Source organism: Sus scrofa, chromosome 16 (assembly GCF_054392235.1).
Source record: "Sus scrofa isolate SSC_HxYL_T2T_F1_AM1 chromosome 16, Sscrofa_HxYL_maternal_Yorkshire_Landrace_v2.0, whole genome shotgun sequence".
NCBI classification, from domain to species: domain Eukaryota; kingdom Metazoa; phylum Chordata; class Mammalia; order Artiodactyla; family Suidae; genus Sus; species Sus scrofa.
This window is the reverse complement of record NC_139398.1, coordinates 91,317,905-91,385,822: the sequence shown is the minus strand read 5'-3', so window position 1 is coordinate 91,385,822 and position 67,918 is coordinate 91,317,905. Positions and strand designations below refer to the sequence as shown.

Sequence of the window (67,918 nt, the reverse complement as noted above, 5' to 3'; positions counted from 1 at the left end):
CACGGGAAGACTGAGCACAGAGAGCAGCAGAGACCAACAGCAAGGTGGGGGCACAAGCAGTGACATTCTCACCCCGGGGACCTGTCCTCTGCCCAAGCCCACGGGCGGGAGGGTGGGTAGGATGGGCAGAGAGCCTCGCGACCGACCAGGAGGCCGAACGAAGACAGATAAGATCAGATAGAGCATCTGAAACGAGTATTACTGAATAATGAGCAATTCCACAAACAAACTGAGCCCAAAGGGGAGAAGCAGCCTGTGAAAGCCAGCCCTGACTCCAGCTATGGGATAAGGAGGCCGGGGCCGGGCCGGGTGGAGAGACAGCATGGTCGGGGCAGAGAAGGGGACACGGGCGGGCAGGTGGCCGCCGCCTTCCTGCCGTCGAGGGAGCCCAAGGCGCTGTTGGAGCCAGTGCCTCCCACCCCAGGGAGGCAGAAGGCGCCCCCACGTGGGGAGGAGCATCTCGGACGCAGCGGGAGAAGCTGGCCCTCCCCGGACGCCCACGGCCACAGCGGCTCCCGAAGAGCCCACAGGCGGGGGGACAAACGGCCACCCACGGAGAAGAGACGTGGAAGGACTTAGCAGCGGCAGGTCCCGAGGGACGCAGCACGAGACGCAGGCCTCGTGTAAGAGACGCGCCGGTGTGAGGGTGAGCGCGGGGAGGGCGGCCCCCCCGCCCCCCCCGGAGGGGCTCAGGGGGAACGCGGCCGTGACGCGGCGCTCAAGGGGCCGGTGGGGCCCAGGTGTCCCGAGGGCCTCCCGGCGACATCTGGGGACGGCGGGGGAAGCGCTCCATCCTCCTGGGTTTTCTGAAGCCCGAGGATGGGCCCCACTTCGTCCCTGAGTGTCGGGGGGCCCACCAGGCCAGCGGCTGTCTGGCCCTGGGGTCCCCTCGCCGGGAGGGCTTAACTTCTGCTGGCATTTTCGGGAGAGACGGGACTCTTGCGGCTTCTCCTGGTGTTGCTCGGGGGTCTGTGTCTCTCCAGGGCCGTGTCCCGCGGCCACGCCGCGTGGAGGCCGGTGGTGTGGGACGGCGAATTCTCTCCTCCCGTCCGTCTGGCCGGAGGCTCATTCTTTTTGAGCCTGGTCTCAGAGAACAAGCTCTCTGGTTCACGAGTGTTCTGCAGCATCTGTCTCTTCCCCGTCGCCGGTTTTTGCTCTGACTCGTAGTATGTTCCCGTAGGGACGTCGGGTTTCAGCTGCGTCTTAGTTTCTCCAGGCGGAAGCGGAGGACGTGGAAGCCTCGTTCTGCTGCCGATTTCGTGCCATGAACTCCCGTTAAGGCGCGGCTCACGCTCTGCCTCCGTCTTGCCATCAAAGTGCCACACACTTGGATGGTTTGTTTACTTTTCATTCAGTTCAAAACACCTTCTAATTTCCCTTTTGGTTTCCGCTTTGATCCACGGCTTATTTCAAAGCGTGATATTTAATTTCCAAATAGTTGGAGATTTTCCCAGATCTCCGTTAATGATTTCTAACTTAAGTCCACTGGGGCTAAAGGACACAAGTCATGTGACTTGAGCACGTTAACGTCGGTTAGGCTGGTTTTATGGCCCAGAGTGTTTTCTTTTTGTTCCTTTTTTTCTTTTTTCTTTTTAGGGGCCAACCTGCGGCATATGGAGCTATGCCTGCCGGCCTGCACCAGAGCCACAGCAACGCAGGATCCGAGCCGCGTCTGCGACCTACACCACAGCTCATGGCAACGCCGGATCCTTAGCCCACTGAGTGAAGCCAGGGATCGAACCCGTGTCCTCACGGTTCCTCGTCGGATCCGTTAACCACCGCGCCACGACAGGAACTCCCGGAACATTTTCTTGGTAAATGTGCCACATGCTGCTGGAAAGAACGGGTACACCTCTGCGGTCACGCAGAGCGGGTGCTCCGGTCTCCTGCGTTCCTCCGGGTATCTCCCGGTACCTTGGCCGTCGTTACCCAGAGCGTCAGGATCCCCTGCCACGGTGCGTTTCACTCTGTGTCCTGGCATTCCCAAACGCTTCCGCGCAGCGTATTTTAAAGCGCTGGTGTTGGGTACATAAACATTTAGGATTGTTGTATTCTTTTGATGAACTGATGCTTTTATTTATTTTGCTTTTTAGGGCTGCACCTGCAACATATGGAAGTTCCCAGGCTAGGGGTCTAATCGGAGCTGCAGCTGCCGGCCTACACCACAGCCACAGCCACGCCGGATCCTTAACCCACTGAGGAAGGCCAGGGATCGAACCCGCATCCTCATGGGTGCTCGTCAGATTCGTCTCCATTGAGCCATGACGGGAACTGCCACCGATGCTTTTATTTTTATGAAAAGACTATTTCTTGGCAATACTACTGAAGCATACTTTTCCTGACGTTCACATGGAGGAGCTCCCATCGGGGTGCAGAGGAAACAAATCCGACGAGCATCCATGAGGATGCAGGTTCGATCCCTGGCCTCGCTCAGTGGGTTAAGGATCTGGCGTTGCCGTCAGCTGTGGTGTAGGTCGCAGATGCAGCTCCGACTAGACCCCTAGCCTGGGAACCTCTGTATGCCGCAGGCGCGGCCCTGAAGAGACGAAACGAACCCTCTGCCTTTTCGTTGGAGGGTTTAAACCGTTTACATCTGAGGCGATGACCGACGTGGTTGAGTCTGACCTGCCGCAGGTGCCGACGTGCCCCCCACCCCCCACGCCCCGCTTCTCCCTCCGTATTGCTCTGCCTGCTCCCGCACCAAGGCCTCTTGTCTCTCTTACCGATTGTGGCTTTGCCGGTTGCCGTCAGGTTTACGGTCTGTCTGTAGCCCATCCCAGCCCCCTGGAAGCACACCCCGTGTGAGGAGCTCCGTGGCTCCCCGCCTGCCCTGTGCCGTCACACACGTTACTGCTACGTGAGAGCAACCCCACAAACGCTCTGAATATTTTAGCTTTAAGTGGTTTGTTGTTTAGACAGTTTAACACGCCTATCCCGACCTACCTGGTGCCGTCTCCACTGCCTGCCTTCCTCTGTGCAGAGCGGATTCCGTCCGCTACCGAGGGCTCCCTTTAGTATTTCTCGGAGCGGGTTTGCTGGGATGAGCTCAGTGTTTGTAACGCCCCTAATTTCTCAACGTACTCCGATGTGAACTCCGCCGGCTAAAGAATTCTCGGCAGCATCTCTTCTAGAACGTGGGTGGTGCGTGTTGAGGGTGAAGGTGGAAGCCCACGTTTGTCCTGCTGCTTGCAGCTGGAGGAGCACGCCTGCCGGGCGCGGAGCCCTGGCCACGGCCAGCTGAACGCCTGCTCCGAGGCTCCTGGCCAACGGCAGGGTCTGCACCTCTGCCTGAGGGTCTGTCTCTCAGAGCCTCTGAGGCCCAACCTAAGAATGACCAGCCCCACCTTGAAATCGGCAGCAATGCAGCCGTGAAGTTACGAGAATCAAGGAAGCTCCCGAGAAAACCCATCGGCCAGCATCTCGTCCAGCCGGGAGACTCTTGACAGGTCCGGGTGGCTGCCCCTCAGGGCGTGACCCTTGCAGCAACACGGGCAGCCAGCGGGCAGGATGGTGCCAGAGGGCGGGCCCTCAGGCCAGTGACCTCCTCCGTAAAACACTGCCCCTCTGGGAGCGTGAGCCCAGAGGGCGGACCAAGAATCAGAACTGAACATCCAGTCCTGGAGTTCCTGTCGTGGCGCAGTGGAAACGAACACGACTGGTACCCATGAAGATGCGGGTTTGATCCCTGGCCTCGCTCAGTGGTTGGGATCCAGCGTTGCCGTGAGCTGTGGTGTAGGTCGCAGATGCGGCTCGGATCCTGCGTTGCTGTGGCTGTGGTGTAGGCCGGTGGCTGCAGCTCCAATTACAGCCCCAGCCTGGGAACCTCCATGTGCCGCAGGTGCAGCCCTAAAAAGGAAAAAAAAAAAAAAAAGAACATGCAGTCCTGAAGCCAGAGGGGACTTTTAAATTCTCACCATCTATTTACGCTTCCATTTATCTTCAAAAAGGAAACAGGTACACACAGTCACAGCTTAAGAGAACAACCTGGACTCACTCCCGAGTCGTACCAAGTAACAGCTCTCTTGAAAGGACGTGGCCTCAGGCCTCAGGATGAGAGGCCCGGGTAACGTCATCTGCAGCCTGCAGGCCCCTCGCCGCTCACGCACGACCAGGGGCTGCAGAGCGTGGGTCGCTGGCCTGCCCGCCGCAGCCCTCTGCCTCTTCGGCGGCCCCTCGGCTGAAATGAAGAGCAGGCGTCTCGGCGAGCAGTCCTCCCAAGCGCCCTTCGTTCTGAAACCGAAGGGGCGTCGGCGCACACCTGCACCTGCAGAGACCGTCCTTACACTTCTGAGTGAAGCAGCGGGTTTGACAGGCAGACATTCTCAGGGAGCTGGGCTGCAGGCCCGAGAGCCCCCGGCCCGGCCGGGCCCCGGGAGACTGCACGGCCCGACCTCGGGGCAGGCTGAGCCCCTGGGGTGCCGCCAGGCTCGGTCCCGGGTGAGGGGCAGAATCGTCCTGCCCCACGTGTCTCGGGCCAGGGCCTCGCCCGTCCTGCTTGCTGGGGTCCCCGAGGCCCCGGGCCCGCCACCCTCGCCCGAGCCTTCCCTGCAGCCGGAGCAGAGGCTCTGGGCGGCGGGTGGGGCTCTGACCGCAGGGGGACCTGAGATGTTCCCTCAGGCGGGGCGAGGCTCCCCGCCTGCGGCCCCCAGTGCCGTTCTCAGTCTGGCCTGCGGGCAGGGGCGGGTTGGACGTGTGCGAAGGACCCGCCCCCCGGGCTCCCGCCTGCCCAGGGAGGGGGCCCTGAGGACCATCTGGAGGCCACGGCCCAGGGCGGCCGCGCTGAGGAAGAACCTCGTCTGTTTTAAAGACTCAACTTGGGGCCCTGAGGCTGCCCCCCCGCCAAGGCCAGAGCGGGTTCCGGGAGCTAATCCCCTGAACCCGGTCCCTCCGCCCCTTGGCGCTGGGCTGCGGCGTTTCTCTAGTGGATCCCCAGCCACCTGCTCCCGGGAGACTGTGGGTCGGGGGCTTCCGAGCCTGAGCCGAGGGCCTGGAGAGGGGCCCCCGCGTGCTCCTCCCAGCAGACACGGAGACAAAGCCCGCCAAGGCCGCCAACGGGGAAAGCGCAAGTGTCTGAAACCGGCACGTCGTCCCAGGCCGGGAAACCCGTTACAGCCGGAGAAATTTATTTTAAAATAGAAACGTACATACATTAAGCTTTAAAATTGTCAAATTTTAAACAAAAAGGAAAAAAGCCGCGTGACCCCAGAGTCTACACGGAATGGACTCAGAGGCGTCAGACTTTCCTTCGAGGGGCACTTTTAGACGCCGTGACACGGGTCCTGCGGGCGAGGCCCCTGCGCCCGCAGCGCCTCCCGATCCCGATCACGGCGCGAGGGGACCGGGGGCGCAAGGGGCCTCCCGAGGTTTTGGCAACGCAGAGGATGGGACGCCCGGAAGTTCCACCAAAGTGTCCAAAATACTCGGCTGACACGCGAGGCTCCGCCAGGCGGCCACGAGCAGCCAGCGGGGCGCTCAGTCTGTGTGGGGCTTCCGCGGGGGGCTCTCCTCGTACGACTCCCCGAACTCGTTCACCCTGCTCTTATCCACGGGATAAAGCCTGCGAGGAGACCGCGCGGGGTCAGCCCGGCCGGTCTGCAGGGAGGACACGCGTGTCCCGGGAACTCCGTGTCGAGACCGCGAGACCGGGCGGAGGCGCGCGGGGGATTTTAACAGTCAGGCCGGAGCCCCGACCCCGGGCCACGCGCCTCAGGAGACGGTGCCGGCGGGGCACCCCGACCCCGAGGGCGGGCAGGTCCCGGGCGGCCCCGCCATGCCCGAGCCGCGCTCACCATCGCTGGTACAGGTACACGAGAAACACCACGTCGTCCCTGAAGCAGGCCAGCCGGTGGGAGGTGGGCATGGTGATGATGAAGGCGAACACGTCGTCAATGAAGGTGTTGAAAGCCTGCGGGCGGCGGCGGCGGCGGGCGTGAGGCCGGGGCCCCTCGGAGCCCCGCCCGGAGCGGGGAGCCACCCAGGCTGCTGGTGCCCTGGCCCCACGGCCCGGCACCCTGCCGCTGGCCACGGCCACTCAGCTGGGGAGACCGAGGGACATTTTGACTGTGTCCCAACCCCCAGCACCGGCGCTGACACACGGCCAGGTCCGTGTGCGGACGCCCTGGGGGGCCACGTGGTCCCAGCCCCTGTGCAGGGATGGCCCTGGCGGCCTGGGCCCAGACTCGGCCCCCCAGACGCCCGGCCTCTGCGTTGAGAGCATCCCTGCTCTGGCACATGCTGCCGAGAAGCCTGGCTGGGACCAAGGCCGTCTCCTGCCGCCGCGACAGAGGCCGGACGGCACGGACGCGCCGACGCAGCGGGAGGCTGACCTTGTAGGTGAAGGCTTTCCAGGGCAGGTGCGCCACCGACTTCATCTGCGGGGAGATGGGCACGTGAGCGGCCGGGCAGCTCGGGGACGCGGGGGCGGCGGGACGGGGTGCGTCTTACCTTGTAGTTCACGAAGAGCTGGGGCAGCATGAACAGGAAGCCGAACGCGTAGACCCCTAAGAAGCGGTCAGGCGTGGGGATGCAGTCCCGATGCCCGTCCCTCGGGGCACCGGGACCGCCTGGCCCCCCACGCCCAGGAGCGCCACCCTTCAGCTGACCACCCGCCTCCGCTGTGGGCAGAGCGAGCACCACGGGCTGTGAGATGCAGCCCCTGCCCCACGCCAGGCGGACACAGCAGCCAAGGGCCTGTCCCCGTGCTGCCCATCTGCAGAGCAGGGCATGGTGGTCGGGACCCGCCCTGCCAGTGGACAGGCCCCTGAGGACGCTCAGGCTGGGGCTGGGGCCCTGGTGCGCCCTCGGGCAGCGTGCACGGTCCACTGCCCGTGCCCAGCTCTTGCCCGGAGAGAGCACATGGAACGCAGGCGGGGCAGCTGGCCTCCCCCAGGCCCCCCCAGCTGTGTGGCCTGCCGCCAAGGCTGTTGCTGAGACTCACCGTTGACGAAGCTGTTGATGAGCCAGGAGTACCAGCTGTAAGACAGCAGAGCAGGGGCTGGGGGCAGCTGGCCCCCCACCGCCCAGTCTGTGTTAGTCCTAGCCCCCACCTCGCATGCCCACACGCCCTCTGGAGTCCCCAGGCCTGCCTCGAGGCCATGGGCCGGCCAGGGCTGACCTGTAGGCACGGTGGCCATGGCCCCACTGCCTGCCCCATCCCAGTGCCGTGAGGGACACCCAGGCCTCAGGAGACCAGGACGAGGGAACAGCGCGTGTCCGTCCCGGGCCCACTGCAGGAGTGCTGGGGCCCCGCGGGGACGAGGCTGGGCGCCCGGGACCCACGCCGGCAGGCAGCGGGGGGAAGTCCCACCTTTTGTACTTGACGTTAAGCAGGGAGTAGACGGCGCCTCCGACGCACAGCGGGTAGAGGAGGTAGGACAAGAGCGTCATGGCCTGCGGAGCAGAGGCCGGTTGGATGCCGCCCGCCAGGGCCCGGCCCCTGCCCTCACGGCGCTCGCGGCCAGGGCAGCGCGCCAGTGTGCGGGGCACCGTGACTGCGCACGTCTAGCCCTCGGGGTGCCCGCGGCGAGGACCGGACACTGCAGGGACGTGTCAGGCCCCCCTGAAAAGCAGCCGACCCTCGGAGAGCGCCGAGGAGCCCTCCGACCAAGGCGGTGTCTGCTCTCAGCTGAACTGTGCTAAATCCGCATGAGGGCTGGGATGCAGGTGGATGCCGTTAAAGCGGGAAACGAAAGCCTCCCCGCAGGACACAGGTGCTCCCTCAAAGCGCAGCCCATGGCTGCCCCGCATCTCGGGACCGAGACTCCGCCCGCGCCCCCACGGCCACCCACGGGAGCGGACTCGGCATGGCCGCCCACAGGCCCAGAGACAGGCGCCCCCGGCCCCCTTCCTGGGGCGGGCCCAGGGCAGACACGGGCCCAGCTCCCAGGAGGCGGCTTCCCCGCGGGATGCGCCGCCAGGCCTGGGCCCGCTCGCCGCTCACCTGCGTGTCGTACTCCTCCGTCTTCCTCTCGGATTCACTGGACGAGCCGAACTGAAACGAGATCCAACACCAGCACATCCTGAGCAGACCAGGAGGGACGGGGCGCGGCGGACGTGGCGGCTCGCCTGCCCTTCAGAGCCGGAGGCAGAGGCCCCGACGCACAGGCTGGCGCCGCGAGCCCCAGGCAGAAGCAGGCCCTGCTGCCCGGCTCCAGTCCTCGCGCAGCTCCCCGCTCCCCTGGTTTCTGCAGTGAAGACACTGCTGCGGGTCCGCGCGGGTGGACGCGGGGCCGACTCGGGACAAGCTGCATCCCGGGCCTGAGGGACCCCGAGACTCCTTGGCTGAGGCCACCAAACGGCAGAGGAGCTTCCAACTGCCCACCCCGCAGCGGCTCTCTGGGAACCTGGGTGAGCTGCCCTCTCACCCCCGAGGACTGCGGGAGCGCAGGGAGGCTCGGACGCCCAACGGCGTCCTGTCTCGTCACGGAGGTGGGGGCATTGCCCAGGGGGGCCGTGCTGGGTCTGCGATGGGGCCCTGGGTGAACCAGAGCCCAGGAAGCCTGTGGGCAGAGCACTGACCCCCACCTGCCCCCAGGTGCTGCTGCGTCTCCCCCCTGGTCTGTGGGCACGAAGCTGCTCTTTGGGCCGGGCGGTTGGCAGCATGACCAGGGGACAGTCACCAGCCTTCACAACCGCCTGTGTCCGACTGGGAAACGCCATCGCCAGTCACCGCGGCTGAGGCGGGAGGCGGGAGGCAGGCGGGGTGACGGGTCCCTGAGAGGACGCCGGGGGCCCTACCTGAAAGGCGGGCCTCAGGCCTCTCCAAACCACGCTCATCTTCAAGGCCTTCTTCACCTTCCACAGCTGAGGGAGACGAGAAAGCCACTCTCGAGGCCCCCGGGTCAGAGGAGCCTGACCCACTCCTCAGACGTGACGGCCCCCAGCACCTCCTGCTCGGGCCCTGGGGCACCCCGGGTCCTGCCCGATATTCTCATGCTCACAGCGGGACCGGCCTCCAGCCCCAACCCACCAGCTCTCCCCCAGCCGCGCAGACTGACCGCCTCTGGGCACCAGCGAGACACTAGCCACTGGGCCAAGCCCAGCTCGCCTGCTCCAGCCGGCTCGCCCCACCTGCCCAGCTCCAAATTCACTCCCCGCCCTCTCCCCACCACTGGGAGGCCCGAGCCCCATGTCCTGCCGTCAGGGCCTCTCCAGGACTGACCCTTACATGTCTACACGGTGGCTTGCACGCAGGGCCCTCGCCAGCACTGCCCCACTGGCAGCCACGGGAGCTGGTGCCTGCGGTGGCCTCAGAACGTGGCCACAGCTGAAGGAGGCGCTGGGACCCTGGAGGGGACGCCCTGGCCCACCACCCTCTGCTGTCCTTGGGGCAGACGCTTCTGCTTCATGCAGCATCCGGGGCAGGGGAGCCGCGAGGGAGCCCGTGTGGCACCCACGGACGGGTGCGACAAGCTCCAGTGCTCGTGTCTCATGAGGAGAAACATGGGACGGTGGGAGCTCTGCTCAGGAAACCGCGGCAACCGCGCCCCCGCCCTCCTGCCGGTCACTCCTCGGCCAAGGCCCTGGGTTCCGGCAGCACTGGGCACTTGGGCCCCAGGACAGCGGCACAGGACTCAGACCAGCGCCCGGGGGTGCCTCACCTCGATGGCGGCCCCGATGCCCGCGGGGACCAGCACCAGCAGGCTCGTCTGCTCGTCCAGCAGGAACAGGAAGATGACCACGGTGCTGAAGCAGCGCCAGAGCACTGCGGACGGGCGGAGGGGACTGTGCTGAGCCGGGGGTCACCCCGCTGCACCCGTGCGTGCACACGCCCACACACGCTCCCTCGACCGCTTCTCCCCCAGCACCCACCGCAGAGGAAGAGTGGACCACCCGTGACCCCAGGAGACGCGGGCTGACTATGAAAGGCCAGGGACCGGCAGCACCGGCTGGGAGCACACGCCAGCTACACCTGCAAACCCGCAGTGTGCAGAAAGCGCCGAGGAACCCGGGTCCTGGCAGGTCTCGCCAGGCCTGCTTCCTGCCTCCACACTGAGCCCGTGGTGCCCGTGCTGGGCTGTCCCTCCAGGTCGTGCTTTAGGAGACGGCACAGCGCGAGAGCAGAGCAGCGGGCCAAGGGCTCGGGCCCCAGGACCCACAAAGCTTGCTCGCACCACGGCCTGGGAGGGCCGGAGGCGGGAGCAGGAAGCCGGCGGTCAGGACTGGAGACCCTGAGCCACAGCCAACGTGGGGCTGCCCAGGATCCCAGACCAGCCGCTCGGGGTCACGTCCCAGGGAGGGAACGAGCTGCCTCTCGCTGGAGACCCGGCTTGGCGGCCAAGAGGACCATGAATGGACGCCTGTTGTTGTCACTCAAGCAGGGCCCTCTGCCTCCCTTGGTCACCGGCTCACTCGGCCCGCACGACCGCAGACCGGCGCCCTCCCGGCTGCTGTGCCGCCGACCTAAATGGCCCTCCCGAGAGCCGCGCGTGCCGGGCCGAGGGCGGCGTGGCCTGGGCGCTACCTGCTTTGGTGGACATGCCAATCATGGTCTTCTTTTTCTTCCAAAAACTGATGTCGTTTTTAAACGCCAGGAAATCAAAAAGCAGCTGAAGAGAAGACAGGACAGCCGTGAGCCCCTCGAGCTGTCCCCGCCCCACACGGGCGCGCCTGGGCTCCTTCCTGAGACACTGACCTTCCAGGAAGACCCACGCCCCCCAGCCCTGGGGCGTCCTGCGGCTCGGTACTCCCACCTCCTGCCCCGCGGGGTCTGACGGGTCCCCCTGGCAGGACTGGCCCGTGACCCTCGGGACGGCCGCAGACCCACACGAGCCAGTGCCTCTCCTGCCAGGTCACCCACTGACTCCACACGGGCTGTGGATTCTCGTTCCTGAGCGGCCTCCGAAGCCGCAGACAAGGCCCCGGGCCCCGCGGCCGGTCGGGGCGTGAGGCGCAGACCCGCGTCCTGAGCCGGGAAGGCCGGGACCACTCACGTGGAACGCGGCCACGAAGAAGGTCAGCGCCAGGAAGTACAGGTTGGTGTCCACGAAAATGCCCTTCACCTCGTCAGCGTCCTTCTCCGAAAAGCCTGGGAAGGAAGAGCCCGAGTGAGGCGGGCGGCCCGAGGCCACACCTGGGGGCCGGGCGGGGCGGCGACCCACTGGCAGGAAGAGCGCCGACCCCGCCGAGGCCCGTGGGCAGGGCGTCGAGCTCAGACGGCGCAGAAGCCCGGCTCGGGGCTCCCGGGCTGCAACCACGTGAAGGAACCGCCGCATCCCGCGGCCTCACCGAGCTGCTGCAGCGAGTACACGGCGTCCTGCATGTGGATCCAGAAGCGCAGCCGCCCCAGCGAGATCTTGTCGTAGGACACCGTGAGCGGCAGCTCGGCGGTGGAGCGGTTGATGACCTGGCGGGAGGGCAGCCGTGAGGGCCGAGCCCCCGCCGCTGCCCACCCTGTGCCACGCCACACACGCAGGTGGCGTAGCCTCCTCCCAGCTCTGCAGCGCCACAGCCCTCGCGGCCACAGCTGCTCCGCTCGGACCCGCGGCCGAGTCTCCCTGCCCTGGGCCCCCAGTTTTCCTCTCAGAACCAGGGGCCTCCTCTTCCAGGAAGCCCTCACAGCCGTCCTCCGCCCCGTCACCCAAACCCTACGCGCCTCTGGTGACCGCCGCCCCGTGAGCTGCTGCTTCCTGGTCACGCGTGGCACCGCTGGCAGGTGCGGGGGACCCACCGAGCAGGGACACTGAGAGGAGGCCACCCTGGGGAGAGTGGGATGGGGCGCCAGCACACTGGCCTTGGCTGGTGGTCGGCCAGCCAGGCTTGTCCACGGGGCCCCCTGTCACCCCAGCGGCCTCAGCGAGCCTCTTCACGGCCGTCCTCCCAAAAAGCGGCTCCAGGTAGGACGGGGCAGCAGAGCAAGCGAGCCAGGAAGCAGCTGCCTGCTCAATTCGACAACGGCACTCTTCACGTCTGGCCTTGGAAGAACCCCGTCCCACGGGCTCAGCAAACCCGCGTGGCCGGCCGGGGGTCTGCGGCTCAGCCAGGCCTGTCTCTCCTCTCAGGGCCCGCGGGGTCCTGAGCGGGTCAGCAGAACCCGGTGCGGCTGAGCTCCGCCCACAGCGCGGGACCGCAGCCCTGACCCTAAACAAGCCGGCTCCCCGCCAGCGCGCGCTCTCGAGGTGCTCAGCACGGCGCCCGCCAGCTACGCGACGAGAGCCGTCAACCACGGCTGCCACCGGCCGCGGTCAGCCCGAGACGCGCGGCCGTGCCTCGGCCGGAAACGTGGGGTCCGAGGGAACGACGCCCACCAGCCGCGGCCCGACGGGCGGCCTTCCGGGAGCTCGGCCCGCCGCCGTCCCGGAGCAGGGTCTCCCCAGAGCGCGGGGGCAGCGCGGCGGCGGGCGGCGGGCGGCGGGCCCGGAGCCCGGGCGGCCGAGTCCGAGGCTCGTCCCGAAGCTCACTCACCATGAGGTCCTTCACGCGGTTGCTGAGCTGGTCGATGAACAGGATGGGCAGGTAGTGCACCGTCTTCCCCAGCTGGACCCTGGGGGGCGGGTTCAAGGCCGCCGTGAGGCCCTGCGTCTCCCGGACCCGAGGCGGCCCGGTTTGCCGGGTTTATGCACCCCTGTCCCCCCCGCCCCGGGCACCTCCAGCAGCTTCTGGTCACGACAGGCCCAGGGGGCAGAGGGGTCGCGGCCCCGCACGGCTGCAGCCGGAACGAGGTGGCTGAGGAAGCGGGACCCGGGCACAGCGCAGACACCACCCGGGACGCAAAGGACAGCGAGGGGCCGTCTGAGCGCCGACGTGAGGCGTGCGTGATGGGCGAGAAGAGAACTAGGGAGCCGGCCGCCTGCCACGCCTGGGGGGCTCGCCCCGCTTCTCAGGCTTTCAACGTGCCGACACATCCCATCCTCAAAACCAGGACTTCGACTTCACAAAAGGCGAACCCACTCGACAGCCCTCAACAGTGACGGGGGACAGCCCTACAGTGACCGTTTCTAGGTGCTGAGTGACGACCCGGGAGAAGTGGTACCTCGGACGTGGGTGACCCACAGCAGTGCCCCCGATGGCAAGGGACAGTGACAGAGTGACCCGACGATCCCTTTCCAAGCACACGTGACAGAGGCGGAGCCCACAGGAGGGACAGGGGACGAACCCTCGAGGGTGCACAGCGTCTCGTCAAGGCTCTGTCTCCCCCCTTTCCCGAGAGCCTGCCATTCCCTCCTTGCCCCCTGCCCCACCCCGCGTCTGGGGCAGCCGCCATCAGCAAGACCCCAGGCAGGAGGGAGAGGCGGGGGCGCTCCAGGCCGCTCATGGCAGAGGGGGTGCAGGAGCGGCCGGTCTGCTTTGGGATCCCCCACCCCATCGGCGCCCCCGGGCCGTCGGCTCAGGGAGGGCGCGTGCCCCTCGGTGCCCTCCCGCCACCCGGTCCTCAGCGGGGCGGCCAGAGGGCGGCACGTACATCTTCATGTAGCGGTGCACGTCGGCGGGCAGGGCGGCCCCGTCGAAGACGAAGTCATCCACCATCACGTTCAGGGTCAGCCTCGGCCTCCAGTGAGAGACGGGCTCGTCCAGCGCATTCGACGGCCTCTTCTCGGCCTCGACCTGCTGCTGACGGGAGGGATGACTGAGACGGAGACGCCCAGGCTGGCCGGGGTGCCGCCACGCAGGTCCCAGGCAGGGCGGTGGCATCTTCACCCGGGCACTGCCCAGAAGCCCAGGGCATGAGGGGCCCCCGCGGCTGCCGGTTCCCCGACTCGCCGGCCCTCACTGCCTTCTCTGGGCAGAAGCCGAAGGGGAGCTGCTCCAGCTGTTAAATTCTGCAAAGGGTGTCGATGAGTCCACTTCCTCCCTGGAGCCACAGTCTGGCCACAAGAGTTTACACTAAAACCGGCTCCCAGCCAAGGGGCCGCTAACGATGACTCAGCACCAGTGCGTCCCAGACAGCGCTTCCACCCTTTGCACCAGCCGCTGACTCCCCAGGAAGGCCCGGGAGGCAGGGTCGTGTGGTCCCAAGGGAAAGGGAGCCGAGGGCTCTGAGGACACACGCGCGCGGCAGCTTCTCAGACCTGGGAACAGCCTCGGCCTCCATGCGAGCCAGACGCAGACCCAGACGCAGACCCAGACCCACACCCCCGCTGCTCCGGTGGCGGCTTCACTTCCGCTGACGCCACCGCCAGCCTTTCTCGGGGTGCATTTCTCCGGGTGTGGGAGACACAGTTTGCACACCACCTTTTTCATGATCTTGAGTTACGTTCTTAGAATAAACATCCGAGCATCGCCCTGCCCACACCTCGCGTGGCACCCCAGCCCCAAGTTCTAACTGCAGCTACGTCTGCGGAAGGGGCAGCCCTGCACCCACGGGGGGTGGGGGGAGACACGGGCTCCCTCGGGGCTGAGGGGCCCCCGTGGCTGGAGAGCAATCTGGGAGAGAAAGCCACTGGACTACTTAAAGTGCGCGTCACTGCTCTGCCATGAAACTCATCTGCAGCCCTGAGCAGGCGCTGAGCTGAAAGTTGTTAGAGTAACACGACACGGCCTCACTTTCCAGAGTCTGTCCCGCGGCAAATGCAGACCCGCGTTCGAAGCCCCGTGCTCGGCCGCCCACACTCACCTGCGTGGCAGACTCGCCCGTGAGCAGATTGACCTCCTCCGGTTTGGGGACCATGTACGTGGTGAGCGGGCTCACCAGGTGCACCTGCTTGCCATCGCGCCAGGGCAGGACGCCCGCGTGGTGGAGGAAGACGTAGGCGTACAGCGTCCCATTGTTCCTGGTTTTCTTGGGGACAGAGACGTTGACGGTCCTGAAACGAAACCAAGAACAATGTCAATCGGGTGTGTGTGTGTGCGTCTGTGTTGTGCTGTATGTGTGCACAAGGCGGAGACCCCTGAGTACGTGTGTACACGCGGTTTCAAACCACAACCAATTTTAGCTCAGAAGTGCTATAAATGAAACCCACCTGCCCAGGCGTTGGGGAAGCCTAGGCAAACACGCTTACAGAGCACACTCTGGAGGCACGAGCAGCTCTGCCCCAAAGCTGAAGAGCCTGCATTTCCTTCCTGTTTCTGGCACTGAGGTGACAAGGCAGCGTGTGTGCCCCGCCTGCCCTGCACCCCCGCCCCCGCGGCACCCGGCCAAGGTGGGCACACATTCGGATCACAGGCCTAGTGTTCGCTCCGATGCGGCCCCAACAGTGAAGAGGGAAGAGGAGGGCTCCTGACGCGCACCTTGTTTTTAAAATTATACTTGTTGAAATTCAAACCGGAACCCTTTCTTGACTACAACCTTAGAAAGTTACTTTATGCACTTGAACATCTACATTGCGCAATCTGCTGTGCTGTGAGGTTTCATTTCCTTACGACTTCCTGCTAAATTCTCCTTCCTTCCCCCCTTCCCTTACAGGTGACCCAGCTAAACCACCTGGACCAGGAAGGGGCAGCTGTCTGCTGCGGGACACTGCAGGAGCTCTGTTCTCCCCGTGCTCCCAACAACCTCCTACTCCTTTGGAAACTCCCTGGCAGCACCGTGGCCCACAGCTGTCAGATGCTGGGCAGGCTGCTTCCTAAATGACAAAGTTGTCACTGGCTCCTTTCAAGTAACCAAAGTCTGCTTCTCCAGGGACCAATTGCCCGCCTGCAATTACGATGCTCTGGTTGGCGGGACATGCAAGTAGTGCCACTTCTCCAAGCAACCCAGGCACCTGCAGGACGCTGACTTCCAACAACCTTGACACTGGGGCCGCTCGCCCGTCGCCCTGTCCACACTCGTACCTTTCGAATTTGGACTCCACGTCAAAGTCCTCCACGTTCAAGACCAGATCCACGTGGTTCTCGGCGCCCAGGCTGGACCGCGTGGTGGTGTACACACTGAGCTGGAAGAGATGTCAAGACAAGCCAGCTGGGCGAGGCCCCTGGCAGAAAGTACACACGGGGAGCCTGACTCAGGGAGGGAAAGTGACCACCTATGAAGGGAAAGGTGCAGCCTTGCTCCTCAAGGGACAGAACCCTGACCTGAGACAGGATGGCACTGCTGCAAAGACAGGCCTGCTGCAAAGGGACTTCGCTAAAGCCTGCGGCTGGCCGGCCCAGGGGGCAGGGTGCTCCGACTCCAGGCATCTGGTGATGGAGTGGGGCGGGCACAGGGGCCAGCGTGCGGGCAGGGTCTTTAGGATAGGGGCGTGGGGAGGAGAGGCCCCAGCCCAGCCCGGGTCAGGTTCAGGTGCTAAGGGCCCCGCCCCGCCCTGAGGTCAGAGCTCAGGTGCGGAGGCCCCGCGCTCACCTGCAGCTTGGGCCTCCGTGCCAGGTAGGGCTGGATGCAGTTTCCGTCGCCGGAGCACGGGCGGGTGTAGACGATGCCGTACATGACCCAGCAGGTGTGCACCACGTACACCACGAACACGCCCACGACCAGGCTGGTGAAGGAGCTGCGGCCGATCCACATCGCGCCGCCGCCCGGCCCGGCCCAGCGCGGCCCGCCTCGCAGCCCTGCCAGACGCTCTGGCCGCCGCCGCTCACGCGAGAGCCGCAGCGCGCCGCCGCCACCGCCGGGGAACGAACGCGCCGCGCGCCGCGGGCCGCCGGCCGCCCCGCATGCTCCCGCCGCAGCCGCCGACCTGTCGCCGCGGGATTCGCCGCCCGCGCCGCTTCCGGGCCCCGAGCCGCCCGCCGGAAGTGGGCGCGCCGCGCGGCCCCCTGGGAAGCGTAGTCCGGCCGCCGCGCACGCGCGCACGGCTGCGTCAAGGGCGCGGCGTGACGTCACTCGCCCGCGCCGTCCTCCGCGCGGCGGTCGGGCCCTGGGGCTTCGAAGGATGCTGGGGGGCGTTTAGGGGCGCTGAGCGGGCGCGGGGTGCCGAGCCGGGCCACTTCCGGAGCTCCAGGCTCCCCAGCGTAGCGCCGTCTCCACGCGGGAAGCCGGCGGGACCCTCGGCCCCGGCGCCGATCAGCGAGGCGGCGTGTGAACGCCGAGGAGCCGGGCTGGAGGCCGTGGTGTGGTGCGCTGTTCTCAGCCTAAGTCTGGAATTATGTCAGAATGAAGAGCTAAGGAGAAAAGAAGTAGTCATCAGACCCCAAAAGCAGCGGCCTTTTCTCGTTGATGCTCGTTGTCCTTCAGTATAAACCCCATAGGGGGCGCCGTTGAGAAGAGCACGTTTCTCAGGGCGAGGCCAAGGCCCTGCGGCGCCTCCCTGGGCCTGACCCTCCCCCGGGAGCGCCCGTCAGAGCCCGCCATCCCCGGAGGGGAGCTCCTTCCCTCCTTGCAGGCTCGATGGCGCGCGAGGTTTTCCAGTTGGAAGCTGCCCGGTTGGCCCGTGGAAGGGCACGTGCTGTCCCTGTTTCCATCTAAGAGGCCTCGGAATCAGGACCCTTGATTCCCTGGAGCCGCTGGTGCCCAGTGGCCGGCTCTGATGGAGAGCGCTCCAGCCTCATTCACATACACATCCAGTCTCTCACACAATCAAAAATCAAAAACATCGCTAGGCATTTATAGAAACGGTAGATATTGATGCTGTTAAAAGCCCAACAAATTGCTCAGGGTTTCAGGGAAGGGGAGGGGCGTGCTGAGTGAACGGGAGAGTGGTTTGCTGGTGCAGAAGCAGCGGAGAGATGGGGCCTTCCAGGAGCCAGGCACCAGAGGCCAGTGCAGCGGTGGCTCTGGGCTGCGCCCCTGGAGTATGGGGCAGAAACTTGGGCGTCGTCGCAGAGTCTTCCCTGTCTCTTAAACCCTCCTGTTCTCACCCTCCCCCCTAACGCCTGCTCCTGGCCGTCATGGCTTCAGCCACTGGGGTGGTGTGTAGCGGGACCCCCCCACCCTCCAGCCTGCTCTCTGTTCTGCACACCTGCCTCCTGCTGGGAATCCTTTGCTGATTTCTGCTACCTCCAGTGTAAAATCCTTAGCAGGCTTACCAGCTCTTTGCCCACATGCTGTCGTGCCCTGTGCGCCTGCCATGCTTTGGGACCCCTGCAGGGCCGGGCTGCTTTAAATGCTCAACTATCTTTTACATAAATTTATTTCTTGTTTCTTTTTTTCTTTTTAGGGCTGCACCTGCGGCACATGGAGGTTCCTAGACTAGGGCTTGAATCAGAGCTGCAGCTGCCGGCCTACACCACAGCCGCAACAATGCCAAATCCTTACTTAACCCACTGAGCAAAGCCAGGGATTGAACCCATATCCTCATGGATACTAGTTGGGTTCTTAACCCGCTGAGCCACAACAGAAACTCACTCCATCTTCCGGCTTGCGTTGTTTCTGATGAGAAATCAGCAGTTAGGCCAATCTTATCTTTGTTTTACCCTAGGTAGTGTCTATTTTCTCTGACTGGTTTTAGAATTTTTGTAAGAAAGTCATTGGTTTCCAGCAACTTTTTGCAGTAGTTTCCCCTGTTTGTCCTGCTTGAGGCTTATTGAACTTCGTTTGTAAGCTTCATCCCATTTTTACACACTGCCGCCAAGCTTTCTTCAAACATTTTTGCCTGCCTCCTCTTTGAAGGACGTGTACTAGGCACATGTATTGGACAAGCTTATTGCCCCAACCTCAGTGAGGCTCTGTCTCGTTTTTGTTTTCATCTTCTTTTTATCCTCTCTTGCTTAGATTTGAATACTTTCTAAAGTATATATTCAAGCTCCTGGTAGTTTTCAAACTGCTGTTAAAGTCATCCTGTGAATTTTTCATTTTAGATACTATATTTTTCATCTCTAAAAGTTCTATTGAGTCTCTTATTCTTTTTATCCTGGAGAAAGTGCCCCATAGTAAATAGGCTTCTATTTATGCGCCTTCTCTCTCTTTGCAGCCACACATTCCCTGTTTTGTGGATGTAACGTGGTTTCTTCACAACCTCTGTATCGGCAGACAGTTGGGTTGTTTCCAGCCTTTGGCTGTTACCACCGCACAGCTTGGGCTGTGACGCGTGCCCGTGTTTGTGGCTGTGTGTTTGAGAGGGATCCGGAGGGTTGGTCTCGTTGAGGAGGATGATGAAGGGGCAGGATTTCTTCCCTCCCACGACCAGGGCTCCTGGTCTGACCACGAGTTGAGAGTGCACCTGCTCTTCTGGGCTCTGCTTCAGGGTCCGGTGTCACACAGTCTGGTAGCTGAGGTGCCTCTTCAGTGAGGAGGCAGTGGCCTCACTGGGTCAGAGCGGTGCTTGTTCCGGCCCGTTCTGTGCTGCCTGTGGGTGTTGCCTGAGCTGGGGGAGTGCCCATCCCCCACACGCTCGTCTCGGCAAATCGGAGACGCTCTCTGCAGTCAGCAAAACAAAACCCTGTGAAGATAAGCTGGAGCAGGTGCCAAGAGCACACACGAGGGACGGCAGAGACGTGTCAGAGGGACGGGGTGGGCGCTGGCCTCTGTGCCTCTTCTTCCCGGGGAGCAGGTCTGCTGTTCCCAGGCATCGTCACGAAGGAATGAAGTTGTTTTGGAAACAACTGGACGCTGGCTTTCAAGTGACACGTGCGCCCTCTCCTAGCACTGCCCTTGTGAATGCAGGATAACTCGCCCACCAGTGGAGCGGTCGGGAAGAGTGGGTGGTTGGAAACTCGCAGCCAGCGCCCACCACGAGGGAGCAGCCGGGTGGTCCTGGCCTGCCGACCGTCATTTGCTGGACGGCTGTCTTGTGAGGTGGTGGCTGGCTGGAGGGAGGAGTGAGGGGGTGGGTCCCCGTGGGTTCCCGTGGCAGCTTCGACGTCAGCCGTTCCTTTGGAGGCTGGGAGCCCAAGATGAAGGCCTCCAGGCCATCTTGTCACTGCGTCCTCACATGTCAGCCTTTGCCCCTGTGTCCCCATCTCCTTACAGTGACGCCACTCAGATTGGACGAAGCCACCTTCCTGGTGACTTCCTCTTGAATGACCTTATGTCCAAATCAGCCACAGTCTGCGGCCCTGAGGGTTAGGGTTAGGCGGCAACACGCACGTTTGGAGGGAACAGTTCATCCCGTGACGGCCCCTCCTCCTCCGCGAATCCCTCCCCCTCCCCAGGGTGTCGCTGAAATCTGCGGTTGGGAGGCTTAGAGCAGGTGGGGGGAGGAGCACGGGGTCGGGAAAGGAGGGGGCCAAAAGCTCTCACCCGCGTGGAAATTTGTCGCCTCCGCTTCTCTGACCCTGACCCGCACCGGTCCGGGCCGTTTCCCGCCCTGGGCAGCATTACGGTCCCTGCCCGATCTGGGGTTTGGGCAGTGGGCCCTCGATCCCTCTGCCTGCAGCGAGGTGCTGGCTGTCTCCCCGGCCTGACTTCCCAGAAGGAAAATCAATGAGATTACAGGTTTCAGCCTTGGAGCACACAGCCCTGTTATTATCCTCTGAAAAGCTGGACTAGCCTTCCTACAGAGCTTCTAATAGGGCTTCGTGTCAATATTGGAAACCTATTTTTGAGCAAATAATAGATTCTCTTCTCTGGAACACATGGGGAGGCCGAAAAGCTTCAGGAAGTCGCTCTTCGTGGCAGGAAGAGGCCAGCCGGAGGTGGCCGTGTCTGGCGTCCTGTCCGGCTCCACTTGTCTGAGCTGCAGGCCTGGGCCCTGATCGTTGCTATAACTGCCCCCTTGACTGAGACCAGTGCCGACAGCTGGGTCTTCCACATGGAAACTCAACTGCAAGGGTGCAGATCCCCCCAGGAGGGGGCACGGTGGGCTCCGAGTCCAGCAGCTGCTCCAGCACAGGGCCAGCCCCGAGGCACTGAGCAGGACCGAGTCCTGTGATTTAAATAGCACGAATGTGTTGCTGGCGCTGTCCTGGGCCCCGGACATATGCAGTCCAGCTCGGCGCCCACGACTACCCAGACAAAGCGATTTGCAGATGAAGAAGTGGAGCAGGAAGCATCTGGGGCTGGAGTCCGGGCCCCTGACCACCTGCAGCAGCCCACCTGCTCCCCGTGGCCCTGGGCCGTCATGCTCCCCCTTCTGCCTGAGGAAGGTGGCAGAAGGAGGCGTCCACGGAGCGGTTGAGGCCCTGGGTCCTCTCATGGGCCCTCCCAGTCTGCCCACGGCCCTCGAGGGCACGGGAAGGGCCTTTCCCACGGCTGAAGTCGCGGGTCCCAGAGGTCCCCATGGGCAGCGGGTGGGGGTCGGGGAGTGGCTGGGGCTGTGTGCGCCGGAGAAAGAGTGGCTGGGGCTGTGTGCGCCGGAGAAAGCGAGTTCCGTTCATTCCCCTTCAGTGTGTCACCCCAACTTTCGCGGGGAGCATCCGCACGTCTGCTGTTTCTGTCCCTGTCCCAGCATCAAAGCCGGTGTTGGGACTGCAAGGCCAGCGAGCGCTCCGTGGGTGGACGAGAGGTGAGGAGGGGCCAGCTGGCTGCTGCCCAGGCAGCTGCTGGACAGGGCTCTGCTCGGCCGTGGGCCCTGGCTCCTGTTCAGTCGGATCCACCACGCCTTCTCATCATCCTCCCCCTGCCTTCACCTCCGGCCCTGCGGCCCTCCCGGGAGGGAGCAGACCCGAGTGCTGCCCTGGCCATCTGTGGGCCTCGGGCTGGCGGCCCCACGCCTGGCCAGTCAGGATGCCCTTGGCCTGCGGGAGAGGTGTGGAAGGACTTGCCAGGCCACGATGAAACGCTTGAGCCTAGATTCTAATTATTTACATATAAATTCACATCATTTTTGCATGATTGTAACAGCTGATATTTCAAAGACTTGCTAATAAGGCGATTGAGGCCGGATGGCACCTGGCTTTGTTGAGAAAGGCCAGGTCCCAGTCGTGGTGAAACGGCTCAGGTGAGGCTCAGGTGTCATCTGCACTTGCTGTGGCCACAGCCTCGGTCGGTGGTGGGGACTCTCGTTCCGACCCCTCGCCTTCCAGTGGAGGCGTCTGTGCATTCAGGTGTCAAAGTGCATTTGCACGGGCAGACCTAAGCACCCTCTGCTCCCTTGCGACCACTGATTTTTCTGACGTGGTGTGTGCGAGTAGGCGACACTGACCCTGAGTTTCATTTCGTTTTGCTGTAAAAGGCAGGGCACCAAGGTCGGCGAGGTTGGGACCCACAGACACCCAGGAAACAACCTCTTTTTTTTGTAAGGGCCGCACCTGCGGAACATGGATGTTTCTGGGCTGGGGCTGAATCGGAGCTGTGCCTCCTGGCCTACCCCGCAGCCACAGCAACACCGGATCCAAGCCTCGTCTGCAACCTACACTGAAGCTCAGGGCATGCTGGATCCTTAACCTCTGAGCAAGGCCAGGGAGCGAACCTGTGTCCTCATGGATGCTAGCTTGTGCTGCAGCCTGTGCCTCTGAGCTGGCGTCGTGCAGACCCCAGTGCACTGTTGAGGGCCGAAAGTTGACAGCATGGCACCACTGACCCCGGGGTGGTACAGCCACACCCAAACGGCTTTTTCTGGGCAGGACACATGCTGCGTTCGGCAGTCCCAACGAACTCCCCCTCCGGGGGGCAGCTCCTTCTTGGCACCTTTGGAGACACTGGCCCCGCTAAGCCTCTCAGCTGCAGCTTCTCTGCTGTTGCCTCTGGGCCCCCCGGAGGACGTGCCCACGGGCGGGACCTGCAGAGGTGGCTCCAGGCCCTTTGGGGCCCCTGGTCCTGTGTCCAGTGTGGGTGGGTCTCCAGATTGCGTGGAGGCGGCCTGTCTGCGAAGTTACTGCTGTTCCCTTTAACTGTCTCCTAGACAGACTAGGTGACTGTCTCGTCGTAATTTACCCGCCAGTTTTGCCATCCTCTGATGCTTCTCGCGGAACGGTGGTCGCCGTGGCATTTGCCAAAGGGCCATTCTGTCCGCCAGCCCTTCCACAGTTATGAGCCGGATTCCACCGACAGGACGCGCCTTCAGCTTCTCGGCCTGTTTCCTTATCTCTGGGCACTGGTTTACTGGCTGGTTGTGTGCTGCATGTCCGCGTGCCCCCAAACCTGGCTGCTGATGCCCTGGCCCAATGGGTGTGTCAGGAGGCGGGGCCTGGCCGTGGTTGGGTTTAGCCTAGCTGGTGTAGTGGGGGCCCGGGTGGGGTCGTTTGGTCTCAGCTTGTCCCGGGTGGGCCTTCCAGAGCCCTTCGGGTGCCTCTGTCCTTGCCGTGTGTCCTGGCCTCCGTCTGTGGCCCAGGCACCTCCCTGGCGTCGGCATCACCTGGGTTTCTCCGGGGCCCTGAAACCCCGAGGGCGGGGGCTGGGCACGGGGTGGGCTCAAGGCAGAGCTCAGACCTCGCTCCCGCGCCCTGTGCCCAGTCCTCCATCCGAGGCTGTCGGTGTAGGTGTCTATAAAGACCCCGAAGGTGGCCCCGCAACGCAGGGCAGCAGCAGCGCCCCTCCCCCTTCCCTGAGGCTCCTGGTCCAGGGCCTGGGGCCCGGAGGGGCTCGGTCAAGGACCGGCTGTCTCGTCCTGAAATTCTAAATGAGTTTTGAACAAGGGCCCCATGTCCTCATTTTGTACAGAACCTACCAATTACACAGTCACTCCGGCCCCACATGTTTGCCTGTTTGCTCAATTCTCGAATAAAATCAGAGCAATTTCAGGGTTGCTAACTCATCTTGGTGCAAAACAAACATCCTAACTGGGGCGCAGCTCTGCGTCTCACGGCTCTTGGCCAACGGTCCGACTTCCAGAGACCCAGGCCGGGCTGGGGCCTGGGGGTGGTTGGCCGGCCTGGCAGGGAGGGGCTGGGGAAGGAGGGCACGGTGGGGCTCGGACACGAGAGAGGCCAACTGCCCCATCTGGCTGGACGGGGCGGGAGCTGGGCTGCAGGCCGCCCGGCGTGTGTGCTGTACCGCGCCTGCCCCTGGTCACCCAGGCCATTCTCTTTTAACTAAACTAACCTCACGCGTGAGGCAGTGGCTTCGTATCCCTTGCATGAGAGCCAGAGGCCAGAGGTCAGGGCAGCACCCAAGGGCAGAGCTGCTCCTCCTACGTGGGTAAGTGGACAGCAGCCTTGCCAGGGGTCAAAAGTGACCATCTGACCGGCCAGCGCTCACGGGTGGCTCTGCAGAGATGCTTGTGCCCTGTCGTGGCCGAGGCGCCGTGTGCCTGAGGCTTCCTCGCGCGTGCATCCGTGTGGACTCACATCTCGGAGCGCATTGCCATCCTGACACGCCTTCTTCGCAGAGCCCACGAGCACGTGACTGCTCCTGCAGATGTCCTGGTCCCGGCAGGGTGTAGGACTCACTGGGGCACCAGAGGGGCGCCGGCAGAAAGGGAGGCTCAGGGCACTGTCCACACGCGGCCTCGGGCGGGCGCCGGCGGATGAAGCCCCTGCATCCAGACTGTGCGGGGCTCAGGCGGGAGCAGAGGCCCACGCCTCTGGTGCACCCTGCGCTCGGCTCCTTGGCCGTCCTGACTGCCCGGAGGGCTGGCTGGCGCCCTCGCCTTCCACCGTCTCCTGCTTCCTCCAGATTTCACCGTCCGGGCTGTGGGTCCTGTGGCTCCTCCCTGGCTTCTGCTCCGCGTCCAGTTGGGGGAGGAGAGCTGACACTTTCCACCCTAGCCCGGCACAGCGGCACAAGTGGGTGAGCCTCGCACACACCTCACACGCGTGCACACACCCTTGCACTGGCATGAGCACTCCTGCACCACTCACCTGGGGTCTGCTTCCCAGACCACGACACCGGTGACACTGCTGGAAACCCCAGGCTCTCCAGGGTGGGCGGCAGCTGGCCCTTGGTGCCTGGGCACGGTGAGAGGTGGGCTGCCAGCTAGGACGCACGTAGGCACTCCGACAGCGCCTGAGGCGTCCGTCCCCAGGGTCTGGGCTGCGGTGGCCGCTCAGGAGGAGGATGGCAGTGTCGCTCCCGAGCCCTGCCGAGCCCGCGGTGAAAGGCGCTGGGGCCGACTCGGCGTCATCAGCTTCGCCGCATCAGGACGGGATGGGCCTCGTTCCTCCCCAGGCCCCGCGCTGCTCTTGGGAGTCGCTGCGAGCAAGTCCTCCCTGCTGCGGGCGGGAGAGGCCGGCGCGGGCACGGCCACGGCCCTGGTCCTGCTCACACCCCAGCGAGGAGGCTCCCGGGGGAAGAGCACAAACATACGTGTTTATTACACGCAGCAGGTATTTATTTCTACACACCTCGCCTCCTTTCCCACCTGATGTCCGTGGCCCGTTTCATTCTTTCAGCCCGCGTTCTGGCAACAGGACGTGCGTGTGTTCTGGGCCAGGAACCCGCCAGAAGCCCGCAGCCCACAGCGTCCAAGTGGAAAGGACGCAGGGCCGAGGCCAGGCCACCTCGGCTTCTGGGCCAGGAGAGTGGGGGCTGCGCTGGGCCCCCCGTCGGCGTCTGGGGCCGAGGGCCTGGGCCCGGGGGAAGGAGAACCTCAGCTCCCAGGTCGTCCTCGCCGCCCGGGCTCAGCACTGTGACCTGTGGCCTGCGGCCTCCCCCCCTCGGAGGGGCACCAGCAAAGGGGCGGCAGCCCGGTCCTTCCTTTTACCCTGTCCTGCTGGTCAGAGGGGAGCTGCGGGGGGCCCCTCTGCGGGAGGTGGGGGTGGGCCTCTCCCGGGGAGCCGGTCACGACTGCCGCCGCCGAGCAAGTCAGGTCTCCCTGAACCTGAGCTGGGGTGGTGCCCGGTCACGGCCAGTGGGGGGTTGGCTCTGAGTCTGGCCGGCCGGCCGGGTGTGCAGCTCTTTTCTCAGCGCGCGTGTGTCCAGAGTGCCTTCTGCCTTCCGACCCGTTACCGTCCTGCACCCCCGTATCTCTGAGCTGCACAAGCGGTCCAGCACCATGGGCCCTGCCAAGGCGGCTGGGGCATGCGTCTGGGCGCCCCCGTGTGTCGCTGCACTTGGAGCGGCGCTGTGGCCGGGTTTGGGGGCAGGAAGTCCAGAACCACAGGCCTGAGCTGCTGGTTGGTCCTGCGAGGCTCTGAGAGCTGTGCTGAGCATCTTGGGGCGGCCGGAGCCCTCAGAGCCAGCAGCGTGGGGGAGGGGAGGGGACGGGGGGTTGGCCTCTTCCCTCTGCCATGTGAGGTGTCCTTGAGCCACACCCTCACCGGGGACGGCGGAGGACCCTCCAGCGGGGCCAGCGCACACCCATCGCCTTCTGGGTGACACGAGGACGTGGGGAGGACGGGACCCAGGACGCTGGCCAGTGGTCGGACGCGCAGAGCCAAGCAGGGTCTTGGAGGGGCTTCCGGGTCCCTTCCTCCTGGCTGTGTTCCCGGGGCCCCTGGAGCCTCCTAGTCCTGCCTTTCTCGGAGAATCACATCTCTTTTTTTCATTTTAATTTTTTTTCTGTAATTTTTAAAGTATAGTTGCTTTATGGTGTTCTCCCAGTTTCTGTTGTACAGCAAAGTGACCCAGTCTCACACACACACACACACACACACACACACACACACACACGCACACGCACACACACACACACACACACACACACACACGCACACATGCACACACATGCACGTGCACACAAACGCACACACTCGCGCGCACACACACGCTCTTTGAGAGGCACATCTTGTGCAGTATTCATTTGAAACCCCTTTTTTGGGGTGGGTAAAAATTCTGTTGTTTTGCTAAAACAAAGGAGTGTCCCAATTTGAGCCCACACTCAGGGGTGCATCCTTGCCCCAGAGAGTGAGAGCTGAGAGTGTGCCCAGCCCAAGAGCTTCAGCACAACAGGGAGCAGGGCAGGACGCAAACATCTACTCTTGACCCAACAACCCTCAGGGCATCTCGGACCTGGAGACCCTCCCGTCTCGCCTGGCGTCACGTCAGGTGGGCTTCACCGACCCTCACTCCTGGTGCACGGGGCAGGGTCTGGAGGAGGGGCTGAGCCCAACCTGCCCGCGGTTCTCAGCGCTGCTCTCGGGAGCAGGGGCCTGTGTGCTGGGATGCTGAGCACCCAGCCTCACTGGTGCTATGCCCCCCAAGAGGCACCTCCTCCCTGGCCCTGGCCAAGGCTGCGCCCACATCCCCAAAGCCTGGCCGCTGGAGAGCCACGATGCCAGCGGGGGGCGTGTCGGTGTGACCGCGGTCCTGCCGCAGACCACCAGACAGCCGTGTTGAGGTCGGAGACGGAAACACAGGCAGTTTGTGGGCTCAGATAAATGTACATTTCTAAAGTCAGACAGAGCCTTGGAAACAGAGTATGAATTGGATTAAAACCCACTTTTCTACATGCCAACAATAACCAGGAAGTGTGTTTGAAAGTGTCATCTCACTCACAGAAATACTGCCAAGAACCGATGGGCAGTTATAGCCACAGGCTATACCCACTCCCAGGACTTCCCAGCCCTTTGCCACATGGTCCCACTTTGACCCTCTCCACAGCCGCCCAGCTGGGCCCCGGGACACCTCCCGCAGGCGGGCAGCCGGTGGCCTGGACGGCGGCAGGGCCAGCTCCTCCCCGCGACCCCCCTGCGTCCTCCAGAGCCCAGTCTCCCCGGGGTTGGAGTGGACGGGGAGCCTGCCGCGCCATCCCAGGAGAGGCGCCCTGAGCCCCCCTTCTGAGCTTTCAAAATGATCATTTTTAGTGAAATACAGCGTTGAGAAATTCAGATTTAGTTTCTCTGTGTGAAAAAGGCTTAAAGGAGATCAGAGCATCTAACAGCGGAAGGTCCTAACACCGTCTTTGCATACGTTTGTTAAAAGCTGCTCCGAATATTAGCCTTGGATCCCGACGGGGGAGGGCAGGCGGTGAGGACCCACGGGAGGGCGGCGGGCGGACGCGGCTGGGCAAACACGCTTATCGGGCGGGTTCAACTCGGAGGAGGTCCTGTCTGACACAACCCTGAGGCCACGCAGCAAATAACTAAGGAAAGAGAAACTTAGTTCCTGGAATAAGTAAAATTATTTAAATTCTAGATAAATATGTTCAGTGCCAAGTCAATACTGACTCGGTTTTAAAGTTCCGCTATTAAACCTCTCGCATTCGGTCTGGGAAGAGTGAGTTTTCCAAGCAAACTACATTTCTGGCATTTTCCTCCATGCCGCACATTTGCTGGGAGGCTCCCGTGGACCCTTGAGGCTGCCAGGCTCAGAGGGCAGGCAGCCCCCAGCGGGGGTTCCCTGCACGGACCCCAAGCCCCCGAGACTGTAAGGAGGGGGGCGGTGCGGAGAGCGCGTCCCGGCATCTCAGGATTGGGAGGCTGTCTGCCGAGGGGGCATCGGACCGAGGGCCATCAGGGGACAATCCTGCCCCATGGCCCGCCAGCCTCCCCTGAGCAGGGGCGCCAGGGCCGGGGGGCCGCCTGTCTCCTCTGCTGTGTGCTGTCTCAACAGGGTGCAGAGCTGCCCCCAAGGGTGGCCTCCTAGGCCTCCTGATTGTACGGGATTGCTTAAATAAAACATAAAAAAAAAAGTCGGATGTCTGGCCAGCGCTGGGCCTGGAGCTGTGTGAATTATTAGCAGGCCTCCAAAATCAGCGGCTCCACCCGCTCTCATTTTCCTTGCCTGTCCACACCTGGCTGGCCTGTGCAGGTGCCCGCGGCCTGCGCTGGAGCCCGTGGCCTGTGACCTGGCCCTCGCGGGGCCCTGGGTTCCCGCTGCAGAGAGCAGGGTGTGGCTGCACACTGGAGCTTGGGAGGCCTCCGCAAGGGAAGCGGGACAGCACAGCGCCGCCATCTCTGGGTACCGTGGAGGAATCTGTAAACCTTTATTAAAATGCCTCTCTCAAAGGAAAAATTTCCTGGCTTTTCTGGGCCTTGACGCCCAGATCTTGCGCCTAAAGGTCACTGTGAAGAGCCTCAGTTTGATGCAAAGTGCAGGCTGGATGAGCCTCCAGGCCACAGGATAAAGGGCACAGGAGCCTCCTCCCTCCCCGGTTAGTGTGGGGAGAACACTTCTTCAGGTGTTTGGAAATGAACCCGTTTCACTTGTGTTAAGGGGCCTGACCTCTCCCTGGAGAACAGGGGTCAAGCACTGAATTCACATGGCTTGTCCGCTGGGGCGTGAGAGTGGACCAGAAGGACAGACTTTGAGATGAAATGTGGGAGCTTCTGCCATCCACCTACCTGTCCAACCGCCCAAACACATCTCCATCTATCCACCCACCAGCCACCCATCCATCCTCTGCCGTCCATCATCCATCCACCCGTCCACCTGCTCATCCATCCATCATCCACCCCTCCATGCACCCACCCAAGTCCATCTCCATCGACCCATCCATCTGTCCACCCATCTACCCATCCGCCATCCATCCATCCCTCGTCCATCTATCACCCTAACCACTTGCCCCTCAGCCCTCCATTCATCTCTCCATCAGCTGTCCGTTTATCATCCACCCACACACCCCTCGCCCCTCTGCCCTCCCACCTTTCTCCTTTCCCTCCTTCCACCCACCCGTCAATCCAACCATCCATCCACCCACTTACCCATCCAGCTAAACCCACCATTAACTCACTCATCTGTCGCTGTAAATTGGGCTGCTGTCTACAGTGTACCAGGACTATTTAAGACACTGGACGAGTGGAGTCCCCGTCGTGGCGCAGTGGTTAACGAACCCAACTAGGAACCATGAGGTTGCAGGTTCGGTCCCTGCCCTTGCTCAGTGGGTTAACGATCCGGCGTTGCCGTGAGCTGTGGTGTAGGTTGCAGACGCGGCTCGGATCCCGCGTTGCTGTGGCTCTGGCGTAGGCCGGTGGCTACAGCTTCGGTTAGACCCCTAGCCTGGGAATCTCCACATGCTGCAGGAGCGGCCCAAGAAATAGCAAAAAAAGACAAAAAAAAAAAAAAAAAAAAAAAAAAAAAGACACTGGACGAGTGAATGAGACCAGCTCGGCCCTTGCTCCCAGGGGAGACAGCGAGCACCTGCCTGTCCTGGAACCCCTGCTGGGCAGACCTGGGGAGACGGGGGCTTCAGGGAGCCCTGCCCGGGCAGAACTCCGGAGCAGGGGTCTGAGCAGACTTCGAGAAGCTGCAATGGCGTCGCATCGGGAGTCCGAGGTTGGAAAGTGGGGGAGGGGTGGAGCGGAGGTTGTTCCAGGTGAGGACCAAGTAGGAGGCCCAGGACAGGAGAGCAGTCGGGAGGCGGCTGGCGGGTGGCAGCCGGGAGCGTGGTCTCTCAGAGCGTGAACACAGCGTGTGGGCAGGGCTGCTTCCTCCTGTGGGGGCCGGAGAGGGCGAGGCCTCCAGCCCCTCTCCCAGCTTCCAGTGACCAGTGACCACGGGCGTCACTCCAGCCTCTGCGGTGGTCATCACAGGCCTTCGCCCCAGTGGCCTTGCCTTCGCCAATGTCCCCTCGCAGGCATTTCCCGTGCGGATGGCACTTCATCTGGCCGCACAGCTACCACGAGACGACAGCTCTTGTTGGTGAGTCTGGGGAGACGGGGATGCTAACGCCCCTCATGCTGCTCCACACAAGGACCCAATGACACGTTTGCTATTGGGTCACCTTCTGCGGACCTAACTTACACGCTGCCCAGGGGCTGAGGGCCACACCCAGTCCTTCCTCGCTGACCGAATGTGCTGTCCCCGCGTTGTCCCCGTGCCTCCGCTCTTGCTGGCTGTGTGTCCCTGGACGCTCTTGCACCTGTGTCCTGGCAGCCAGGCGCGGGCTCTGCAGGGCACGGGACAGGGCGGGAATTGCCTTTGGCGACGTGCCTCCTTGCAGGCTGGAACTCCTGAGAAGAGCCTGAGATGCGGTTCCCCTGATTCAAGGTGGGGCGCTCAGGAGGAACGAGGGGTGGAGGGGGCGGGCCAGGTGAAGCCGGGCCGGGCTGACCACGGGGAGCCCAGAGCACTCCCCCAGCACAGAGCAGATCTGGAGGGGGCTCTGGGGGTCGGATCAGTCAGTGACAGTCTGTCACCCAAGGCGGTCCCTGGGTGGTTCCAGGGGTGAGTGTCAGAGCTGCACCTGAAGCAGGTGCCGGTGGAAGAAATGCCATATGGTCTGTGGAGAGGGGCGGGGGTGCCTGGTGAGTCTGCCACTGTCTGCTCGACTCGGTGGACAATGCCAGCACTTCCGCAGGTCACCACGGAACTTCTCTCCTGCCTGACATGTTAGATCCCGTGGCCCTGCTCACCAGGAGGACGGCAGCCTTCAAGCCCCCCTGGAGGGGCAGGTGGGTGGTGGCATCTTGTCAGGCTGCCTCTGTTGACGGCTGACGAGCTTGGGTCCGTGGACCACCTGGACGTGCCCCCTCTGCCTCGTACCCGTTTGAGATTCCCGCCCACTTTCTGGTTGGCGTGTTGCGATATTGTGCGTAAGTGTAAAATTAGGAATCAGCAGTGCCATCTTCCATCCACGGTTCAAGGTTCCTGGCTCACGGCTCCCCAAACCTGGGAATTTCCTGAGCGATAACAGCCGTGGGAGCACCAAGGGCCCTGCCGGTGAACGGGGTTTTATCCTTTGTAAGGAGCCCCTCTCCACCACAGCTGGGTTTATGTTAATGAGATTTGGGCAGCAGTTAAAGGCGGGGCCGGTTGCCAGGGCAACAAGCCATCCCTCCCCCTCCGGGGAGGGAGGGGCCTGGAGGTGGACCCGGTTCCAGGGGCCAAGACCTCACCCACACGCCTGTGTAACAAGAAGCCTAAATGGAGGCTGTTCCGAGAGCTTCCGGGTCCAGCGAAGCCGAGGCTTCCACTCCCCCGGGCAGGGCCCCGGCCGCCCCTTGCTTCTCTTCAGCCGTGAGGCCTGCCCTGGGATGCCCCTTGCCCTGGATGCGTCCTGCGGTGAGGACTATGGTTCCCAGCCCGGGGCAGACCAACCGAGTCTGAGGAGGGTGCTGAGCCTCTGCCTCTGGCCACCTGTGGAGGCGCAGGTGACGGCGTCCAAAGTGGGGGCCGCCTTGAACCGAGCCCTTAACCTGCAGGGTCTGACGCTGCCTCCACCCAGGCGGCGTGGGGATTGAGCTGTAGGATGGTCTGCCAGGGTCCGAGAGTGGCTGTGAGCCTGGGAAAGGCTCCCCTACACTGGCCTTGGATTCAGAGTCGTAGCTGTCCCCCTTTCTCATTGATTCAGAGGAGTTCTGTCAAGGCCTTCGTCACATCCTGAGGTGGCCCAGCTCTGGGCACCGTGTAGTCCCAGGTGGGACCCCGGCCCAGATGCTCGGGGCCTGGACACCAGGGACACTCCTGTTTTGATGCAGGGGCTGTGGCTGCAGTTCTGGGGTGGCCCTGGGACTGTCCAGAGAGGCCCGGTCACCCCGGCTGTGTGTGCGAGTGGATCCTTGCGTGGGTGCGGCCTGCCTGCGGTGCTTGTGCGTGCGTGTGCGAGTAGGCGCTCGGTGCAGGAAGGCGTGGGTGTGTCCTCTGTGTATGTGACACGTGCAGCAGGTGTGGGGCGTGCATGCACGTGGCCCGTTGCGGGCGAACGTGGAGGAAGGACTGCCTGGCCCCTGGCCTCTGGTTTCACAGCTCTCCCCGCCCTGGCGCGGCTATGATCAGGCTTCGATCCACCAATTTCTGCCAAGGACCCACGGGTGCCCAGGCTGCCCTGGGGCCAGGGCACAGCAGGGACAGGCCAGGCCAGGGTCCTGCCATGCACGGGGAGGCCCTGGACCGTGAGTCTCTTGGACCTTGGTGGCTGGGAGCAGAGGGGGCTCGGTGGCACTGAGGTCAGTGCCTTCGCTCCCTGGGGCAGCTCCAGCCCGGGATCTGCTGTGACCTCCAACACCTGCAGGGTGGCGTGGGAGGAGAGGCCTGTGGACCCGGGACGGGAGGGCCCTGGGCAGCAGCACAGGAAGAGCCGAGGCCAGAGTTAGGCGGGGCTCAGCCACGTGTGGCTGGTGGGGAGGAGCTGCCAGGGGCATGTCCCGTGAGCTGTGCCCAGGGCCAGGGAGCAATGAGAGAGTGTGAGAATGAGCTTTGGGGGATGGGGGGCAAGAACGGTCACTCAGAATGGGGGTACAAAGGCCCTGAGTTGGCTGTGCCCACAGGGTCCCCTGGCTGGGGGCAGGGCTGGGGGCCTGGCAGGAGGGTCACAGCCGCCTGGGAGTGAACAGCTGCCCGACCCCTTGGATCACAGGGGGGACACTGGCACTTAGTCCAAGTAAATGACTAAGTGCTGGGGTCTGCTCTGGGCTGTGGTCAGGCTGACTGCGGTCTAGAAGGACCCCTTTGGCCACAGAGTGGACATGAGGTCCTCAGGACCAGGGGCCGGGAGTCACTTAGCTCGCTGGTGTCGTGTCCCCAGAAGAGCAGCTTGGGCTGGGCAGCGGCGCTGGGCAGACTGCAGGGCTGGGGGCTGGACACCTGGGGAGCCCGCAGGGGAGCTGACCAGGCAGGTGAGGTCTCAAAGGAGAGAGAGGCTGTGCGGGGGAGGGCAGGATAGAGAGGTGGGGGAGGGTAGAGGGTCAGGGGTCAGGGTAGAGAGGTCGGGGGGGCGGAGGGGTTTTTGTGGGAGCCAGCAGGGTCCCTGGCGTGGGTCCAGGTTAAGCCCAGCTGACCTGGGGGGCCCTGGGCTGTGCCCCCTGTGGGTTGGGGAGGAGGGGTCAAGGTGGGCTCTTGATGGAGGGGGAGCTGGGGGCCCAGCTGGGCCGTGGGGACAAAATTCCATCAGTCAGGAAGGAGGCCACGCAGCCACGGCTCTTTTCCCGTCAGGTTCTTTATTGTTGGTGACAACCACACAGAGGCCGCTGTGGAGACACGCGGACACGACAACGTGGGCTTTCTGCGCGGGCGCTCAGCGCCCCTGGGAAGGACACTGGTCCTGCACTGTCACCTTTGTCTGCTCCTCCACGTCACCTCTGCACAATTAGGCAAAACATGACACTTGGCTCTTTTCACACGAGCAAACAAAGGGCCCGGGAAGCTCTGTGAGCGCTGGGTTCTCGGCTGAGAGCCCGCGATGTGCAGTTACCGGCCTTCTCGCGCGCACCCCTTGACGGCAGCGAGGGGACGGCTGCGGGGGCCGCTGGGGGGACGCGGGGAGGGGGCAGCCGGCTCTATATGCACGGAACGCGACTGGGATGTTTCTGCCTGCGGGACAGGCACAGACCACGAAAGTTACACAACGACACGGACGACGGCGGGTCAGGTCGCCCCCGGGCAGGAGGCCGTGAGCATCCGAGGGAAAGCGAAGCAGGAGGTACAGAGCGGGCGCGGCCGGTCCTTCCGGAAGCGCATTTTCCTTCTCCGTTTGCGTCTGTCCTGCCGCGGACGGTGTCCAGCGAGTTTTCCTCCCTGCTCCCGTCTACACCACCAGCCAGTGGCGGAGCTGCAAAGAAAAGAGGGTTTATTTAGACACCAAGTGAGGAGCCACCTGCTCGAAGGCAGCTCGGCAGAGTGGCCAGCCTGGGGACCAGCGCTACTGTGGGGGCACCTGGGCCTGAGGCCCTTTAACCTCATGACAGAAGTCGTGGCTGCACCGGGAGACGCCTCGGGCGGCCTCTGCGCCTGGGCAGCGTGCCATCAGCTGCTGGCAGACACAGCAGTCAGCAAACCCGGGCTAGTCTGAGCGCATCCCCGGTGGTGGCACGTGCCTCAGGACAACCCCGGCCCTGCGGCCACTGTCCTGGGGCCTCTGCTCCCATCCCAGTGAGGCCCTGCTCCCCGTGGTGCTGGCTTTCTGTGCGACCCCTGCGGGCGTGGCGTGAGGCCTTGTTCACAGCTCGGGGACAGATGAGATTGACAGGAGCCCCTATTAGCCGTCGCAAATGTCATCGCCTGTGATTATGCAGCTGTTCGCTCAGCCTGGTTCTGTGCACAAGCCGTTCGATTGCACTAAATGGCAAGAGCTGAGTTTTTAAAACGTTTCCAAACACGACAGCCACCTGAGGACAGGGAGATGCTGAGCCCACCCCAGGGCTCTGTCGCCCTCCGGGAGGCCTGCCTGCAGTACCCACACTGCCCACAAAGGCAGCCGGAGGCCGGAGCCTTCTCTGGGGACACGGCAGCAGGCACGGTGGCCTGAGCAGTGGCTCTGTGCTGACTCCAGACCCGTGTGGAGGTGGTGGTGGTGGGGCACCCCTGGGACCCAAGCTGAGACCTGACGCCCAGGGCGAAGCGGTCCTCCATCCTGGCTGTGGATGAGCCAGTGGCGACCTTCTCGCGAGGTCAGAAGCCCCACGGGTGAAGGTCCAGCCGTGAGATCATGACCAGGAGGCCAGAGCACAGGGAGCAGCCGCCTGGCCTGAGCAGGTCAGCGGGAGCCAGAAAGCCCAGCCCAGGCCCCACGGACCCGAGAAGCCGGGACCTTCAACTGCGGGGCTGCTGGGGGAGGGACGTTCCATAGACAGGGATGCGGGTTGTCGAGGCCCCATGCAGCTTCTGAGGCGAGTGAGCATGGCAACCGGGTGAGGGCGCGCGGTAACGGGTGTGCAGGGGGGCGCAGTGAGGGTGTGTGTGGGGGAGAGAACAGTAAGGGGTGTGCGGTGGGGGGGCGCAGTAGGGGCCACCGGGCGGGGCCGGAGCCGATGGCTGGAGCAGCAGATAAGGCTCTTTCTGGTCCAGGTGGAGTAACAGGGACTGATACGCTCCACCATCCGCAACAGCTAACAACGGACAAAATACACCTAAAACGGCTTTTCAGGGAAGACGGAGGTGGGCGGGTGGCGAGCCGTCCAGTTGTCTGTTCATGGCCCCCAGGGACTCTCTGGGTGGCCGTGTGGGGCGGGAAGGGCAGGTGGCTGACTTGGGGGGGTGAGCGTTGGGAGCCCCAGAGGCTGGTGTCCTCAGGACGGAGTCTGAGGGGTGAGCCGGCACCAGAGCCTGGGCGGCTGCACAGGGACCCAGTGGCAGGGATGTGGCCGAGCACTCAGGGCACCTGAGGCCGAGAGCCCCACCCGGCAGGATCTGGGAACGCCGGGAGCTGTGCCTGCCTCGCAGCCAGGAGGGAGCAGCTGGTGGGTGTCGGGGGCTGGGCAGAATGTCCAGGAAGGTCTGGCTCCAGCCGGGAACAGTCAGCCACTCACTAAATGCCACTCTGGTCCCACCTAACAAGCCTGAAAGAGCAAGTCCCCCAAAGATCAAACTGTCTCCCGGTAACTAAGTGATGACCCAGAACAAAGCTCACGGCTCCTTAAAGGAAGGCAGCACTATCCAGCCTCTAACAACGTAAAACCCCTAATACCCGGAGTCCAATGAAACATTAAGACATGCAAAGCAGCAGCAAAGTTCAGCCCCTCGTGAGAAAAGTCAACTGAAACGGACTCAAAACAGACCCGCTTGTGACACTGGCAGATAAGGACCTCACGCAGGGGTCCTAACTGCGCTCCAGGCACCGAAAAGGTGAGTAGAGGCAGGAAGGACGTAGACAAAATGACACACACTGGATGTTTCTTAAAAATGAAACTGCACTATGTGAGGTGACAGCTCTGCTGCACGGAGTTATCTGCAGGTTAGACTTTGCAGAGGAGAGAGAATGAAAGCGGCCCGATACATGTGCGACTGGAGCCCTTGAAGGGGTGGGGCAGAAAGAGACGGAAGCAATGACAGCTGTTTTCAAACTTGCTGCAAACCATGCGCCCACAGTTCCCAGAGGCTCAGTGGCCCGCGGGCACGAGAAGCACGAGCTTTGGGGCTGCAGCTCCACGTAGGGGAGAAACGGACCCAGGCTGCCTGACACCCAGCCCATGAGGTAACGACCACTGAAACCCCTCAAGCTGTCTTTCAGGAACATAGCAACACGTACAGGTGCAGCAAAACGACACAGCAGAAAAGGCCCGGGGCGTATCCAGCAAGACCGAGGTCGTGTGGACTCGAGGGGCAGAACGAAGGCAGCCAGGCAGGCAGGTGTTTGGGCTGTGGTTCACCGGGTTTATTTTGTTACGGGGTCAAATAAATGAAAAGCCGCCACGTGTGGACTGCTGGTCAACTGTGCACCTGGGCACGGAACTTAGAAAGACACCTGACAGAGCCTGAGATGCCGGGACCGAGGGGATCCTCGCACAAGAGCCTCGGAGGGAAAGAGGCCCACTGGCGATGTTAAAAGGAAAGCCGCCACGTTCACAGAACTCACAGGAGACGCGAATTTAGAGACCCTGGATACATGAGATATCCAGGAGGGATAAATTAATAAAACCACTTATCACAGTTTCATAATAATATAAATAAAAATAACTCTGTTCCCAGACACATGACAGGGAAACTGCAGCAGCAGATGCAAAGGACCACACGTCTCAGCACAACCACGGGGCTGCAGGCAGGGCGCCAAGGTCTTCGAGATGCTGAACGATTGTAACTCAACAGGGAGACGCAGGCCCTCGGGACCCGGCCACGGAGGAGGGCCAAATAAAACCATCCACACACACACACACACACACACACACCAGTTTTCTACGACTTCCTCCTAAAGGAATGTCTGAAGGATGCTTTTTCCAAAGACAAGAAGATGATCCTCAGAGGAAAGACGTATGTGCCCAAAAGCGCGGTGGACAAATAAACCCTGGCCAGGGGGTGCCGGCTGTGGCACGATACGGTCAGCGGCATCTCCGCAGCACCAGGATGCGGGTTCCATCCCCACCCAGCGCCGTGGGTTAAAGGATCCGGCATTGCCACAGCCGCAGCATGGGTTGCACCTGCGGCTCGGATCAGATCCCGGGCCTGGGAACTCCATGTGCTGCAGGACAGTCAGAAAGAGAAAAAGAAAAACAAACAAACACTAGACCTAAACAACAAGTTTTCTGTGCAAAATAACGAGAATAATGACAGTGATTCATTTGTGGTTTGAAAGACATAAATGCAATAATGAACAATAACAGCATATCAAGCAGTTGGAGGAAAATTTAAGTCCTCATAATAGTCAGGACAGGGGTTCGGATAATGGGGTAAAATATGTGTGGTACGATTTCAAAACAACCATAAATTGTTAGAATAAAACATGTAAGCTCCAATGAAATAGAGAGGAAAGAGCTGAATAAGGAAAAAAAAGCCCCCAAATAAATCATAAAAAGCAATAAAGGGGAAAAATAAACATTAAAACATGGAACAGAGTCAGAAAGAAAGCAGAAGCAAGCCCGACTATATCAAGAATCTCAACCAGCGCAAATGGATTAAGCTGCCCAAGCGTCAGAGTAAAACATTCCAGTGCATCTGAGGTTTGCAAAAGACGCCTAGATTTTACGACGACTACAAAGTTGAAAGTTAAAAAGATTACAAAAGGCGTTTCAGGTAAACACTCAAAAGAACACGGCTGCTGCTGCGGTGGCCTCAGACAAAAACATCACTAGGAGGGAAGGCATCACGAGGGAGAGAGGATGGGCGAGGCCCCAGGCAGCTGTGGTAACTGTGACCACACGTCCGTCCCAGAGCAGGCTCAGAATAGATGCAGCTAAACCTGGCAGAACTGCAGGGGGAAGTTGGGCAAGGACGCGTTCAAGGTGGGAAATCCCACAGGTGTCTTCTGATTATCAGTGGTTACACAGAGTTCTACACTACCCGGGTGACGCTGAAGAAGATTTGAACCATGTGGTGAAAGCCTAACCTGATGGACAGGAGAATCATATGCCAACAGTTGGAGAACACACCACAGCTAAAGATTCATGTAACATTTATAGAAGTTGATGAAGTATCTGGCCACAAAGTATCAATACACTTCAAAGAATGGGGAAAAAGGTATCTGAGCACAATGCGATTAACTTAGAAATTAATAACAGAAAGATAAACAAAACATCCCCATACATTTGGAAATTTAAAGGCAGACTTCCAGGCAACTCATGGATTGAAGAAATCTCAATGAAATTAAAATATGCGTAGAACCAAATCATAAACAAAATGCTATGTTAAAGGTACGGAATGCAGTCAACAGGGTATTTTGAGGGAAATTCTTAGCCTTGAATGCTTATGTTAGAAGAGAAGAGGGAGTTCCCATCATGGCACAGTGGTTAACGAATCTGACTAGGAACCATGAGGTTGCGGGTTCGATCCCTGTCCTTGCTCAGTGGGTTAAGGATCTGCTGTTGCCGTGTGCTGTGGTATAGGTCACAGATGTGGCTCGGATCCTGTGTTGCTGTGGCTCTGGTGTAGGCTGGCAGCTACAGCTCCGATTAGACCCCTAGCCTGGGAACCTCCATATGCCGCAGGTGCGGCCCTAGAAATGGCAAAAAGAAAAAAAAAAAAAAAAAAAAAAAAAAAAAGAAGAGAAGAAAGGTTGAAAATTAATAAGCCAAGATCTAAACTAAGAAGGTTGTAAAGGTGTGGTAGAGTAGACCCAGTGAAAATAGAAGTGGGAATTAATAAAGACATGAGCTGAAATGAGTGAGACAGAGAGCAAAGCGTGACCAGAGTCCTGCATCAGGTTGGCTGGTGGCCCATCAACCTGCAGAAGAGGAAGTTCCCGGCCCAACAGGCCTTCCTCCACCCCTGCCTAGAGTTGGGCTCCTCCCTCGGTTTTTGAGTCACCGTGTCCTGATGCTGGTGCCCTGCCCAGCCCCTCACCTGTGGGTGGAGGAGGGGGCCCCACCCAGCTTGCCCCCCGCCTTGGGGACCCACAGGGACAGCAGCACTCACCGTGAACTGGCGCACCTCCCCCCTGTCCAGCTGCTCGTGCTCCTTCTCTGGCGTGATGGCGTAGGCCAGTTTCTAGAAGAGAAGGAGCCACCGTGGGAGCCCGCCCAGCTCAGAGAACCTCAGGCGAATGGTCCACGCGCTCAGCAGTGGCAGCTGACTGCCCGGGCCTCCCTGCATCCTGGAGCAGCTGCTACCTGGGGAGGACTCATCTCCATGCCAGCTCTGGTTGGCCCCAAGCCCAGGTGGACCTCGCACTCTCCCAGCGGTACCTGGGGCTCCCAGGGGGTGGGGGGGAGGAGCCTGCTCTTCATCACATTCAGCTCAGGAAGCTGGCCTTCCCTCTGCCACCCGCCCAAGCTGCTGTCTCTCCACGCTGTCTCTCAGTGGGTGGCACTCTAGGGCTCTTTGGGGCCCTGCTCCCCCTCCTGGCATTGCAGCCCTGGGTGCTCCCACAGCCCCAGTCTCAGCACTGAGACGCCATGTGGCTTATGCTCAGGGTTTGGCCGGCGAGGGGGTCAGACCCTCCGTCCCCAGCTGACACAGAGGGGTCTCCCACGGGGATGGCTGGTCTCTGAAGGCCAGCGAGGGAGGTGGCAGTGGGGTCTGCACCACACGACCCACCCAGCTTTGCAGGAACCTCGAGGCCCAGAAGGAGGGGTGGTCACCTGCCTGTGCTGTGCCTGCTGACGCTGTGGGCCCGGCAGGGACCAGCCCATGAGGGGCACTTGCCTTGGCTTCCAAACCCAAGGGCTGCCGCGCAGCCCGGGGGAAATGCTTGGACCAGCCGGGTACAGCCACGGGGCCTCACTGCCACCGGTCCTCAGGGCGAGTGTGGAACATGGGCACAGGGCAGTGTCCAAGGGCTCCTGGTGGCCCTGGGCTGGCCGGTGGGCAGGAGGGCGGGGGGCCTCTTCCAAGCAGGCTGTGTCGTCTGCCTCTTCCGGGCATCCCGGTGCCCGGATGTGAGCGGAGGGACCCCTGTGACTAGCTCTCCTGCCCTCCTTCTCAGCTGACCCGGGGCCTGCCTGACCCAGAGGCCCAGAGCAGCGCCTGCCCACACCACGGCTGCGGCTTGGCCCCGGGAGAGAAGCTGGCCTGCATCCACCCCTACCCTCAGACCAGTGCCCTTCCCACCTGCACTGGGCAGCGGAGGGCACGTGTGCGGGTGCACAGACACACAGGCAAGTGTGCGCACAGACACACACGTAGACACACACAGACACACACACATAAACACACATGCACAGACACACAGGCAAGTACATGCAGACGCACAGACATACACACAGACAGACAGACATGCAGAGACACACAGAGACACACACACACAGGCACAGCCCCCTTCCTCCCACACCAGCCCACGTGTCTGGCATGGTAGGCGCCCCCTCCTGCTGGTCAGAGACGAACAGGGGGCAGGCCAGGGACAAGGACAGCAGCCTGACCGCATCGGTGGCCTTGCCGTGGGGGGCAGGGTGGGCGAGGGCCGCGCACACCTACCTCCCTCAGGGACCCGGGCAGGCTGCAGAACTTGTAGGCGGCGTAGACGGGCGCCACGGACATGGAGGACGCGGCGATGGCCCAGCCCAGCGCGTTGGCCCACTCGGGGAAGACGTAGGCGCCGTAGTGCGGGGGCCTGAAGGTCGCGATGCTGACCACGACCACGAACTGAAACCGAGGCCCAGGGTCAAGGGCCGCTCTGGAGGAGGGTCCCTGCTCCGCGGCTCCGGGAGCCCCGGCCCTGCAGCCAGAGGCCCCGGGCGCTGCGTGGGCTCTGCCGACGGCGCTGCTGCAGGAGGGGCCCTCAGCCTCGGGTCTGAGGGCGGGAACTCACTCACCGTCCTTTGCAAACCCCACACGTGACCACACGGGTCTGGAGTTTGCGGTCTGGCCCCCAGGCCCCGGGGCTGAGCAGGTTGGAAAGGCCCAGGCTGCCGGGGGGAGGTGGGAGATGAGCAGCCTCTGCGGGTTTGGGGCCGTGGCTCGGGGAGCAGCGAGGCTCGGGCCAGGAACCCCCTTCCACGCACCTCCTCTCTCACCGGCCCACGGGCCTGGCAGGAGGGGCCGGGGGAGGGAGGGCTCAGCCTCCCGGCTCTGTGCTCAGCTGCTCGGCCCCGGAGCGGCCATCTGGGGCCACCAGACCGGGCAGACAGTTCAGGCTTGTGAGCCATCGTGGCTGAGTCGCCACCACCAGCTCTGTGGCCGAGCCGGAGGGGCCTCCATGGACGTGCGGCTGCTCTGGCCTGGCCGTGCCCAAGGTGGACTCAGTGTGGGCCTGAGCTTGCAGAGCCCGGCCAGACCGCAGCAGCTACCGCATGTGCCGTGGTGCCTGTGCCAAGCGGGTGGTTGCAGGGGTGGGGGGGTCTGAGCACCGTCGCCCCATCCCTGCCCAGCTCTAACTTCTCTAGGTCCTCCAGGCAGAGGTCAGCTGACCGCCTCGTGGTCTCGGCCTCCCCTCTGGGCAGAGGTGCGGCCAAGCGCAGAACCTCCGGTCTCAGTTGGAGGACCGCACTGCATCCACGTGAGCTTTCTTGGGGGGCCCGGGGGGGGGGGCCCTCAGGAGACCAGAGGACCTGTGCGCCGGGCTGCCCTCCTGGCTGAGTCCTGCCCCGGCCTCCGGCATGGCTGTGCTCAGGGGCAAGGGGGCTGCACAGAGGAGAGACCAGGTGGGATGGGTGGGGGCTGGGGGGCTGGGCAGAGCAGGGACCTTACCAGGAGGAAGCAGGGGCTGATGAACTTCCAGCACAGCCGCCAGTAGAGGCTGGGACGCTGCCCAGTCATCTGCTTGATGTCGTCGCTGAACTGCCACACGCCTGCGGGTAGCGGCCACACAGGGTGGTCAGCACAGCACAGGCGCCAGACACCGGCTCTCACGGGTCCTCGCCGACCCCCGGGCCACCTCCCCGGGCACCTTGAGCTCGGGCTGCGGGCCGGTGCCCAGGCCGCCCAGTGGCGTTGCCGACCAGGGGTCCCTGTGCATGTCCCCACAGTGAGTGACACCGGGACCACTGATGACCCCTAGGGGAGGCCTGTGTGGCCGCCCCCTCCTCCCACCTCAGGGCTGCTTGTGGCCCACAGCCGGCGCTGCCTCCCCTCTGCAATCTTTTCTGTTCCACTAACAAAATTCGTGATAAGGGAGTTCCCGTCATGGCTCAGCAGAGAAGCTGACTGGTATCCATGAGAACGTGGGTTCGATCCCTGGCCTCGCTCAGTGGGTTAAGGATCTGGGCATTGCTGTGAGCTGTGGTGTAGGTTGCAGATGCAGCTCAGATCCCGTGTGGCTGTGGCTGTGGTGTAGACCTGCAGCTACAGCTCTGGCTGGACCCCTAGCCTGGGACCTTCCATGTGCCGCAGGTACAGCCCTAAAAAGAAAAAAAAAAATTGTAGTAAAATACTCATAAAATTTACCCTTCTAACCATTTTTAGTGCACAGCCCAGAGGCCTTAAACGCATTTACACTGTTGCGCAACCATCCTTTCCAGAACCTTCTCGTCATCCCAAACTGACACTGTGCCCTCCTCCATCCTGTGCTGCCTCTGGGGCCCTGACCCTCCAGGCCCCCGGGAACCTCCAGGGTCTGCCCTTCTGTGTCTGGCTTGTCTTCCTGAGCTCCTCAGGCTTCGGCATGTGCCAGCCTGCGTCGGAACGCCTTCTTCCTGGGTACTGCTCCGGGATCTGTGGGCAACCACCGTTTCTAGCGAAGCTACTCCCACTCCGCCAGGGCCCACTTTCTCTGGCTCTTCCAGAAGTTTCTCCTGCCGGGGGCTGGCCTGCCCCTGGTGCTGCGACCCAGCTGGTCTGCAGAGTCCTGGGTGAGTCCTGCCACATGTGGGGACACATTGGAGAGACGCCTCCACGCTGAACGCCCTCTTCACATCCAACGCCAGCATCAGATGCGGGGCAGCCCGGAGAAGTGGGGACAGGGCTGCACCCCAAGGCTGGCAGAGGGCAGTGCGTGCACGGCCGTCGGGAGAGACAGCGCCCTCCCCGCCTTCAGCGGCTTCGGGCCGGCTTCCCTGTCCCGCCGCGAGTGCGCGTTCCTGGCTGCAGGATACAGGATACGACGGAGGCCCTTCCTCTCTTTCTCCGAGCTTTTGTTCTGGGCGGGAGATTACAGTTTAAAGTAACAGGCTAAGGGGAGCTCCCTGGTGGCAGCGGGTTAAGGATCCAGCAAGTTACTGCTGTGGCTCGGGTCGCTGCCCTGGCGTGTGCGATTTCTGGCCCAGGAACTTCCACGTGCCGTGGGTGCAGCCAAAAGAGGAAAATAAATGAAGTGCTGGGCTAAGAATTGAAAGTACAGAGAGTTTGATATTTAATTGGGGAAATGTGCTTGGAACAGGACCTGTCAGCTTAAACCTGCCAGCGCTGGCGTGTTTTGGGGTCGTAATTCCGGGGCTGAAGCAGAGACACCGACCCCCTCAGGGGACTCCAGAGCTGCTTTGAAACAGTGGGTTTTGCCCATGACAGGCCTCGGCTTTGAGCTTTCCCCCGAACTGCCCCAGACACCTGGGCAGGTGAACCGAGGGGGGCCATGACCCACGTCCCCACGTCCCCACGAGGGAGAGGAACGGGCAGGAGGCGAGGTGGCCCGGGCACCGCACTGGAGGGGGCGCGGTGTCTGCAGCGCAGGCTTTCTGGTGCTATCAAACCTGCCCCAGCACGTCCCGGGAAACACAGTGGGCGCCCAGGAGGGGCAGGGAGCACGGCTGCAGGCTGGGCCGAGCCTTGTCCGGAGGCCACCTGCCGACCAGCAGGTCCCCGACCTTGTGGGGCTTCTGGTCCCAATGAATGAGCCCCGGACCCGGGGTGGGGTCTGGGGTCTGGAATCTGAGTGGCGGCGGCGCCAAGCCAGGGCAGGAGTTCTGACCTGACCCTGAGCACGGGACACCCCCCGTCCCTCCCCTTGGCAAGGGCCTTATTGATACCCACCCCGCCCAAGCGAGGAGCTCACTGGCCCTGTCCCCTGCCACCTAGGTGCTGGTCCACTCTGGTCAGCGAAAGCAGGCACCCCACCTTCCCCAGCAGCCGGTGCCCCAAAGTCCTAGCCAACCCTTCTCACTCAAGTACATGCAGGATGTCAGCGCAGCACGACTACGTGGCCACGCCGAGCGCCCCGATGACAGTGAGGACTTCGGGGTGCCGTCCAGGCTAATTGCCTTCGTCGCTCTAACTGAAGAGCCGGCTGCTGAGGTGGCGGCTCCTGTGATGCTGAGGTGACCACAGCGCGGGGCAGCTTTGCCAGAAGGGAAGCGGCCCAGGGCCAAAGCCGAGGCCAGTCGCTAGGACGGCACAAGGGCTGGGTCCTCAGGGCTGGAGCGCACCCCGCCAGGGCAGGCCCGCCCTTACCGTAGAACCAGGCCACCCCAATGACCTCCAGGAGCACCCCGAAGAGGATGGACGTGCCGGCCGCGAAGTGGTCCAGCAGCGTGAAGACGTAGATGCCGCCCTGGGAGAGAGGGGAGTGCCAGCTGAGATGGGGCGGGAGGAGCCCCGACGTCGCAGCCTCACACACAAACGCGCTCTTCCCAAAACAGACGCCTGGCCTGCGGTTTCAGCTGACAGACTCCTCCGTTTCCTCCTAGGGAGTTGCCCTTTGAGTCCCTGCAACTCACGCGACACGCACAAAACAAAACCGCACAAAACCCTCTCCCCCGCTTTCCCAGGGCTCCAGGCACCATCAGCGATGAAAGCCAGAAACTCCAAACGTGCCAGAGCCTCTGTGAGCAGGAGGACCAGGCCCTGTGTCGCAGGCACGGGTGGGCCCCCTCACCCTCCAGCCCCGCAAACCCAGGTGCTTCCCAGGGAGGCGTCCGGGGGCTGGAATTCTCAGGACCAAGTGCAGAGGCGCCCGGGGCTCTGCGAGACCAGGGACTCCCCATGACTGCGGCTACCTGCCCGTGCCCAAGGCCACCGGCTGTGACGGCGGCCTCCCGCCAACAGCACAGGTCGTGGTGGTTCAGGGGGACGCAGCTCGGGAGACCCGCGTCTGTCTGGCCTGATAGCACCCGCCGCGCGGTCCTGCCCCGATGCTAAGGGACCCCGGCAGGCGGCGGGGCGCTACGTACGTTGGTGACGCAGAAGAGGGAGAGGAAGAAGGTGGTCAGCACCACGAAGAGGGTGAAGAGCTTCCGGTGCCTGTGCAGCAGCTGGAACTCGTCGATGAGGCCGGTGATGACCGACTCCATCCCGCCCATCTGCAGCCGACAGAGCGGGGGCGCTGCGGGCGCGGCGGGCGGCGCCCCGCGCCAGGCTGGGCCCTTTATGGGCAGAGTAGGGGCTGCACGGTGTCTGGGGTGCAGGACGCACCCCCGGAAGGGCTGCCCTCCTGGTGGACCTGGGGTGGCCCTGCCCTCCGTGGGGACTGGCGCAGCCCCTCTGCTGTCCCTCGTGCTGGTGACATCGTCCCTGCATCACCGCAGAGGCTCAGCTTGGCTGGGCTTTGCTTTTCTCTAATTTGGGGATGGCATCTGCAGGCCTGGGACTGACCCTGTGCCACAGCGGTGACAGCGCCAAGAATCCTTAACCTCAACTCCCTGCTGGGCTCTTCTAAGCAAACGCCTGTCCCACAGGCACGGCTTAGCTTTGGTCCCAAGGAGGACTGGGCCTGGCCACTGGCTGCTGGTTACGCCCTCGCCAATGAAGCATGGTCACGATGGGGTGTCGCCCAGGAAGCCCGCTCCCTGGGGAGCCTCTCTGCCCTGCTCTGTCGGGACCACCTCCTCCTGCCGTTCTCAGGATGCAGCCTCCCCAGAGGTGCGGCCTAAGGGCAGCGTCCACTCGGTGGGTGGGAGACAGGGCTGGCTGGGCCTGACCACTCTGCACTGCCCAGGGGGCTCGGCGAGCATGGGGGCCTGTGTCTCAGCTGTTGGTCCCCTCCAGCCACGGGCAGGAGGAGCCCAAGTCCCCTCGTCCCCTCCCGAGCCCCTGGGCACACACAGGGCATTCGGTGCATCAGGCTGGACCCTGCAAGGGCGCCGCTGGCTGCTCAGGGGCAGGGGAGCGCGGGGCAGGAAGGGCCCGGTGGCCTGTCGCCCATGGCCTCACTTCCCCACTCTGCCCTGTGAGGGGGCAGGGGGGGCGGTGGCGGGGGCAGAGGACGGCTGGCGGCCCCGGGGAAGGAGGAGGGCGGGTTGGTCCGACTCCCTCCCCAGGAGTGGTGGGACCGCTCCCTCCCCCACGCGGGGCGCCGGGCAGGTTCGGGCTGGCCTGGCCTGAGAGGGGGGAGCCAGCCGCCACCCCGGGGCCCCGGCTCGCGGGGCGCTGAGGTCACTCACGGCGCTGTCGATCCCCAGGGTGAGCAGCATGACGAAGAAAACCACGGCCCAGACGGAGGACAGCGGGAGCGTGGCGAGCGCCTCGGGGTAGATGGTGAATATCAGCCCGGGCCCTGGAAGCAGCCCCCGGTTGTCTGAGCCGTCGCTCCGCGCCCCCCACCGCCCCGGGGCCGACGCTCCACTGCGAAAGTCCTTGAATTCAGGGCCCAAAGTCCTTGAATTCAGGGCCCGCGGCTCTGGGGACACCGGATGATGAGGGGGAGGGGGTCCGCCCCCACCCGCCCCCAGCTCCTCCTTGTCTGCACCAGGCTGTGGGGTCCCCAGAGAACGAGGGGGCTGGGCCCACGGCGGGGGGAAGGCAGAGGGTGTTACAGAGACCTCCCTGGGCCAAGGTGCCACTCTACACGTGACCTGACAGAGACACCGCACAAAGCCACGTGTTGCTGCCTCCTCCGATCCGCTCCTGGGAGCGGGAGCGCTGGCTCGGGGCAGGCACACCCGGAACCTCCCAGCGGGGGACCAGGGGGAGGTACAGGACCCGAGCAAGACGCAAAGGATCCCACAGCAAAGTGCTACTGGTCTATTGCATGGTTAATTGTAACTTTAATACGGCCTCGTGCTGAGTTTATTTTCCGGTTCTCCCCCGTTCCCCCCACCCCGTCCCACCCGCCCTGTCCTCGGCGGGGTCTGTGTCAGGCCCCGGCCGGGGTCGGGGCACTTGCGGACCCTTCTAGGGACTCAAACAGGCCAGAGCCAGGGCCCACCTGCCCAGGTGTGTTAGGGGCCCTGGTGTCAGGGGCTCTGCCATTCCCAACACCTCGTGGAAGGGACACGGTTTCTGACGCAGGATGAAGGGTGGCTGGTTTGAACCGCTGTACAGTCTAAATGCTACAAGCCACAAACCCAGGAAGACACCCATCAGCTTGGCTGAATTTAAGGCCAATACCCTCAGTTGAGTTAACTTTTCACCCTGTTTTCTGGAGAATTAGCGCCGTATATATACGACATTTACTTTGCTCGTCAGGAAATGCATAGCAAGTGAGCGGTCAGCTTACTTCCAGGGTTAATGGAGGTCCTTGCAAGCTATTGCTCTTTATCCTAATAAAGGGCAAAAGAACGGGGAAAATGCATAAACGCAACGGTGAGTAAATCTCACCGCTCCGCATTTAGCTCGTATTTATTTGCGTTCCGTTTCTCCTGCCTTTATTGGGTTTTTCTCGAGGAAAGAGTACGGATTTGGAAACAGCAGCGAAAGCCTTTCGTGCTCAGGTCTCGAGGGGTCAGTCCCCTTTCAAAGTGAGGCTCTCAATGTTCAGCTTCCTGAGAGGGAGCGGGGTGGGACGGCAGGGCTCAGGGGGTGGCCCTCTGCTCCCCAGGCTCTCCGGGGAGATCCGTTAGTGACACCCCAGCCTTCAGGAGAGGAGGGGCCTCCCTGAGCAGGGATGGTCTCTGGGGGTGGCTCCTAAGGCTTGAGGCTGGTGGAGGGTGGCCCTGGAGCCCTGGATGGCCCCAGCTTCAGGCTACCTGAGCCATGACTGTCCACCCAGGATCTAGAACCAGCGGACTGCCCCCGACCCAGTGCCCAGGGGCCGCAGCAATCAGAGCCCCCCCCATCAGCTCCGCTCTGTGCCAGGCTCCCCCATCTCTCGTGGGCACATGTGCTGTTGGGGTTGAGCTACCTGCTGTGTCACCTGTGCCCCCCATGACTTCCCAGCCTGCAGACACTGCGGGTGGGGCCCTGGGTGAGCAGCTTGGGGGCATGCGTCTCCCTGGGTCTGAGACATCAGGGGACTCTCCGCTGTCACGGAATCCCTTCTGAGTGTGTCACGGCCCCCAGTGTTTGGAGGAAAAAAGCTGTGAAACAGATTAACTGCTCACATCCGAAAGGGCCCCGCTTCTTCCCGGCTGACCACACGGAGGTCCGGAGCCCGGCTGTGTGGCCAGCTGTCTGTGCAGCTTGGGTGGCTCTGCAGTCCCCCCGCGGGGGACACAGAGACGGAGGTGGGGGCTGCCCGCGGGGAGGGGCCCCGGGCGCCTCTGGTTTGCGGGGACAGCCCTCTTGGAGACCCGGACGCCCTGAGCCCTGGGGGAGGGGTGCCCGCGGGCTCTCACCGTCCTTGGCCACGTCCCCGATGGGCACGCTGTGCTTCTGGGCCATGTAGCCCAGGAAGGAGAAGACCACGAAGCCGGAGGAGAAGCTGGTCAGGGAGTTGACAGAGGTGGTGATGATGGCGTCTCTGTGGGAACAAGACACGCTGCTCCAGCGCCCGGCCCGGGCCGTGCAATTTCCAGTCATTACCGGCAACTCACCGCGTCTGGGCAGGGGGGCTCCGGACGGCGCTGTCCCAGGGAGCCCAGGCAGGCTCTCCTGCCGCCCAGAGCCTGCCCGGGCCGTCCTGTGGGGCTGGTGTCCAGTGACGGGTGACAGGGACGCGACCTCCCACCCAGGTCCCCCGCTGGGTGGCTCTGGGTTCTGACCAGACTTTGGCCAGAGCAGGTCCTGGGGAGACCCATCGTCCCTGTCGGCCTGGGGACCTAGAGGCTCTGAAGGCAAAGCTGGGGTCTGAGTGGGCAGAGCTGACGACCAGGGGGATCTGCCCACCTGCCCACAGGCTGCCAGGCAGGGCTTCTGACGCCTCTGGGGAGCTGGTTCGGGGCAGGTTCTGCCGGGTGGTGGGGGGTGGACCCCAGATGCTGTGCTTCCCGTGTGCTCCTGGGGGGTCCAGTGCTGTCTGCCTGGGGACCCCATTCTGGGGGATGAGACTTTGGGGGGGGTCAGCCCTTCTGGGCACCCGAGTGGAAGGACATTGGCAGAGTGCCCAGACCCAGGTGGGCACAGGGAGGGTTTGGCACGGGCTGTGGGAGCCGCCACCCTGACCACCTCTGTGAGGACTGGGCGGCCGTCGGTAGGGCCGTTTTGCCATAGAAAGGAAACGAACATGGCTCGTGAAAATCAAAGAAAGCAGTCCCACATGAAACTCCTTCTGTTCTCGGAAGGATTTCGGGTCTAGCATGTGGCCGCAGGTCCCTCGGGCCATCCCAGGCCGCGTGGTTCCCGCAGAGGAGCCGTCGGGCTGCGGGCACCTGGTGCTACCCCTTTCCTGCCTATCCTGGTGCCCCGGCATGGGGACACCGTCCAGGGCCCAGGCCCCCCGCAGAGCAGGCCGGGTGGGGACACGCAGGACCTTCCTCGTGGGGTCACGTCTGGGAGGCGCCTGACCCCGAGCAGCACTGGGGGGACTGGTAGGCTGGGGGAGGGGGAGAGGAAGGGGCCTCAGGGTGGGTCCCTCCCAGGGAGGCGCTGAGCATCGGTCTTCATGGCTTCAGAGCCGCCCATAAAGCAAGCGTCTGCTCTGCTCCTGTTCATCCCCCCACCCCCACGGATGCTCCCAGGCCAGGGATCAAACCCCAGCTGCCGCTGCAACACCGGATCCCAAACCCACGGAGCCACAGCCTCCCTGTTTGATTTCCATATGCCTCGGGGCGGCCTCAAAGGGGAAAAAGGAAAAAAAGCCAGCTTGTCTTGCCCTCCCTTCATCCGGGACACAGCATTTCCTAGAGTCAGTGCCGCCCCCGGTCAGCGAAGCACGCCCGCCCCCGCCCGAGTCTGCAGAGCCCCAGGGGCTGCGGGTGCACCTGTAGCAGTTGTTGGTGAACTTGTTGTAGCTGGAGAAGGCGATGAGCACCCCCAGGCCGACCCCCAGCGAGAAGCATATCTGGATGGCGGCGTCTATCCAGACCTGCGGAAGAGAGACGGGCTGAGAGGTCCCCCCCGGGGGGGGGGGGCGAGGGGCGGTCCCAGGGCCACCCACCGAGGACCGCGCCCCCAGCTGCGAGGATCAGAACTTCAACGCAGCGTCATTCTGGACAGGCAAATGGCCTGGGCCACGTGACCGGGGACAAACCCTTCCCGGGGCTGTGTCCGGGGCGGGACCCCGCTTCCCTGTTCCTCCCCAGCACGGGAGTCGGTCTGGCCCACGACCCTGTAACGGCAGAAGACGCCGAGTCGGTGGTGCCTGGGTCAGATCGTGCCACTCGCACTGCTTCCTTTCCTCCCATGGAAACACATGAAATGTACACACGGTGGCACACGTGGCACATGGTGGCACACGCAGAAAGGCCTGTGGAGCTAACATTGGCTCCCGCCTCGGTGCGCCCGCTGGAGGCTGCTCGGGGGACACCCAGGCGGAGTGAGGGCCTGTGGTCAGGACTGGCCCAGGGTGTGTGAAATGTCAGACACGACCTGCTCCAGTCAGGGTGACGTGAGACCACCCAGGGACACCGGTGCCCACCTCGGCCCTGCACGGCCTGGGGCGATGGGGGTGGGGGATGGAGGACAGCGGACCCCCCCCCCCACCGCCACCGAGAGTCGCCCTGGAGGACCGGCTGGACCTGCTGCGTGAAGGGTTTGGGGGCTGGCAGATCCTGGGTTGTCCCTGCATGTCCCTGCAGGCCCCATACAGGCCTGGGGCCCGGACCTTCAGGTTCCTCATGCGGGGCCACAGGGCAGCTGCCCGCGGGTGACTGAGCGAGGGCCGGGACACGATGGCCAGCACCAGGAGGGCCTTGGTCCTTTGGAGGGCACACCTGGCATCTCGGGGTCGCCTCAGAACTGGGGACAGCATGTTTCCAGATGGTGAGAGGGACCTAGGCGGCAGTGGGCCAAGAGGCCTCCTCGTGGCCACGGGCCAGCTTGTCGGGAGCAGGAGGCTGCAGACAGGGCTGGGGTCCCTGGGAGCTCCTGCCGGTCTGGGCGGTGGTCAGTATCCACCCCAGAGCCTTGGCACGTGCAGCCCACCCACGAGGACGTGCTCCCGGCCTTCTGTCCAGGCCTTTGCTCACTGCAGCCCCCAGACCCAGCTCTGAACCCAGCACTCCCCCCGCCCCTGGGGACCCAGCTGGGCAGCCTCTCAGGGTGACTTTGACCTGCCCTTCCCTCCTTCAATGGCTGGCCTCGCCTGTCCTGCTGGCACGCGGCCTCCCGGGACAGCACTCGTCTGTCCCAGCCTGGACCCTGCCTTCCCAGAGGAGCAGCTCCACTGAGAACTTCAGACGGATGAGCGAGGGTCTGAGCCACCGAGGACGGGGATGTTGACCCCAAAGGAGGCCCCCGAGTCCACCTGGGCATCTAGAAATGGGCCCGGAGGCAGGCGGTCTCCACATCAGAGCTGCGGGGCCACGGTGCTGTGGACACGAGCACGGATGTGGCACGCGGCCCCTTCTGTCCTGTCCGGCTGCTGGCTCCTTTGTGGGAACTTTGCTTCCAGCGGGGCCTGGACAGTGAGGATGTTGGCCCGCCTCCCGCCACTGTGGGTTCCGTCAGGCCCCTGGGGACTGAGCCACACCCTCGAACCCCCAGGGGACGGTACTGGGGGGCTCGTGTCCCAATCTGGGCCAGCTCCCAAGTCTGTCCCCGGGGGCACCTGGGGCACCTGCCCCATACTGCCAAGCCCCAGGGGAAGGGCACCAGGGTGGCTGTCTCTGAGGGAGGCTGCCCTCAGCCTGGTGAGGCCCAGTCCCTTCCGCCGCCCGGGGGAGCTGTGCAAAGTCAGCAGGACCCACAGGGGCCAGGGCGGCTCTGCCCCCTGCACTGGGCTCGGTGGGACCTGCCCTCTGGGGACCGTGTGGTTGGGCCTCCCGGTCTGGCCACTGTTCCGTCCGGCCGGAGCAGACATGTCTGATGACAGCAGTGACGGGCTGCTCGGGCCTGAGCCCGCATCCCACCGCCACCATGCCGTCTGTCTGTTACTCCTGCATCACCCACCTGCCGTCTGCTGCCTCACCTGTCCCCTCCCCCACCATCAGCCTGACTGGCGGGTGGCAGCAGCCTCGGGCACAGGCCAGGCAGCCCCAGGTGCTTGTCCGAGGGCCCAGCAGTGCTCCCCAGGGAGAGGGGGCCGAGCGGAAGAGGCCTTGTGGCAGCGCGGGGACCCAGGTGCCCCCCCACTCCTCATTCAGGTCCATTCAGCATCCGGCTGTGCCACGTGTCCCCTTCTCGGCCACAGGGCGAACTCTGCCCGGTGGGCCAGGCCATCCTGTAGAGCCCAGCACACAGCGGGGCGAGCGATGTGTTCCAGCCGGGCCTCTGCCTCTGGGACACGGGGCCCCGCGGCCTGGGTGGCAGACGTACTCACCGAGGCCTCGCAGAGCCGGTGGAAGTCCACGCTCAGGTAAGCGCGGATGCCGTCCAGGGCCCCGGGGAGCGTGATGCCTCGCAGGAGCAGTGCCAGCAGGACCACGTAGGGCATGGTGGCCGTGATCCACACGACCTGGGGAGGGACGGCGTCACCTGGCTGCACGGGTGGGCACAGGGCCACCCCACGGTGTGTGCTGAGAGAGGTGGCCTTGGACGGGGAAGCCCAGCATCCCAAACAGCCACAGGACGCCGGCGCAGCAAATGCTCCCTGGAGCGAGGCTGCCTAGGGCCCTCTGTCTCTACACGGTTCCTGGGGTTAAAATGGAACGAAGCTCCTGGCAAAGAAGGAACATTTCTGTTCTGCATTCGGGCTGCGGCCGGAGGCAGGGGCGGGATTTCTGATGAGCGCCCCGTGAGGGGTGTGCGCGGATCCTGCAGATGTGCATCTGGATCACGTGTGAGAGATGGACCCTTGCGGGGGGGGGGGGGGGGGGAGAAGAAGTGGGGGGGGGAAGAAGTGGGGGGAGGGGGGCCCTCCTGGCATTATGAGAGGCTCCTGAGTTTGGGGGCTGCATGAGTAGCAGGTCAAGTGACACATTCCAGTCAATGTTGCTTTGTGCCCGGGGAATACCCAAAACACCCCATTGGAAAAAAACAATTATATTGTGTTCATCTGAATGCACTCTGCTGACACCACGCCCCAGCCCCGGGCCCCGGCCACGCCCCAGCCCCGGGCCCCGGCCACGCCCCCAGCCCTGCCCCCCGGCCACGCCCCCATCCCCCCCCCCCCGCCCCCCGCCCACACCGCGGCCGCAGCCCCACCTTGCCCGAGGTCCTCACTCCCTTCCACAGGCTGAAGTAGAGCAGGATGATGACCAGCACCAGACAGGACGTGAGCTGCCACCGGGGCGGGCCCAGGTCGTCGATGCCGCGGCTCTCGTGGAGGTGCAGCACGCCGCGCCTGGGGAGCAGGGAGAAGGGGTCCCAGGGATGCAGCCTCCCCACCCAGAACTGGAACCAGCGCCCGCAGGTGCCCCTGGGGACCCCCACTGCCCCAGAAACGCTGGCCCCCAGGCCCGAGCGGCAGCCCGGGGTAGGTCTGCCATGGAGGCGCGGAGGAGGTGGGCGGGGGCACGCTGGGAGCCCGCAGAACCCTGCCCTGCCCCTCGCCCTCACCACCCGTGCTCTTCGAAGTTGGGGGAGGGAAAGGGCACCCGGGCTTTGAAGGAAAGAGGCGCCAGAGGCCGGAGGAGGCTGCTCGGTGACGCAGCATCCCGCTGCCCACGGACGGTCCAGGGCCCTGTGCTCGGAGGAATAAGGCAGGACATGCGGGGACCGTGCCGTTCTCCAAGGGTGGGGGCTGCCAACAGGCGCCCACAGTCCAGCTGCTTCTGGAGGATTCCATGGGAGACCGACATGGCCAGGTTTGCTCAGGCCTCTAGCCTCGTGAGCAAAGGAGTCCCCACCTCAGCTATGGGGGAGCCGGCAGGGCAGGCAGGGGGCTGGCTGGGTGGTCCGCGAGCTCCTGCCAGGCTGAGGGTCACTGAGTCCCCTGCCCCAGTCAGCAGGGGGACTAGAACATTGCCTGGGGTCCAGTGGGGGCCCTGGAAGGGGCTGCCCCAGAGCAACTTCAAGGAGCTGGAAAAACCGCTTCAAAAGGATGACACTGCACAGGGAGCAACTTAACTTCCTGCCAGAGCAAATCTAACGTTCTTTAAAGGAAGACAATGAATTCTAATATTCACCAATGCAAAACTCCCCAAGTCTAGCACATAGTAAAAAAAAAATTATGACACAATGAGAAGCAAGAAAATGGGCCGTAGAGCCAGGAGCTCCTTCTCGCCAAATACAAAACTACGGAAGACACAGGCAAAAGGCCATCTGTGGGCGCATAAAGCACAAAACCCTTAGAAGAAAACAGAGAGGAGAATCTTCAAGACTTTGGGCTTGACAATGGATTTTTTTTTTTTTTTTTTTTTTTTTTTTTGCTATGACACCAAAAGCACAAGCAGCAAAAGAAAAAATAAACAAACGAACTTTAAGATCAAAAACTTCTGTGCATCGAAGGATGCTATTAGCAGAGTAAAAAGGCAAAACGACAGAATGGGAGAATATAGCTGATAAAAGATTAAGATCTGGAATATATAAAGAACCCCCAAATGCAACAACAGCGAACCCCAAACAACTCAATTTAAAAATGGGCAAAGGACTTGGATAAATGCCTCTCTGAAGAAGGTATATAGCCGGTCAGCAAACACAGACGCGATGCTCAACACCACTAGTCATCGTGGAAAAAGAGATCAAAGTCATGAGATACAACTTCATACCCATTAGAATGGTATTAGTGAAAAAAAAGGCAACGCAGAAAACAAGCATCGTCCAGGAGGTGGACGCATTAGAACTCGTGCATTGCCAGTGGGAGCATAAAATGCACAGCTGCTGTGGGAACAAAAACACAAAACATAGAATTATCATATGATCCAGCCATTCCACTTCTGGGTATATCTCAAAAGAACGGAAAGCAGAGACAGAAGGTCTAATGCAGGTGCCAGGGTGGAGGATGGGAGGCCAGGCGTTGGCACCTGATGGGTAGAACCCCAGCTCAGGTGGCGGGAGACGTTCTGGAGATGGATGGGGAGATGCTTGCACAGCAATGTGAAGATGCTTAGCGCCCCTGAGCTGTACATTTGAAAAGGGTTAAAATGGCAAATTTCATGTTTTGAATGTTACCACCATTTTTAAACCTCCCCAAAAGAAGGCAACACACTTTTCGGAAAAACTAAGGCTAAGAGCGGTCACTGCCAGTAAGTCTACACTTTGGAAACGTCAAGGGAAATCTTCAGAGGCAAGAAGCCGTCCCAGTGGACACCTGGACCCACGTGCAGAGAGGGAGAGCTCGGGTGCAGGGCATGCGGGAGAGAGAAAGGTGCCTTTTGCTTGACGTTATTTAACATGTAATTGCTTAAAGCAAACGTAGTAACACTGTGCTGTGGAGTTACTAACAAATGGTGGAAACCAAGTCTGGGACAGCAACTGCACAAAGGCCATGAAGGGAGGTGGAAGGGGCGCCCGTGTGACATGTGAAGTGGTGAGATGCCCTTGGAAGGAAGACTGTGCCAGCTCAGATCTGCACTGTGAACCCTCTATTGTCCACTGAAAAACTGAGACGGAGAGCTGGAGCTTGTCAGCAAATGGTGTAGATGAAATGGAAGCCTAAAGATTAGTTAATTCCAAGGAAGAAATCAGCAATGAAGAGAGGGGACAAATAGGCCAGTCAGTGGTGACACGAAAGACTCTGCCCAGACATGTGGACACCTGTTGATTGGCAACTCTAACTAAAAGGCGGAGATTGTCGAGGTGAATAAAAAAGCAAGAATCAGAGTTCCCATCTTGGCTCACTGGTGAACGAACCTGACTGGCATTCATGAGGATGGGGGTTCAATCTCTGGCCTCGACCAGTGGATTAAGGATCCCACGTTGCTGTGGCTGTAATGTAGGCCAGTGTGGCTGCCATCCAACTGGACCCCTAGCCAAGGAGCCTCCATATGCTGTGGGTGGGGCCCTAAAATAACAGGAAAAGACCCCCCCCCCCAAAAAAAGCATCCTTTCCTATAGTTTTCCCATTTCCTATAGCCCTTCCAGAACTGGTCTAACCATGGTTTGACTATGCCACATCTTCATTAAAAAAAAAAAAAAAAAAGGAAAAGAAAAAGTAAGAATCAACTCTTCTGTCTGCATGAAACCCACTTTAAAGATGACACATGTGAGTTAAAAAGATAAGAATTGGAAAGACATCCCATTAACCATTATTCATAGGAAAGCTGGAATACTCATATTAATAGCAGAGAATGCTGATGTCAGCATAAGGAATATTACCCAGAGGATGTTTCATAAAGGAAAAGGGGTCCATTAAAAGACTCGATGTTCACAGACATGCATGTACTTCAGAACATGGATGGAGCAAAAGTTGACATCACTGTGAAGAGAAATTGACCAGTCCACAATTACAGTTAAGATTCCAACAGCCCGTTACGGTAACTGGTAGAACAGGTAGACAAGGATGCAGAAAACCTGACCAGCAGCCTGGGCTGACCTGACTTACTGACCCGTCTACCAGCAGGCACACCTTCTTTTTAAGTGCACAGGACACACCATGTACGGGGCCATAAGACAAGTCTTGGTGTATTTTGAAATGACGAAGTTTTATAAACATATTATCTCATCAGGTCAGTCAGAATTAAATTAGAAATCAATAACAGAAATACATCTAGAAAGCCTCCAAATATTTAAAAATCAAGCAATAATCTCCCCTGAGTCAAAGAAGAAATCACAAGGCAGATTGGGGAATACTTTAAATGAATGAAAATGAAAACACAACATATCAGAGAGGCAGGAGGCAGCTAAAGCCGTCTCTTAGAGGAAAATGTGTAGCTTTAAATACATAGCTTTCTAATTTGTAGTAGGAAGTAGGCAAGCCTGGTTTTGATAAGTGTTTATGGAACTGAGGGGAATTTAAAACTGGTTGGGTTTAGATGGGCCTATTTTGGGGTTTCCAGAGCCCACACGTACTTTGTAGGACTCAGAGCTTTACGACTTCAGTGATTATAGTTATCCTGGCCTTTCAGTCATTTCATGGTGGGATCAGGAACAGGTAATCCTTTTCACAATGATCTGCCCTACACAGTGTGTTTAAATTCCAGAAAACCCTTGCAGACCTGATGGTTACTGCGCCGTCTCAGGGACACCTGAGTTGTCACCACCAATAGTGAGATCACCTGGGGAGTCCCTGATGCCGTTAATAATTCACTGTGTCTTTATTGATCCAAGACTTCCGTGCAAACCTTCAAAGCTCCCGCCTTTGTCCCAGGGTCACCTCCAACTACGGTTGGACACCTGCTCATGCTAATAGCCCCTCACGTGGAGGCTCTGGGCAGCTTTCCATCTGAACCTTTCTTTTCCAGACGGGGAACTTCCGAGACACTGACTAGTCAGTTTTTCTTTTTTTAAAATCTACTTATAACATATGTGCTTTCCTCCTAGCATATTCTTAATAATGGATCATTGACTAATCAGTTTTTTACCTATATTTTTCTTGTCTGAAAATCTCTTAGATAAACCCTCTCTCTCCACACTTCCCAAACAAAGATAGGCATCTCCAAGTGACATTTCTCGGCACGTTTGGCATCTCTGAAAGCTTTCCTAAATGCTCTAAATTGCACCAAAATCCATCTTAACACTGTAAAAGACACACTAGCTTGAAGACTTGTTGGTGAAATGATTGGTGAACCCAGCCTAGAGAGAGCTGTCTCTGGATGTCCTTTAGCAGTGGACAGGAGGACAGGCAGCCATGCTGGCGTCTCAGCTTTCTGATGCAGAGCCCTGCCCCTGCCACCACTGGTCCCTTCTACACACTGGCCCTGAGAGCTGGCCTTGACCTGGTCCTGAGACGCTGCCATTAAGTTTGGGACATGCGTAAGGAACAGGCCGGCGGCAAGATGCTGAGCTCTGCAAGACTGCTGTGGATGCATGCTCTGCTAGCTTTCCTTGGACAGATCTAGCGTTTCTTGTCTGCCCATCCTAGGACACACTCGGGTAACAGCCTGGGGTTCCCTTTCTCGAGGGGACACCCACCCTGGTGTCTTTTAGGCAAATCTAACGGGACGGATAGCAGGCGGACTCTTGCCTCTGGTCCAGCCTCTGACAACCTGCTGCCCCTCCCGAGAGCTCCCGGAGACCCCGGCCTCACCCCCAGCTTTGGACTCTCCCTCGCCAGGCAGGCGGGCTCTCAGCGCCCACGCCCGCTCCCGTCCCCGGCCTCCCAGACGCCCTCACTCTCCATCCCAAAGTGCCAAAACCACCTTCCAAAAAATTAAACAAGTCCCACCACCCACAGCCCTCGTCCTGCCTCAGCTCGCGCTTCCTGGAAGAAGGGCACCCAACCCCTCCCACGGCCCCTGCAGAGCCGCAGCCCCACCTCACTCCACTCCCTACCACCCCGGCCACTGTCCACAGCGGCCAGTCCTGGAGACGTGTCCCGTGGCTCTGGAGCAAGTGCTTAGACTCCGAGTGTCTGAAACATGCGCTTCCAACCTAAACACCCCAGGTCCCTGAACCGGGCAGCCCTTCTGGCCGAGTCGCTCACACACCCACATGGCAGCTTCTGCTGGGGCCCGAAGGCTCAGATTTTCTCTCCTGCACACCCGAGGGCTCACCTGTCTCGACAGGGCCGGGAGAGGGACAGTCCCTTCCTGAGCTGCCAGAGGTAGGGCCAGAAATAAGCCCCACAGGTGTCCAAGGGACAGAATGGGCACAGGCCAGGCCAGGTCGGGAGGGGGGCCTCCGTAGAGCCTTGGGGGGCAGCGCAGGGCTGGGGGGTGAGCCCGGCCCCCTCCGGGACCCGCCTGGCTGCTTCCCCTCTCCCTCCCCCTGGGCAGAGGCAGCGCGCAGGGCGTCGGCCCGGAGCCCCACTCACTCGAAGTACTCGGCGGCAGGCGTGGTCCTGGTGTCGTTGGCGCTGGAGTTGGCGGCGCGGGCGTCGGAGCAGTGGGGGCTGTTCCAGGTGTTGTTGCAGTGGGTCCAGGGCAGCTCGGCCGTCAGGGAGGAGAAGAGGTAGTGCAGGGCCCAGGCGATGATGACGTTGTAGAAGAAGCCGATGTAGAGCGAGATAAGGATGACAGAGTAGCCCACGCCTGCCGGAGGGGGGGGTCAGCAAGGTCAGCACCCCCCCCCAACCAGGACACAGCTCCACCGGGCTGTCCCGACACCTGCAGCACCCCTGCCACCACGGAGGCGGGGCCGACCCTTCCAGTTGTCCACGGCCGCCTCTGTCCACCCAGATGTGCTGGGGCAGCCTGGTACAGCCTGGTCACCCACAGACAAACAGGGTACCGAAGGGCCATCCAGGGCCGTGCACTACCCATCAGGGTCATCCAGGGTCACGTAAGGTCACGTAAGGTCACGGCCACTCTGGTTCACCCGGGGCAGTCCAGGGCCACGGGCCGTCCTGAACCATCAGAATCATTCAGGGTCACCCGGGCCATCTAGGAACACCAAGGATACAAGCCACCAAGAGTCAACACAGGCCATTCCAAACCATTCAGCATCACTTAGAGCCATCCGGGGCCACCAAGGAACCCCCAAAGTCCCAGAGCCATCCAGGGCCATCGACGGTCACTATAGGACAACTGGGGGCATTTGTGGCCATCCTCAGCCTCCCAGGCTCAGCCAGGACCATCAGGGGCAAGACGGCCCAGGCCATCCAGGGCCACTCGTGGCCCCACAGCTGACCATGCACCCTCTGGGCCACTCCAGGCAAACAGGCTGCTCAGAAGCTACAGAGCCGCCCAACCCCCCAGGATCACACATCACCACCCGGGGGGGTCTTCCATGGCCATGGGTGACCACGTGGGGCTTCCTGGGCCACCTGAGGCCTTTTGGAGACACGTTCAGGACCACAGCACCCAGAGTTTGGGAGAGTCCTGGAGGAGAACAGAGGGTGAGCCGTCCTTGGAGCGGCATCAGGCTGACCCAGGTGGACAGACGGCCTGGCCTCCTTTTGTTAGCCAGGGCTCTCCCTGCTCAAGGCTGGACAGGCACGGGTGCCTCCTGCTGCAGCGGTTCGCTGCATGGAGCTCCAGGCGGAGTTCTTTTACTTCTCTGGGCCAGGGCTGGCTTAGACCAAAACTGACTTGACTGGACAGGAGCCCGGTTGGGTGCCACGCCCGCCTGTGGCCAGGGAGGAGCTTGACTTTCAGGCAACCTTCGCAGGAGCAGCTCAGCTCGTTTCTTATGGGTCTAACCCTTAGGAGAAGATATTTTCATGCTCAGGAGTCTCCATTAAAATTCCCTCCCTACCCTGAAAGCAAAAAGAGAGGCACTGCAATTCTTTCAGGTGTAGATATTGAACACAGCCAGGATCAGGCGTGATTGATGCAAAAGCCAGTGGCCCTGCTACGCGATCCCTCGTGAAATCATGCTCAGCAGCAGCAAAGGCAAAACCCGACGTGCCTTTCGAAGGTCCTCCGGGGGGAGCGTGTCAGCCGGAAACAGCTCCGCACGGCAATTCTGCTCTCTGGACTCGCCCAGGCAGCCGTGCGGGCAGGAAGCCCTGCTGGCGTGAAGCACATCACGAAAGGCTCTCCCTGGCGGTGAGCCGGCCGTGGGTGGAAATCCTTGCAGGTGAAAACTGGGGACTCCGAATCCTCAGCTGGAACTTTCGGAGCTGAAAGGAGCCTTTGCTCAAACACCAGAGCAGATGCAGATCTGGTGTCGGAGGAGGCCTGCCTTTGCCCTGGGTCCTTCTAAATCCACTGCTGTGGAGACAACCCCCCTACCACCCAGGCAGGCCAGCTTGCTCCACTGTCACAGTGGGGCTGATGTGGCCCTGGAGCATGTGGCCCGGCCATCAGCCCAGAGGCTCTCCCACCCAAGGGCGCTGCTTCTGCTGAGCTGCCGTCCGGCTGCCCCAAAGGCCCGGGTGAAGGACGGTTCTTAGGAAGACGGCTGCAAGGCTCCGCCAGTCGCTCTGTCCTCCGGGACCGCGGAGCCTCAGGAAGCCCTGGCCCTGGGCCCCCGAAGGGCGACCCCTCGATGCCGCCGCCTTCAAGTCCTCCTGTGAGTCATGAGGCTCACTGTCCTGCGGGCTCAGGCGTGTTCCTTTATGGGTGTTCTTGCGTCACAGCCTCTGAATAAAGTGCTAGGGACCTGCTTCCATCAGCTTTTGGCAGAGGAACTTCCTTCCCAAGGAGGCCACAGACTCAGTGCCCTCTGATGGTTCCTCTTGTCTCTGACTCCAGGAAGCTCAAGGCCAGAAGCGAATTTCAGTCACAGCCTGAATGGCAATTTTCCTAATTTTCAATTCCTTTCGGTATTTTAAATATTAACCTCGGGTGCAATTTATTTTAGGCCACGGAATAGCCTTTTTAGAAAGAGGGAGTGTTTGGTAGTTCGCACTAAAATATTATTGACCCCAAAATGTGGAAATTCTCTTCTGCGGTCTGTGAAATTGGGTGGTGGTGTTTCCACACTGAACACGCAGTGGGCTTGACTTGTTTAAGCAAACATGAAACGAGCCTCCTTGGGTCTCAGGAGGGCACAACAGCCCCCCTTCTGCACCCCAACAGACAGTCACGCCGGAGCCCCAGAGCTTCCGGATGAAGAGGGAGTCACAGACAGACAGACAGACGGTCAGGCCCGAATGCCGGGCAGCTGGGGGGCTTGGGCCCTGGGGGGCAACCGCCTCCCCTCCGAGAGTCGCGGTGGTCAGTGCGCGTGAGCACGAGAGCAAGGCGAGGGCAGTGCGGGGTGTCGGGGGGCAGACGGAGGAAGGTTCGCTTCGGCTGCTTTGGGGAAGACCCTTCCTGCGGTAGGACGTCCAGTGGGAAAGGCGCTTCCGTCTGCTGGCCCGCGGCCCCGGGTCGGCGCCCTTTTCCTGCTCGAGTCTCTTGTCCAAGCCCCCCCTCGCCGGACCCTCTGATTCATCTCTGGACTCCCTGGGGGTGGGGGGCACAGGGTCCTGTCACATCAGAAGCTCTCGATTCGCTTCAGATTCGAGGGGGGTCTTGGACATCCAGAGCTGCAGCCGGTCCCTGGAGGCACATCGCGCTGGGTGAAGTCGGACCGCAGGGCAGCCGACGCGCGCCGGCCGTGACACGCCAGCTGCCCTCAGGTCGGGAGGACGGGACGAACTCACGCGCCCCGACGTGTCAGTGGTGTCCACGTGGACGCACTGCCCCGACGGTATCGGCCTCGCCCGTGAAGACAACCTCCCCCCACCTGCCTGGCTCTGAAGAGGCGCCCGGGTCTCAGCCTCCTGCACGTCCCCCCCTTGGGACCACCGAGGGCACCGGCGGCTGTCCCAGGCCTGACTTCAGCTTTGACCTCTGCGCGCAAACCCCGCGCAGGCACCTGACCCGGAGCCGCCCCTCCCGCCGAGGACGCCTGACCTCCCTGCAGCTCCATCACTGGGCCGCCTGTCACTTAGCCTGTGAGGAAACTGCTCGTGCCTGGAGATTCACCCGGCGGCCAGCAGGAAGGAGGGACGCCAGCGCCCGGGAGGAGCCGTCATGCCGGGCAGGGCCCAGCGCTTCCACTGCCGTGAGGGCGATTTTCTCCTGGAGGGACAGCCCACACCTGTGAGGTGTCCCCGCTCCTCAGGCCGCGGCAGTTGCCCTCCTGCACAAACCCACGAACACACCCGCGGGGCGCCCTGGGGACCCGCGGGGCTTCTGTTTTCCAGAGGCCCTAACTTTTCAAGACCTTCTAAGAAGACCCGAAGACGGATCGTTTAACCATCTCAGCGAAGCCAGCATCTGAAGCCGGCACCGGCCTGGTGTCTGAGGAAACGCCCGCACCCTCTCCTGACCACGGGCTCCTGTGCGGTTGGCCCAGTGGGCGGGCGTGACTGGGGGCTGGACTGGGGGGGAGACACACGGGTTTGGGGTGGAGCCCACCCTGGTCTTGACCGGAGCGGCCGGTCCCCCCAGCCCCGAACCCAGCACCTGCGTCTCCAAACACAGAACAGACGGCACACAGAGCACCTCCAGGGCTCCCGGAGGGGCCAGGCTCTCACAAAGCGTCACCACCAGGCTGGCCACCTGTGCTCAGCATGGGCTGGGCTGTGTGACCGTGCTGTGGCATCATGCCAGCGCCTGGAGGGCTCAGTGAACAAGAGACGGTGGATAGATGGCAGATGGATGGGTAGCTAGAGGGAGGACAGGTGCAGAGGGATAGAGCGTAGGAACATGGATGCCATCAGAGCGAGGGCTGCAGGTAACAGGTACAGGGTGGCTACGAGGATGGCACATGGGTAGGCGGTGGCCAGACTGCTGGATGGACACATGGCTGGCAGGCAGGTCGTTTCCACCCCCCAGTATCTCAGAACGAGCCCAACACGATGTGAACCTAGACGAGCAGTTCAGATAGAGACACTCGCGCAGGGCGACGTGAAGACACAGGGAGAAGACGGCCGTCCCCAGCCCATGGACGCCCCCAGCCCGCAGATGGAGTCAGCTGCCCCAGGCCCGTGGGTTTGGACTCGAGCCTCCAGGACTTGGAGACATCAAACATCTATTATTTAAGCCACTCAGTCTGTGGCACTTTGTACGGCAGCCTTAGAAAACTAATACAGTTGGAGAGATGGATGGATGGATGGGTGGGTAGATAGATGGATAGACAACGGGTAGATGGGTGGATGGATGATGGATAGAGGACAGATCAATTGGGCGGATTTTTATCTTTTCCGCCGTTTTAGCACTTTGACATAACACCACCATGCGTGAACGGCAGGCTGGCCTCGCCTGGGACCAAGGGGACCCTTTAAAGCAGGGGCCAAAATTAAAACGACGTGTCCACAGGCATAGATGCCAAGAGGGACCGAATGCCCAAGCCGGGGTGACTGGCTTTGAAATCGCTCCAGCCGCGCCCTGGTCCCCGCCACGCCAGGTGCGAGGTGGTGCCCCGCTGTTACCTTTCAGGATGGGGCAGATCTTCCAGACGCCAGCAGCCCCCTCCCTGTTGAACTGCCCAAGGGCCAGCTCCATGTAGAAAAGCGGCATCCCGGCAATGACCATGAAGAACAGGTAGGGGACCAGGAAGGCACCTGGGGGCAGAACAGCACGGTCACCTGGGCCACAGGGGAAGGGCCCAGCCGACCACGCGTGTCTTGGGCCCAAGCATTTCCACCCAGGGTTCCCGTCCCTGTTTCTCCCTGAAGCCCCTGTGTGACCACCCTTCCAAGGGTGGTGGGCTTCCTGCCTCCACACCTGGCCCCACATCACCAGGGCCTGGACGTGTCCTGCCGTGGGTCCCGCTCCTCCCCACCTGCAGAGGCAGCCCCAGAGCAGAGCCCATGAGGCCGCTGCCCGCATCGCGGCTCTGTTCCTGGCACTGCCGGCAGGTCCTGCCCTCCGTCCCCTCTTCTCTTGAGTCCTTCGGGGTCTGACCCTACCTGGGCCTCTGCATTTGAGCTGTCTCTCTGCTGGTGGGCGCTGCCCTGGGGCTGGGGTTCCCCCCCACCCCGGCACCCAGTTCCTCTCAAAGCCACACTGCACTCTGAGCACGAAGTCCAGGGCCCCTGGGCTCAGCCTCCTGAGACCCTCCTGAGGTCACACTGCCTCAAATGGGGGGCTCTCTTTCTGGGAGGGGTGCAGGGACACCCACAGAGCTGCCTGTCTTGGGGCAACTTCTGTACCCACTTAGGCCTCAAAGGGGGCCAGGGAATCTGCCCACCGGGGGCTCTGGAAGCCCCTCAGGGACTGACCCCCGGCCGCATTGAGGCCTCTCACAGGAACGAGCACCAGCCTAATGTCTCAGCCTGAATTTCTGAGCAGCCCTGGCCTGTTTCCTAGTTTTCTACCTGGAGGCCAGATCTGGCAATTCCAGGCCCGGCCGTGCAGGGGTGAGGTGGGGAGGGGAGGAGACGGGCCTGTCCCTGGGACAACTTCGGCTCCTCCAAGTTCAAGGGCCTCTGCACACGTGTCAGCTGGTTAAGTCGGCCAAAGTGAAACCACCTTCGGAACCAGCAGGCAGGGCCGTGGCCCCTCCAGCTCCAAACCCTGGCTTCTGCTTTCTGGGCTCAGCTGGGGAGGCGGTCAGGGGATGGGGCGGCTCTGAGCACCATGTCTGTCCCGGGAGGCTGTGCCGTGCGATGGCTCCACTCCCCAGAGCCCTGCCCCAGCACCCCCTGGCCCTGGCCACGGTGGGAGGGTGAGGAGGGTGGCCCTCACTCCCCAGAGCCCTGCCCCTGGCCCTGGCCCCTGGCAGGAGGGCGTGGGGTGGGGGACAGCACTCACCCCCACCATTTTTGTAGCACAGGTAAGGAAACCGCCAGACGTTGGCCAGGTCCACGGCGAAGCCAATCACCGAGAGGAGGAAGTCGGCCTTCTTGCTCCAGGTCTCCCGATCTGGGGCCTCGGCGCAGCTCTGCGGGGGGCTGAGGAGGGTGGAGTTCGTGAGCTGCACCCCATTTTGCTCCTTGACCAGGACCAGCTCCACCGCCTTGGGGCCCGTGGCGTTGGCCTCCTTGGCTGGCGCCACCGCGGAAGACACCAGGGCCACGGAGCACCTGCTGTGCCTCATGGCATCCGGGGAGCAGGAGCCCCGAGCAGATCTTCCCTCTGGGTCTTCAGCCGGCATGAAAAAGAAGCACACACAGGAGAGCAAGGGTTGAGCAGCCAGAACAACAGCGTGGCGGGGGCACGAGCAGATCGAGGCGCTTCCGGCCGTTTTCCTGGGGCAGAATGAACACATTCCAGGCCCCCTGGATGGAGGACCCAGCCAGGGCGAGGGCAGGAGGCAGGCGGGGGGCGGGGCCTCAGGACAGACCTCCGCTCTGCCCCCCACCCCCGGGTCCCCTCTCCCCTCCTGTCAAAGGATGGTGCTGTGTCATCTCCCATTCGCTTTGAGTTATAGTGCAAGACGTCCCCTGCAGCCTCCCCCACTCCGGGGAGTCAGTGGACCATCTTCAGATAGTGTCCCACCTAAGTCTTCACGACAGCGCACACACGTAGTTTCTACTCAGTGGCCAAAGTAAAGAGCACAACTTAAAACCCAAGGCAGCCACAGGAATTCCGAGTTTAAGATGACGCGTCTCCTCCGAGGAATGGCTGCAGCCACACCCACCTGTGGCCGCACCTGGAAGGGCCCGGCAGGGGCCGAACCTGCGGCAGGATCTCCTGGGTGTGCGGGACTGGCTCCTGAGGCAGCAGCTTTTACCAGCAGCTTTTTCCCAGTTAGCTCGTGGGACTGGGAAACACAACCAAGGAGAACAGAGCAAACCTGTCACAGCAAGAGCAAGGCGGGCGCCCGAGGCCAGGGGCAGCGTCCAACATGCCTCCTGGCATTTGGACGTTTCAGCGGCACCCGCGAGTGTGCTCATGCACAGGCACACACGCACAAACACACGCACACCCCCCCGGAAGCAGAAGGTGGCAGGACGGCAGCAGGAATGGGGACGTTTTCCTCCGCATCCACGTTTGAACAGAAACGCCCATCAGTCATTTACGCAGCTCGTCTCAGTGACAGACCCTCAGCACCTTCCTGAGACGAACGAAACCCAGGGCAAGGGCTTTCGTGGGAGGGGCACGAGGGCCTGGCCTGGCCGGGGTCCCGTGGGGGGCGCTGGGCTGGTACAGGCGGCAGGTCCCAGCCTTTTTGCTCTGACAGCAGCACTTGCAGGTGCATCGGGGCCCACCTGCCAGGGAAAACGAGGCTGGGCATTTGAGGGGAGCCCACCGCGTTCCTGAGGCCCCGACCTCAGAGGCCAGGTTTGGGTACAGAAAGCGAACCAGGCACTTGGCAAGCAGAGCTCTGGTCTGTGCTTGCACTCGGCCTGGGCCCTCAGAGCCCCACAACCCCGCGCCCCTCCCCCATCTGGAAAAGCCAAGGCCAAGCTGTGAGGAGAAGCGCTGGCTGAGAAGACCACCCCTTGGGACAGGGGAGCCCTGGCTCGCGTCTGCCTCACCCCTCCCAGGTCTGGTTCAACGGGAAGGAATCAGTCACAAACAGCCAAGGGCCGGGGGCCAGCGCTGCAGGGAAGCTGGGGTTGTGGGCGGCCCCCTGCCCGAATCACAGAGCCCGGGGTGGAGAACATCGCCCGCGCCCTCTAGCGCACGCACCCCTCGGGCACTGTTCGCCTTTAGACCGCCCATGGCATGGCCGCAGTGCGCTGTGCACCCCAGCCGTGGGTGACTTCTGGAAAGACCGCTGCCTTCAGGACACGGAGGCCCCCGCCCCGATGGTGCCCGCCGGCCCTTTGCAGCCGCGGGGTCCGAGAAAGGAGCGGAGGATCCCCAGGGGGACGTCTGGTGGGGAGGGTGGCCCACGGGTGGCCCGGCCTCACCTGCGCGCCCGGCCTCGGCTCCGTAGGTGGTCCCACTGGTCCTGCTGCCAAGTGTCCGCGAAAGCTCCGCTCCGGTCTCGCTGCGCTCTGGGCTCTTATCCTGCCGCCCTGCCGGCCCCGCTGGCCAACCGGGGCGCCCGCCCTCCCTGGCTCCGCCTCTGTACCGCCCCAGGTGGGCGGAGGACGAGCCTGGCCACGCCCCTGCACCCCGCCCTCGGGACCCGACCGCTGGGTCTCAGCGAGGGCGCCAGTCTGCTGTCCGCAGCAGCGCGCTCTGCCCCAGGCCTTGCACGTCTGGGGCCTGGGGCGCCTGGGAGAGGGGACACCGCCGGGTCCCAGGCCTCTTAGGACGGAGACAGGTGGCTTTCTGTCTTCCTCTCACCCTAAACTGCAGCCCCTGTGGCTGCGGCACGCACCAGCATCTGCCTTGGGGGGCTCCCACAGCCCAGCCTCCGCTGAGCCCCAGTGGAGCCCGGCGGAGCAGTCGGTGGTGGGGAGGGAGCTGG

At 62.2% G+C, this 67,918-nt stretch overlaps 2 protein-coding genes across 9 annotated transcripts; both read right to left on the bottom strand.

Moving 5' to 3' along the window:
• Positions 1-5,106: 5,106 nt before the first annotated feature.
• On the bottom strand, positions 5,107-16,579 carry CLPTM1L (CLPTM1 like). Its single transcript, XM_021076732.2, has 17 exons — positions 16,217-16,579; positions 15,709-15,809; positions 14,552-14,741; positions 13,400-13,545; positions 12,403-12,481; positions 11,227-11,344; positions 10,932-11,026; positions 10,463-10,547; positions 9,600-9,703; positions 8,737-8,802; positions 7,940-7,990; positions 7,307-7,389; positions 6,938-6,972; positions 6,445-6,500; positions 6,327-6,371; positions 5,790-5,905; positions 5,107-5,557 (listed from the first exon to the last, which is right to left on the bottom strand). The coding sequence occupies exons 1-17, from the start codon at positions 16,376-16,378 to the stop codon at positions 5,473-5,475; spliced, it is 1,617 nt and encodes a 538-aa protein (XP_020932391.1). The 5' UTR covers positions 16,379-16,579; the 3' UTR covers positions 5,107-5,472.
• A 16,726-nt stretch (positions 16,580-33,305) lies between these two features.
• SLC6A3 (solute carrier family 6 member 3) lies at positions 33,306-67,484 on the bottom strand. Of its 8 annotated transcripts, XM_085001704.1 has the most exons (17): positions 67,413-67,484; positions 66,194-66,316; positions 65,637-65,694; positions 65,365-65,504; positions 64,041-64,172; positions 59,046-59,262; positions 53,396-53,534; positions 52,572-52,706; positions 50,074-50,177; positions 48,550-48,674; positions 46,438-46,550; positions 45,229-45,357; positions 44,510-44,609; positions 41,876-41,976; positions 40,664-40,831; positions 39,167-39,238; positions 33,306-33,935 (listed from the first exon to the last, which is right to left on the bottom strand). In XM_085001704.1, exons 3-17 carry the CDS (start codon positions 65,648-65,650, stop codon positions 33,912-33,914), a joined length of 1,713 nt encoding a protein of 570 aa, XP_084857830.1. In that variant the 5' UTR covers positions 65,651-65,694; positions 66,194-66,316; positions 67,413-67,484; the 3' UTR covers positions 33,306-33,911. The 8 variants fall into 8 exon arrangements, with proteins under 8 accessions (XP_084857830.1, XP_084857824.1, XP_084857825.1 ...); XM_085001698.1 differs by having other exon boundaries at positions 45,229-45,420; positions 65,365-65,694; XM_085001699.1 differs by having other exon boundaries at positions 65,365-65,694.
• Positions 67,485-67,918: the final 434 nt, after the last annotated feature.

What these genes read in the sequence shown, in the direction of transcription:
- CLPTM1L (XM_021076732.2), bottom strand. Translation starts at nt 16,378, where the DNA reads ATGTGGATCGGCCGCAGCTCCTTCACCAGCCTGGTCGTGGGCGTGTTC. An exon ending in ACCGCGTGAAGGACCTCATG is followed by an intron (nt 11,345 to 12,402) that starts GTGAGTGAGCTT and finishes CCCTCCCGCCAG; the next exon opens with GTCATCAACCGCTCCACCGC. An exon ending in GTACTCGCTGCAGCAGCTCG is followed by an intron (nt 11,027 to 11,226) that starts GTGAGGCCGCGG and finishes CTTCCTTCCCAG; the next exon opens with GCTTTTCGGAGAAGGACGCT.
- SLC6A3 (XM_085001698.1), bottom strand. Translation starts at nt 65,650, where the DNA reads ATGAGGCACAGCAGGTGCTCCGTGGCCCTGGTGTCTTCCGCGGTGGCG. An exon ending in ACCGGCTCTGCGAGGCCTCG is followed by an intron (nt 50,178 to 52,571) that starts GTGAGTACGTCT and finishes TCTCTTCCGCAG; the next exon opens with GTCTGGATAGACGCCGCCAT. An exon ending in TGGGGTGGCCTGGTTCTACG is followed by an intron (nt 41,977 to 44,509) that starts GTAAGGGCGGGC and finishes CGCTACCCGCAG; the next exon opens with GCGTGTGGCAGTTCAGCGAC.